A 72,089-nucleotide genomic window follows, 5' to 3' on the forward strand; every position below is an offset into this window, starting at 1 on the left:
CTAAAGATTCCCCAATAGTCCTTTCGGCAATCTAAACACCTTCCTAATGGTTTGGCTGTGGCTCTGTAGGTATTGACCTTGAAGTTTATGCAAGTAAATGTATTGATTATCCTTCTCACTGGCTTGGTAGCAGTGTATTTATTTTGCCATTAGTTGTCTTTTAAGGAGACAGAAATAATTTTCTTACAACAGAATATTGAGCTTAATCTGTGAGGTCTTCACTTCAACCATGAGTAAAGTAAATTGGACTAGCTATTATTGTGAAGTCAATATATTCATCTTTGAGGGAAATAGGAAAGACTACACATATATTAGATTGTCAAATTTTAGGTGTTTCAAAGAAAAGGAGAAAATAGCTCCGCAAAAAATAAAAAATCGATGAAGACTATATGCACATTTTCAGATCTGTCATGCTAAAGTCACTATTAATTACATTACATGAGGTGTGACATTTATAGCTTTCTTGTTTCTACTCTTCCCGCTCTGTATATTACGGCCTAAGTCATTTACATATTCACTAATTAGAATGTTGGAATAACCCCAAACTGTTTTCAGAGGAAAATATTGACCTTGTCTGCAGGTACCCACTTTGATAAATTCTGTGGGGAATTAAAAGTAATCTGTTCGGATACAAGTCAATTTGTCTTCTTAATTAAAAAAAAATAAACTCATGTCATTTTAAATCTTATCACCTTCCAAGTTCAACTTCAAGGGCATTAGATCTGTCCTTAATTAAAACCATTAAAAAACTGTATCACAGGCACTTGCTAGAAAATATAACCTGAAATGTTCTGCTGCTTAAATCTTAATAGAAGTTTACTAATATTCATGGGGTATTGCTTGGAGGAGATATAAAATACCTTACAGAGCATTTCAAAAACATTAAATCTCAGGCTTAGATAAAACCAGTCCACCGAGAAACCAAGCAGCCCACACTGCCCTGACCTCTCCTGGGGTCACTTTTTACTGGAGACTTTCCCATTGCATTATGCCACACTGAACTATCACATTGTATCATGGAGCTGTTCCTGAGGACGTTGACCATTATGTAACATAACTTTGTCTCTGAGGCTCCGCGAGAGAAATTTCTCTGAAGGCATAGTATTGCAAACACCTCCTTTCTTCTAAGGAAAGACACCGTCTTCCAAAAAAGGGGTCAGTTGCATATATGACATTTTTATTCTTTCTTTGCACTGCTTGCAAGCTTAGTGCCAAATCTGCATCCTGTCTACATGTATGTATAAATTAATTTTGCCTCTTATGTTATCAAATTTTCTATTTTAATTTTACTTGTGATTTGATTACCTGTTTTCCTCTGTAATATGCATTTTTTAAAACCACTTTGAATTCAACTTTCAATTTTTATTCTGGGTCATGGGGACCCTTAAAGGGTATTAAGTCTTAGAAAAATTATTATCATGACAACAAGAGAAACAGGTTGGGAATATGGGTAATGACAAAAAGAAGACAATAGAAAATGGCAGCAAACTTGAGTGAACTGGGAAGGAACCCAGAGAGTGACTGGTAGTAGGTACAAAGAGAAGAAGGCAGTGTTGGAAGTGGTCATGAGGCAGGAGTCGCAGGGTCCGGTCACCAGGTGAAAGTGTTTGTTTGGGACAAGCAGATGAAGGAGATGAACTCTAGTTTCTGCCTCGGAACACCTGGTGGGTGGTGATGGAGTAGGGATAGGGAAGGAGGAGTAGATGTAGGAGGAACTGCCTGAGCTTGGGATGCTCTGGAGCAGGTCAGTAAATGTACCCGCTGGGAAGCTGGGTATAAACAATGGGAACGGAGGGGCAGACGTCCTGGAGACACAGAGATGTGAATGCAGGTACCACCCATGAACAGGTGCTAAAGTTATGATGTTGGATGAGACTGTCCAGGGACAATAAGCAGAATAGTGGCGGGCTGTACTCTGTAGCCAGGACACGGAGACCACCAAAGTGTCCTTCAACAGAGGAGTGGACAAGGAAGGGGTGGTGCATCTACACAGTGGAACACCGCTCAGCCATAAGGAAAGACAAAATACTGCCATTTGCAACAACATGGATGACCTTGAGCATATTATACTGAGTGAAATAAGTCAGCCAGAAAAATCTAAGAACCATAGGATTTCTCTCATGTGTGGGATATCACACTGAAACCCATGGACACAGACAACAGGGCAGTGGGTACCAGAGGGAAGGGGTTGGGGGGTAGTGGAAGGTGACGGGGGCTTAATATGTGGTGACAGAAGGAGATGTGACGTCAGGTGTCGGGCCCACAATGCAATATGCAGATCATGAATCATAGAAATGTACCCTTAACACCTATATTATTCTATGAACCAATGTTGCCCTAGTAAATTTAATTTTAAAAAAGAGAGATTGGTGGACAAAGAAGACCTTATAATGTAAAATTTTTTAGAGGATAAAAGGAAAAAGTCTAGACAAAAATCAAGCTTCAAGAAGTACAGGGTTTTAAACAGTTCAGGTGGGAGGGGAGTGGAGTCTCAATGATGATTGGAAGACCATGGGTGACGTGGGGTGTGTGGTCCCAGGGACTACAGAGAGCAGGGAAGCCTGAAGACATGAACTTGAAGACCAGACATTCAGTTCACTGTGTGCAGAACTGCTGTGAGAACTTACAAAGCCGAGCAGAGATCAACATAAAAAAGAAAACTTCTGACCAGTAGATGGGAAAATAGATGCAAAACATCCCCAATACGATGGGGTGGGATCCATTTTAGAAATTAAGAAAAATACACTATGACTTAGTTGAGACCTTGTAAAACTATAACCTTAGTGTCCTTATATATCAAGTACTGCACACGATAGGTCAAAGGAGAAAAATCCCAATTACTAATTTGTTTTAAGAAGACATTAGAAAAATTCACCATTTTTCTCTAATAAAAATTCTGCATCAGTCAGAATGAACTTAGATTTGAAGGAAATTTTCTTAACAGAAAAGGAATAATCCAGTCCAAAAGCCCAACAATTCAGCATCATATTTAATAGCAAATATAACCTCTCTGATTTTATAATATGAAATCATTGAGATAAAGTAATAGGCATTAACATAAAGAAAGGCAACTGTCAGTCTGCTTTCTGGAGACAATGCCATTTCCTCAGATAAATAAGGCTTCATGCCCCCTTTCTTGCCGTGTGATCTTGGGGCAAATAGTTAAGTCCACATTTCCTGGCTGGACCTTAAGGACTGGCTATCACAGCCCTCTGTCATCATTCTGGCTTCAGCGCCCCTTTGCCCAAAAGCTTATTGTCATCATTGAACACATACATATGAACCGTCCTGGGGGAGATACTTGTATTGTTATTACTCTCGCATTATTCAAAACTTTGTCATATTTTCCCATCTATTTTGTAACATCTTTTTTATGCAAAGCATATGTATGCATACGTGTGGGTGAGTGGGGGTATTGTGTCATTTTAATTTCAGAAATAATGTGGGCACAGCCAATATTCTGCTGATTTTCTCAGTCTTTGTTCAATAAGAAATTAACTAAAATTCCCATTTTCTCTTTACTTACTAATACAGTGCTCTAAAAAATCTGTGTAGAGATCATTTTTTTGAATTCACCTGCTGCTGCTTTGTATACAAGTTTTGCTGACCTCCAGAAGGAAAAACCAAATGAACCCATGGAATCACCGTATATTTTACTAATTTTATTAATTAGGGCCGATATGTAATTTGTAGGACAGATGATGGAAGCAGTCAGACCTCTGCTAATAGCCCATGGGTGCTTTAAACCCTTTTTCACTGATTTAGAATGTATAATAGGCACATGTCGTGGTGAGGAGTTGTCATTCTGGAGATGCAAATCTGGGCACAGCGGGAGTTACCGCTGTGGAATCGGATTGGCATTGGTGTAGAATTTTGTCAGCTGGTCCAAAAAGGATATAAGGGGAAAAGTTTGGACATACTTACTACTCTTTGCCCTTCTATGGCACGTATTCCACTGGCTTGAATACCGCAGAATGTAAGAAAGACCCAAGAAATGTGTCTCGGGGCTCCAGGTCTGGAAGTGTCTTAACCAAAATGTGCTCTTTAACTAGCTGAGATTTTCCTCTCACTGTCTCAGTGTTGATGCTACCTACATTAAAAATCTAATCAATTTTATTAAGATCAGCCTTGGAATTAACCTTCCAGGTGAATTTTTTCCAAGTGCCTTATTACGCCCTTTTAGCACATTCCAGTCTTTATTTCGTAGATATTATTCTTAGATTGTAGGTGTAAAAGAATTCCTTCACTCTAAAAGCTCCCTTGGGTCCCTTTGCAATACATTTCTCTCCTATTTCCAGACATAGGAAACTATCGTCACTACGTTGCTGCCTTTTCTACCATTTTGTATACATGGAAGTATAAAGTCCGTGGTATTTTGTATTTGACTTCTTCAGCGTAACACAAGTGTTTTTGAGATCCACTGATTGTAGATTAAAGAATGAAACAAAATAGACAGGATACTCTTTCAAGTACTCTTAAAGGCTGTAAAGCAAATGAAACAAGTCGAAAATCCAAGAATGTTTTTTATATGATAGGAAAGGTGGGGAATTACTTCCCATTGGAGATCTGGGGACACCGCCCTGAAGAAGTGACATTTAAGTGGAGACATAAATGGGAAGAGCTAGAATGCCAAGTGGACAGCTGAGAACAGAATATATATTTGAATATTGCCTTAAAATAATTTAACATCATCATCTTTCCTACAATTAAAAAATTGGTCTTCAAACAGCTACATAGAATTAGAGTCCACATGAGAAATAAAGAGCTAATGCATTTATTAATGAAGAAAAACAAAATGAAAAACCTTCCAAGTTTAAAATGAAAACATTTTAAAGCTCATGTATGGAGAGACAAGAATAAATTTTGTCATAATCACTGTGTTGTATTCTGTGACAAGTGGATTCTATAAAGTTAGATTCAAGTGCTTTAAGAAGCAATTTCAAATATTCATTCCAAGAAATGGCTACAGTTGGGTTCTTCATCATAGTTTATCGAGTGACTTTTTTTTTCACCTAACATATCTATTCGCAGGTCTACAATCATTTTGAATTAAAAAATGTGTTTTAATAACCTATTCGCACTCTATACCAGTGTACTCATACCGGAGTATTCTGAGCAGTCTTGAGCTTACACTGATTATATAAAGCATTATCTATTTTCTATTTCATTTGGTAGACATACAATAAAAATAAATAATGGACATTTTACTAAGGTATAAATATGTTAAAATAGTCTTCTATGTTCAAAGTCTGGGTTCAAATTTTTCTTTGTTAACCTACAAAAATCGAGGCACTGAATTTTAGAAAACAGTTATATGATGTAGTAATTATAGTACCAACTCATTTGGCAGATCTCAAGCCTTTGAGTGTTTACGCTACCTTACACCCCTAAAAAATACTGAGAACCCCAAAGAGCTTTCATTTCATTTGTTCCATGACATTCATTACATGAAAAAATAAAAGAGAAAATAGTAAAAGTTAGTCATCAGTTTATTTAAAATAACAATGATAAATGCATATTCCCTTCACCGACAAAGCCACACTTGCCAAAACAAAAATGTTTGAAGATGGTTCCCCCTCTGCACGTCTCTTACTGTCTGGCCGAACAGGACAGTAAGTCCAGTGCTTGTACCTGCCCCCACGTTCAACCTGTCGCAATTTCACACCCCCAACAGCCTGCGACGAAGGCACTGCACACCCACTGAGGTCAGAATGACCGTGAAAAAGGGAAATGATGCCCCTGCATTTCTGTGAACATAGTTTGGACTTCACAGGCTCCTAAAAAAGCCTCATGGACAGCCACACGTCCTCAGGCAAATGGAACCACGGAACTGAGCTTACGGAATAGTGCTCACCCTGGGCTGGCAGGTGTGCTCCCTGCGAATCACCTCATTAGACACGAAGATGGAAGACGTGGCTGAGAAAGGGAGAGAAATCCTACCAAGAGCTAAGTTCAGCGGACATGCCACCACATCCCACTCTCGCCTCTTCGCCATTTCTTTCCTCCCGCTCAGATTCAGATACGAACTTTGTGGCAAAGCTTTCTCCTTCACCTGCGCACTTCCCACTCGCCTTGGAGCAGACTGTAGCACCAACCCGACCTTCCACCACAATCAAAGCAACACTGCCCTTCCCGCAAAGTGTGGCGCTCCCCAGCCTCCCAGGCAAAGCTACGCTGGTAATTCTTCTGGGTTAATCGCTTTAAAGATATTCCCCTATGTTACTGGAGCAAATACTTTAAAACTCTGCCATAATGCAGTAAGTGTGGCCACAATTTCCAGAGCGTGAAAAACGAGGCCACGGTATTATGAGGCTAAATGAAATCCTTCTAGCTAGTCTGAACCATGCCCAACAGGGAAAATAATGATGGTCAAACTTCCACGGGCATGAGCCCCTTAAGGAAGAAGCACTGTGAGAGTGAGAAGTGAAATGAAACACCTGAGCAGTTCAGCGATTACAGCTCAGGATGTTGGGTTCCGCGATGACCTCACATCCCATCTCAGCCTTGACTGTTTCCTTGCACTTGCGGGCTTTGTCTGATTTTACCCCTCACCAGGAGCTCAGAGGAACAACATGAATTTTCCATAAAAACGAGGAATTTCTGAGAGAACCTAATGAGGACTTTTGGGAAATGAAGTGTACAACCTCAGACAAGCTGTATGTTACTGTCGTGCGTGTATGAGACACGTGAACACGTGAGGCCAGATTCACGGAGGTCATCAAGTTGGTTGCGAGGATGTTGGGATGAATTCCAGAGCTTTGACTCCTAACCCAATAAATTGTCTATCCCCTAAAGTCTAGTTGTATTTTTTGCAGCATTTCCTTTCCTATTATGGTCATTATTGGGAGATATATATATATATATATATATATATATATATATATATATATATAATCCATGACTCTGGGAAATTTATTTAAGAAACTCTGACTTATTAGAAAATTATGGTCCAGTCTTTCTCAGATTTACAGGGCAGGGGACAAACCAGGGGAGAGGTCATTTTCCACCCTTATAAATTAGTACTGGTGTCCCATACACTCTGAATACAGTTTGAATTAAAAGCAAGTTTGGCAGGCTTCCAAAGCTTGAGAGTGTCATTTGTTTGGTAACTTGCCATGCATTTATTTCCCTACTCAATAAATAACAATTCAAAGATAAGATTGTCATTTTAATGCATCAATGATTGACAGAATAAAACTAGAGGAATCGGGAAGGACATACCTTTGTGGCAGGATTGTAGGAGGTGTAGAAGAAAGATATTTTGAATCTTCTCGTAAATGGTTTGTTTTACAAGTGAGAAAATGGAGTCACAAAGAAAAGGTGTAAAGCTAAAAAAGCAATAGTTATTTCAGTGGGTATCAATGTGATTTTTCATGACTACAGATATATGGCTATGTGATAATACGTTTATACATTTAGATTCCATGCAAAGATTCTGTGAAATGATTCAAGTCACCTACTGCTTATGACACACTTGACTAGTTACAAGCACCAGTCTCCTCAAAGAGAAATCCACATTCTAATTGCATTACCCATTGTATCATACCATGCATTGTTATTTGTAATTAGGCAGTGTTTTTGAATTTACTTTCAAAGCATCTCTTTGGATACCTTCACTCTGAGAATTCATGGTGTCAGATTTCACTGTGTGTAGATAATGCTTCAGCTAGCAGTGACCGTCAGTGTTTACTCCATGGAAATTAAGTTTTTGGCATGATAAAGAATTGTTAGATCAGGCACCACCAGACGTTTTTATACAAACAAAGTTTATGGGGCATGGGAGGCAGCCGTAATGCCTTCAATAAATATTGAATATCTTGGCCCCTACAGTCAGTCATGCTCTTAGCACATTTCCACAGGGACAATTGAAGTTGTTGACCCAGAGAATTTAGCCAAAATGATGTACTACTTCACTGGTTCAGCCTCACTGGCGTTGGTTGACTTGATTATACAGCATACTACATTGTCCAGTGTAGGCCTTAACGTAGCCAAATGATGAAAGAGGGATTTGCCCAACTCCCACCTGCTTGCCTTCACAACATGCCAAAACAATATCCAAATAAACCCAGATAAAGAATTACCCACATTTCTTTATTCAAGGCATCCCTTGTTGGCACGTGAATTCTTTTGGAACATGTAGATCACTTCCATGCCTCTGTTCTCTACTTTTCTTTAGCTATAGGGGTTAAGTTTTAGTGGAAATTTAATATAAAGACATATGACGTACACTGTGTTAAAATGTGTACTTAGTATTTTATTTTGACCCTGCTTTTTTCTTCTGTGAGGATATGATTGAAAATCCGAAGCATACCGACACAATTTTATATTAAAAATAATTTTGATTGGTAAACTATCCACTATAAGGTATTGGGAATTGATCATATTTAATCGTAAAATTACATTGTGAAATGTGTAATAATTTCAAAGCAGTAAGGGAAGCCAAATAATGTATTTTCACTAAAGATGGTGACTACAGATTCAATCATTCTTTTTTTTTATAGCTATGAATTCTGATTTAGTATTACTTTCATTCTCTCCTCTGGTAATTACTTTAAAAATGCTGATAGCAATAATATGATATGTATTCATGATGAAAAGGTCGAAAAATGCATTCCTGGATACTGCTTTATATTCCTATTATTACCAGAAGAAAAAGAACATTTTATTCTAGTACAAATACAAACTGATTCATGACTCCCAGGTCGTGTTCCCTCTGCGGAGTTCTTAACGATGGCGCAAAGCTGTGCTTCCAGTGTGTGTGGGGGAGCGCCATGGGTATATGCACCTATTCACAAACAGCACAAATGAAGAAAACTTTTCATTGTACTCTCTCCCAACTTACCACTCCTAAGCCATGCCTATTGCACTCCTTGGGTCCGGGCCCAAGTGTGAAAATCGGTCAGAACTGAATCACCCACATGAAGCACATCTGACAAACGAGCGTCATTGTACACCGAAAAAGTAACAGGACCCATGGCCAGGCTATGGACGAGGTGAAGAGGGTGACAGGCTGCTGGCTTCCTCTATGTAACACCTGTTTTCCTTTCACACCTCCTTCTTTTACTTCTTCTTTGCGTTGTATACCTTTCTTTTGCATCGTCTTCAACACCAGGATTCTGTGACCCCATTTATGCTCTGAAAACATGCAAACAAGCCAGACTTTCCAGCAGGGGCCAAGCTTCTCAGTCTGTTTATCAAATACCTAAGTGATTAGAATAGCACAGGCTATGCCCAAGGGCAATTGGACGATCGGATGTAGATGTTCAGAATAACAAATGCGGTAGACTGAAGCATGTCATCATTTTCTTTTCCATCTGGGTTTTGTGACCAGTCTGGTGCTTTCGCACTTGGAGAAGATGAGCCCTGGGAAAGCAATCTTGGGTTTTCTGTTCTCTTGGGATTCCATCTGGGTGGGTGGTCCAGAGTTCACTCCATGAGTTAGTTTAGGCAGATGCTTTTTCTCCCGGTGCCCAAGGTGTTTAATATAGCCTTTGGAACGGCTGAGCGCTCACTCTGTCTGTTGAAGGGTTCGTGTAATGATAACCATGTGTGCTGGCTTTCTGCACCCCAACCTACTTATCAGCTGGGTGACTATTCCCGGCCGTGCTGCCATCCAATCCTGGTAACCAATAGTCACTTACTGGTAGGAGGCTTCTTTTCCAATGTGTAAATTCCCACTCCAATTGAACCATCAGTGGGTCAAAAGCCAAAGTTAACTCATGAAAGCAAAAGATGTGAAAAACAGTTTAGTCCAAGCCCTTGGCATCCCTCCTCTCCCTTTGCTTCCCCTGCCGTGTGCCGGCACCCCGGACCCTGGCCCCAGCTGCAGGCCTGGCCGTCAGAGTTTCCAGCAACTTCCAACGAGAACATCAGTTCTGTTGACAGAAGCAGATGTCGGACAGCCAAGGCGAGGCCTCGGCTGACTAGTTCTGCCCTACCAGGTCGGGAGGAAGGTTAGCATTTCCAAAATTAAAGTGTAGATCCATCATTTCAGCATTAACTGCTGTTCCCAGAAGCTAAAAGCTGAATGCACAGGAGTTTATGTAGACAGTTGTGTATGTATTAATTTTTAAGAAAACTTTTCATTGAAGTATACAAGGTCTGTCTGGGAAAAGTCCAGCCATTGTTAATATAACAAGAAAAATTTGCATGACTTCGATGTAACCTGGCAGCCAAGGAGAGTGGACTGGAATGCGCACGTGTGGACAGTGACGACTTCACTGTACTAGTCAGTGGGGACAGTAGATGCCATTGAGTGAGCATGTGTACTGTGTGGCCGTCACATTCAAAGTGACTGAGTGATGCATCTGTATAAAATTTTGCATTGAGCTTGAACATTCTTCTGTGGAAACTCTCCAGATGACTCAGAAGGCCACAGCTATGGGCAAATGGTGATTAGCAGCTTCATCATGACAATGTGCCTGCTCATGCATCATGTCTCGTGCAGAGTATTTGGTGAAACACCAAATCACCCAGATGACTCAGCCCCACTACAGCCCAGAGTTGATGCCCTGTGACTTCTGGCTTTTCCCAAAACTAAAATCACCTTTGAAAGGAAAGAGATTCCATACCATTGATGGGATTCAGGAAACTACAACAGGGCAGCTGATGGCGATTGGGAGAACTGTGTGAGGTCCCAAGGTGCCTGCTTTGGAGGGGACTGAGGTGTCATTGTCCTGTGTACAATGTTTCTTGTATCTCATTCAATAAATGTCTCTATTTTTCACATTACATGGATGGATACTTTCTGGACAGACTTTACATGTTGAAAAATGCATGAATCACAACTACATAGTATGACAAATTTTAGCTAAAGTGCACCCATGTAGTGGGGTCAAGAGACTGAGCCTTACCTACATTCTGGAAATGGCCCGTGTGCTCTGCGCTGCCACCGGTTCCCAGAAGGTAGTGACAGTGCTGATCTCTGAGACCCTAGGTTAGTTAGTCACGTACATGTGTTATTTCCAGACTCTAGGGTCTTTGGTGGGGTGTCCATTTTCTTTAAGGTTGATATGTGTTAAGTAGTTTTAGTTCATGTAAAATGACTAGTGGGGGGGATTCATAATATCCAATGCATCAGGAAATTCTGAAGTTCAGAAAAGTATGGTGATTCCATAGATGTGTAAATGCATATCAAAACACATTTTAGGAACATAACTGGAATAAAGAAAAATCTGCCCATTCCTCCCAGCCAATATCCTAGATTAGATATTGATAAAGAATGAGTGCTATGAAGTCAGACATGACTTTGACTGTGGACTCTGTCACTTGCTTGGCGTTGACCTTAAACAAATCAACCTCCCCAATCTGCACAGTCTTCCTTTGTAACAGAGATAAAAACAGAACTGAATTCACAATGCTGTATGAAAATTAAATGAGATAATGTAAAAAAGAATTAGCTCCACTCCTGGTATATAGTAAATTCTCAATAAATTATAAATGGAATCCATACTCTTTGATTGGAGTGTGTCATTTCTAGGAAACCATCCTAATAATATAAAACACAAAAAAACTATATTCATAAACCCTTCATAGTAATATATTTATAATAAGAAAAAATAGAACTATTAGGTTTACTCAGAATTAAGAAGAAAATGGACTAGAAAACCACACCCTACATTTGAAAAATATCTTATGAACATATTAGAAGTGTTGGGGATAGAATTCTATTCCTCCTGAAGGTATTTTAACATTTAGTAAACAATGAAAAATATATTTTTTCCTGAATAGCACTGATAGCCCTGACTTTTTAATTGTTTGCTATATTTAAAAAGCACTTTGAAATAAGTAAAAGTCACTAATATTTTTAAATGAGTGGGACTACTGGTCTTTTGGACAGAGAGTGTAAGCAACGTGAATGAAATGTGGGTCATTAAGAATGTCAGTGTCATCCTAATCATGGTCATGCTGGTTATTGTTTCACCTCCACGCTCCGTCTCACAGTAAAAAAGTGAAGTCCAGAGTTAATAACGATAATTTATTTTAATGAGAAATAATTTTACTACAGCTCTCTAGATCATCTTAAAATTTTTATTATCTAGTTTTTCCCATAGTCAGAAACAGTCATGTGTAAACACACATACACACACACGAACAAGAAGTGGATTTCAAAGAAAGTTCAAATACAGTCACCAGTTTTTTTAATTAAATAAGCACATATTCATGCAGCATAACAACATGTTTGTGATATTTTATATATATATATTTCAGTTATTTGACAGACTCAGTGCAAATAAATTAGTTATTCTATTCTAAAGACACACACACACACACACACACACACACACATACAGGGTAGGGGAAACTAGTGTTACATAACACAAATAAATGATACAAGAATTAATATACTCCCAACTGTAAACCTATTTTGCCCACCCCTGTATAGCTGTGATAAAGAAGCAAGGAAGACCTTCCCTTTTTAATCTATTAGTAAGCGTTGGTTGGAGCATGATCTATCATTATGGAGGTGCTCACCCCTAATCCTACAGACGGGGATACCGACTTCTGGCTGCATGCTCAGCTTCACAAATCAACAGAACACAAAATGTTTAGTCGGCTCACCTTTTTCATGTGTGTGGAAGAGTGTCTTTTTTTTTTTAGATTTTCTTTTATAATCCTTTGCACTACTTCATCCCCTTTACGACCCTGACAACCCTGCAATCTAACAGAAAGTGTTGTTGGTGTTAATCAAACTAGGCTGCGAGGATTATACTGAGTAATTCCTGAGCTGTCCATTTTGATCGAGCGCAAATCCAAATGTTATCATTACCATCGGAGTAAACTATGATTTGTGCTTTTACGGGTGACTCATTCATTCTTCCAGCAAATGACCATCTCATACTGCAAGGCCCTGGGCTAGATGAATTGATAAGAGCTAAGAAAATCGACACTCCGTCTTGGCTAGCGGGGCCTTGGGCTGTTTTTATAGAGGATACATAAAGCCACTGCTTAGTGGTTTAATGAGGCAGAGCCGAAATTACAGCTGAGATGTGCAGGCCTGCCTTCCCCGGCGGCCGGGAGGCTGCTTGGAGGTCAGCAGAGCTATTTCGCATGTGTTAATGAACAACCTAGACATAAGCCATCGCTTAGTCACATCGTGTTATGACAAAAAATAAAAGTTAAACACCTCAGAGGTTGACTCAAAGTTATGTGTCAGCTTCTCAGGGAAATGCTTTATTCTGTGTCTGTCCTGTCACTCAGCTACCCCGCTTGCCTTCTGCAATGCGTAACCCCCTTTCTCTTACCCCAACGTCCTTGAAACGAAAATAATGTGTCACTTTAGGAAATCCATGTACAATCATTTATAAAATCATGTTTGCACACTTTCGCGAAGGTTTTTCTTACATCGACAACAACAAAAGATTATAATGTCCAGCCACTTTTTCCAACAAAACAAAAAATAGTGTTGTGTTGGTTTGATAAATGTATCTACGCATGGCACAGTCTTTGGTGTCATTTTAATGAGGTGATTTGTAACTACAAGGGATGTCCACGTAATCTTCATCCTTTAACAATATAAGGGGATTTTTTAAGGTGTCACATATTAATAGATAATTCAAGGGCGAATGGATAACATGATACAAAAGGGTATGAGGAACTCTGGGTTAGGAGCATTAGCTACCGAGTGCTGCCGTGCATAATGCGCAGCCACGATTCTGTGCGTGTTGTACAAGGCTTATTGCCCTCATTATTACACCCATTGTGTGTGCTCATTACACCCATGCAGAATGTGCATCCTTATTTTTCCCTCAAACATTTGGGCAAAGCGGTGTGTGGTACACACGGCAACATGTGGCAATTAGGTCGAATATATATATATATATACACTCAGATTTCCCCCCAAAACTGATATTCTGTGTATCTAATCATTCAAAGCAATATATATGTATGTATATGTGTGTATATATGAGACATATAAAAAGTGTCTAGGCCTTAAAAAACCAAATGATCAAAAGAGCCTGTTAAAGATTGGAACCCGAACATGGAGAAGACACAACTGTGAAGAGCCAGATTGGCCCTTACATCACTTCAGAGAAGTGGCAAGGATACTGTGTCACTATGTTTAAGAAATCTATAGTAATTATGAATATTAGAACAATTTTTCCTTTTCACACTGTTACTGTGGTCACGAGTGTGCCGTCCGTGGTGAGTTGATGACATGGCCAAGTACAAATACTTGACATAAGGAGCCACACCTGTGCACTGGGTGTCCCGAGCAGACCAAGCAGACAGCCGTGCGAAACCGGGAGAAGCGGGTGCCGAGTGCGAGGGGTTCGGGCGTCGGAGACAGCGGGTTGGAGGTGTTTCTGAGAGAGAACGTCCCAGAAGACCAGCCTGCTCCCCCTTTGCCCCGTTTCCTCTCCTGTTTCAGAGGCTGGATCACAATGTCCTCCGTTGGGCTAGCCGTGACCTACATTTGTAGAGTCATAATAACCTGAAACTTTCCTTTCTTTACCAAGATTTTGGGTTTGCTGGTTAACGTAGCAAACCCCGATCTCACTGATCTAGCAAACCAAGTTGTGTGGGGGTCCTATTAATTCTAAACGGTCAACGTGGATACTTTTAGGAAGGAAGACAAAAGAGTCTTATCCTTTAGTAAATAATCCGCTAGCTTTTTGGTAGATTGAGTATAGGCAAACATTATCTGTCTATCTATGTAAATAGCTAATAGTGGAACCAAAACACAGGCAATGATAAGTTATGATTAAATTAGTAGTTTAATGTTAAATATTTCCTTACATGGTATTGATAGATTCCTTTCTATTCTTCCTGCTGTTTGATGGCATTCGTGCTTATAAATAAATAATTTAAATGGGTTTTTCAGATAAAACTGTCAAACGTAGTCACTGGCCTCTAGAGAGTAGAAGGTTAAGAATTATCTCAGAAGTAACAATTATGAAAAAATAAAAATTGAAGAATGTAGATGCCCTAGATAACTTAGTATTACAGAAGCTCATGAAATAGAAAACCCTGTAAAATTCAGCATTTTTGAGTTTATTATACAAAGACTTTACTGAAGTTTTATTTTTACCACTCTTCAATTTCTTAATCTCCATGCTTTTTAAAAACAAACAAAAAGTACTATGCTATCTGGGGAACTATTTTCACATATTTCAAAGATTTTGAATTTAAGTAAGAAAATTTATTGAAAATAAATATTCTTTTCTATTTAGCTTGGAATGCGAAATAAATATTTATCTGTAAAACCAACTCAGTCCAAAAGAATAGACTCATCCTGAAGCTCCCTTTATTTAAAACTGTCTCTATTTTAACGTCGTGTTGATGGTTATTTTCCAACAGTCCATTAGTGTTCTAGAAAAGAACTGAAGTGGATTTTCTGATTTAGGCCCTTGTTTCAGAAATGGACTATTTAATGGAGAAGTAAACTGTCTGAGATTATTATATGAACTACATACTGTTTGTTCTCCATATAACTGAATGTTAACATTTTTCGTTTAGAGGTACATTCTCGTATTCACAGGAAGGCATCCTTCTTTTTGTTTGCATGCTCCTTAAAATACATAGCTTTATTCAAATGGAAATAGAAGCCAGAAAACCCTGACAGATTTTTTGTCTCTCACTTATTTTACACATCATGGAACTAATAGTCATCTGTTGGTGCATTCCTTCCTTCTTTCATTTGCTCATTCAAAACGCCAGTGTTGGCTGACTGTGTGCTCAGTGACACACAGCACACCAGGTATAAGTGATACGGAATCAACAATGCAGTTCCCGCCCTAAAGGACCTCACTCTCTGGGGCATCTGAGTATCAGACCGCAGACATCAAGGTGGATGTGAGCAGCCCCTCTGGAGTCATGGACATGCTTGGGTTCCAATGCATTCGTCGATTACTAGTTACATGACTTGTGGGGAAAATGTCCTTGTCAGTGAAATGCAGGTTACAGTATTGCAGGAGCCCAGCTCCGCAGGCCCAGGGATCCCCAGTGGAGGGACGGCATCAGCGGAGGAATGACATGAGAGGTGCAGTTTCAAGCTCAACGGCCAGGCCTCTCTGCTGGCTCTCATGTTCTTTATTTTTATGCAGTTGGGTGTGTACATGTGGCATATGTGAAAGCAATCAAAATGCGGCTTCCAGGGCATACTTGCTTTGTCATTGTTCTGCAGAACATGTGACACAGACATAATAGGAAGTAGCTGTCCGTTGCATATTATTGTGCAAGCTTTTAGCTCCTAATCTTTGCAATTAATCGGTAACACGTTTTACTACTTTATATAACACCTTAATTTCTTAAAGCTTAACTTAATTTTAACCTATATATTCTAAAGCTGCAAGCTGGGCACGTGGATGGGCACAGGACTGTTTTGGCTCACTGGCAAAGGCCATGCGGAAGGCTTCCGTGCTCAGTGTGGTTAGTACCTGCCTCTCACCTCTCACTTCAGCACCAGAACCCTGTCATCCTGTGCAAGTAACAATCTTTGTGCTGCTCAGTCCCTTCGGCTGCCTCCCATTCACCTCCGTGTTGTTGCATTTCTATTTTTTGTTTCCGTCTTTGATGTCTGACCTCTTTTGGCAACAAACACCATGGGGGCCCTGATCGCTAAGTGCTTCATAGAAGGGGGGTGTATAATAATCTCTCCAATACCCATTTATATCTACCCATCGTGTCCCTTTACGACAAATTCCGGTACGGGGTAAAGGGGGACCAGTGGGCCTAGGAGTCCGAGGGGGAACAGACCACGGATACTGGTACTGTGCTGACCAGATGTGGGTTTTGAATCTATTTCTGGTTCCTGGAGCCCTGGTCCTAAGGAATTGTGTAATAAGGGTGGGTTAGGGGCTTTTGTAGGGAGTAATCCTAGGAGTCTTTTCCATTCCCACTCTTTGAACTCTCTAACCCACTTAGGAGGACACTCTGGTGGGGAGTCCCTCTCCAATGAGCTGTCGGGGGGTTTTTGCTTACTTCCAAAGAACTGTATTTCTTCTGTGGAATTGCCATTTGTCCTGGTCCCGTGGTAGATCACGTAGACCCTAAGCATGGGCAGTACTGCAGTGATTAAGCAGAGGAGTGCCGGGTACTTTCCCCGCCGTGTCTGCTGTGTGGACGTGCGGCTCCCTCCGTGACTGTGTCAGCCAGCAGGGCTGGGCTGGCTCCCGCACATTATACTTTGCTGTTTGGATTAAATGAGATAACACAGAATTATCTCAAACCTGAATATGATACATGGTGGTCGCAGGGATACAGTTTTTAATAGTGAGAGTTACTGCTGCAGCAGGGCTGAGGAGGGGCCCGCGGTTCAGCCTGGAGCTGTTGGAACAGGGTTGACAGGCTCCGCACGGAAACCAGCCGCTGGGACGCAGCCCGAGACGCCGGGGGAACGGAGGCAGCTAAGCTGCGGAGAGAAGGCGGGGTGTGGTGTGGGCAGAGGCGCAGAAGAGGGGCCCCCGGGGTGTGACGAGGGGCAGTGCGGGGTACAGGGGGAGTTCCTGGGAATCGGTGGGAGACGAGACGGGAGAGTGGGAACCCGTTTGGCATTCATTCGGGGTGACTTGTTACTCACCCTGAACACGGTGGACACCGGGAGCAGTGAAGTCACACGCGTGTGAGCTGCGCCTCCCACTGCGAACACAAGGAGCCCTCTGAGAGCGTCCGAGGTGCTGAAATGACAGCGCACGACTGGCATACTGATACCACAGAATGCGCACACACACACAGCCTTCGCGCAAGTGGGCGGGCAGGTAAGGGCACACTTCCCACTGCAGGAAACGGTACGTGTAAGTACATAATATTTATTCCGCATATACTTACGGAGCGCCGCTCTGTGACAGGGACCCTGCCGGAGCCTTCACGGATGAACACCAAAGCCTGTGTTGTTCTTTGAAGGAGCCGCAGTGTGCTCGAGGGAGATAGATAAGAAAGTAATAAGCATTCCGTGTTACGTGTTCCCCACCAGAAGCTCATGGAAGGAATTAGCGGCATGGGGGAAAGGGAGACTGAGCTCGCTTAGGCAAGACCGGTGTGGGGAGGACCCGCAGGGGGCTACAGCAGTCCTGTAAGTTGGAGGACGGTGGAATGGCAGTGTCTACGGGGGCAGGGGACAGACACCCACTATGTTTGGGGGACTCGCTGCATCTGTGAGTGGAGGAGGATGAGTTCTAGGACGCTTGTGTGAGCACCTGGGGTGCAGCCTTCCAAAGTGAGAGCTAACAGGAGGAATCGAGTCCTTTAAGTAGCTTGGACTTGGCAGCCACGTGGCATCATAGTTACCACCGACCCCTCCTTTCTCATCGTTCCGACTCATCCCAGCCGGGGTTCGCTTTGGAACGCCTGTGCATGCCGATGGTCTGCAAACCACACCCCCCACAGGGGATGGTAAGATACGGGGTGATTTGAAGCCTCGCTCCTTAATTTCTCTTTGTGGTCTGTAAAGCATGCCCTTACAATGAGAGCCCGTATTTGAAATAAAGCCAAGTGTCGGTGCATGTGTGAAAATGGTGTTGCACACACACGGGTAACCACCGTAAAGAGGTCGCGGCGCTTTGGGAGGAAGAGTAGACTGGGAGAGACCCGCGAAGGCTCCCTCTCCCAAATCCAAGTCCGGAAGGGTTTGCACACCACCTTCTGCCCCGGAGACCCCAGCGGGCCTGGCCGTCCTGGGAGCTGCCTCTGCTCCCGCTCAGCAGTCGCTGTAGGGTGGGTTCCCTTTCCACGTGGAGAGTTTAGCTGCTCCAAGACAAATGGGCAATGACATCTCCTCCCAACCGGAAGGGTACGAGCTCAGTGTGAACAGCTGTTGGAACAATCGTGGGTGACGATTTTGCTTTATAGAAAACGACCCTGATGAGCATAGGTGGTCACATTGCTTTCAGGACAAAGGCCCATCTGTTGGGCTGGCGGAGTGCCCGGTGACTCATTGGTCAGACTTGAAGACACGCAGTGCCTCCGCTGGCAGGTTCCAGCTCCTCCCCTGCAGCAGCACTGCCCCCTGGAGGTGGGCTGTTGCTCTACCACGGATAAGCTGCAAACCGTTGCCTCAGATTCCAACCTTTCTATTACTAGCTCATCAAAAACAACAACAACAACAACAACAACAACCCCTAGAAATTGTATGGGAGATGTATACGAAAGGCCAGAGCAGGGACTTATTTTTTCCATTTATTCTATTCCCTCCGAATATGAGCGGGTCAGTATGGCATGCGTGATCACATACATCGCACATGATCACTGCAAGTATCGTTTTCACTGCAATTATTTTTATTTTTTGCTTCCTTGTTCCTTTCTTCCTTTCCACCTTTTTTTTTGACTCGGTATTTTACTTTTTTCATAACCTTATGATGCCAGTCTTCCTACTCTCGTCATTACACTGCACTCAACCATTCTCGCCAGGTCTCCAGCCATGTTCAGCTTCCTCTGGAGTCTGAAATCTTCCGGTGTCTTCCCCTAATTGTTTCCATCTTTCTTAAGTCAGCCTTCCAGTTCACCCTGCCACTGACTCCTGCTCGTCTTCCAGAAGTTTGGCTTTTTCACATCTGTGGCCCTTTCGTGAGTGTTCTCTTTCAGTTGATCCCTTTTTAGTAACTCCGAGAGGAACTAGGGTGCAGCAGCTTAAAATTCATTTCCTCTGCTCTTCTGGTGAGCCACTCTCCCTTCCACACTCAACTCGGAGAATAGGGCTCCGAAGGAACGTTGCTCTGAATAAGCAAATTTCTCTGCAGGGTGTGGAAAGCTTCTAATGTCTTTTCATAAGCCTGTGCCATGAAGAGGCAGGTCTGGGTGAATCATGGTCACCTGGGGACTCTGAACAAAATCACAGGGACATGAGGCCAGAGAAGCTCAGGCTGAAGACTTTTATGAGGCAGGATGAAAATGACTGCAGGGTCACCTTATGCTTACTGCACCTCTTTTTTCCCTGAGCCTCGTGCTTTCTCCCCCTTCCAGCCCACACGCAGGAAGGCAAAATCAGGAGGGAAGGGAACATTCTGGGAGACCATGCATGCAAACATGGAACAAACATGCCACCAGTCTCTTCTGTCCACACAGCAGGCATGTAATCACCCCGGACCCGTACAAATAATGGATGTTGGTGTGTGATTGTGTTTTTGTTATTCTTTAATCACAGAAATGAGTATAAAATACTCTATTGCATTCATCGTTTTTGGTAAATGGCTGTGAATCGAGTGTGCTTGTGACAGCGGGTGTTCTAGCCACTGGGAAAGGGCGGACACACCGTGAAAGCACACTGACCGTGCCGTTAAACCAGCGTGCAGGTTTGATGAACACCTCCATCACCAAGTGCTGGGAAGGCTCTTATATCTAGAAATAAGCAAACCCTAGTAAGAATAAAAATAGTTCAATTCAAAAATTAATTAACTATTTTTATGGAGGTATAATTAATGTGTGGTTGCCTCTTGCACGCCCTCTCGGGGGGACGTGGCCCACAATCCAGGCGTGTGCCGAGACTGGGAATAGAACCGGTGACTCTTTGCTCTTTGGTTCCCAGCCCATGCTCCATCCACTGAGCCACAGCAGCCAGGGCCATGGGGGTATAATTGACATATAGTATTGTGTATGCTTAAGATGTATGATGTATTAACATGATAATATATAGCACTGTAATAGCATTACCACCTTACCTACAGCTAAGATATCTATCACACCACATAATTATCTTTCGTGTGTGTGTGGGGGGGGTGAGAACATTTTAGATCGACTCTATCAGCGACTTTGAGATAGGCGGGCAGTGTTGCTGGCGATGACCCCCACGCTGTGCCCTAGATCCCGGAACTTACCTGTGCCCCCACCCCCGCCCCCACAGATGCAGGGCTCAGAACCGCGCAGTGAGGCAGGTTGCTGTTTCGAATGCCATTCTGGGGGATGTCGGGGCTCGGGGCGGGGGGTGGGGGCGGCTCACTCGCAGCTGGGCGGTGGCGGAGCTGGGATTGGCAAGCGCAGCCTCGACGCCACAGCCACGTCACCTCTGTGCGTCTGGAGAGCAAGATGGAACACACATATGAAGTTATCAGGTTATGCCAGTGTGCACAAAAGCCTTAACTTTCGAATTTTTGAAGTTAGTGTTGAGAAGAAAACTCAGGTCTTAAATATCTTTTCAGCTCCGGAAGGGTGACACCTCATCTGAAATGCACAGCAGAACTCTTTCTATGTGAATTGCATTCACACTTAATACAAAATGATACCCCTCTGCCTGTATCACCCAGACCTCAAAAGAGTTGCTACACATAATCAAACAAGCTACATAAATCTTTTAAAATGTAATTATATGCACATATAAAAACATGCTATATATGTATGTGCAATATATAATATATGAATATATAAAATATGTGCAGTAGATGTGAAATTAATCTTATTTTCATAATACTTGTCTCAATGTTGTGGTGGATTTAGTGGGTTGTGGTAAATTCTAAAAGTTATAGTTGTAAAAACTATTTTCATAATACTTATAATTGTAAAGTCATATAAAATTTAACATAAAATCAATCTCTGCATAGGTCTAATGATCTAAATTATATCACTATAGCCTTCAAATAAAGTAAAGCTTTCAAAACAATATTAAAAATATTTTGACCCCACCTGTTCACACTTAGCAGATTTATGTAGTATTTTCTGTACATTTGATAAATTACAAGAATAAATTGTTTGTATGCTTTAACATACACCAGACAAAATACCCTCATCATCTCAGGATAAAAAGTGTGGGGCAGTAGCTTGGGAAAGGGACAGAATTGTCTCGAGAGAAAGGGGCGTGGTGCAAACGGGAGGTCATGCAGAAGCCCATCAGAAAGGCGGAGGGACGGGTCACAGGGCTGTCACATTGGGGACAAGGGCTGGAGGCTGACAATGTGGGGATGGGAAGAAAGATCAAGGCAAGAGGTACTGGCGTTTCTTTGGAAAGTGAAATAGGAAGCTGCCTGAACAACTAACAGATAAATCAACATGAAACACTCTTCCCAAGAATATGAAAGTTAAAACAAAGGGCTTTTATGAGAAGAAATGCCGATGTTTCTTCAGACAGTAACACTTGCTGTTGCATTTCACTCCATTTAGTTTAGCCTAACAACAGAACTTAGGGATGCAAGGCATGCTCCTTTTCTGAATTTCTTCTGAGAACACAAAGTTATGGATGTTTAAAAATAATAAACTCTCAAAACGCATCATATCAGTGTCCAGTGGACATTAAACCAGCTTATTGATTCAAAAGGCAGTCAGCAAAACAATTTCATCCTTCTCATATTTGTTTTTATATGACTAAAGCTTGGTTTCTGAGACTATGTATACACACATATCCGAGGTTTTTAGACAAAGCTTATTAAAAACTTAATAAAATAATTGTTTTCTATTAAAAAGTAGGTACGTTGATAAGCTATCAGATATTTAAAACTTTTTAAATAAAATTTTCCTCTTACATTTTCTACTTCGAGGAGCTAGAAGAAAAAGAAAGAAAGAAAGAGAGAGAAAGAAAGAAAGAAAAAGAGAGAGGAAGGAAGGAAGGAAGGAAGGAAAGGGAAGGGAAGGAAGGGAGAAAGGAAGGGAGGAAGGAAGGAGGGAAGGAAGGGAGGAAAGGGAAGGAAGGGAGGAAGGGAGGGAGGAAGGAAGGAAGGAAGGAAAGGAAAGGAAGGGAGGAAGGAAGGGAGGAAGGAAGGAGGGAAGGAAGGGAGGAAGGAATGGAGGAAGGAAGGAGGAAGGAAGGGAGGAAGGAAGGAAGGAAGGAAAGGGAAGGAAGGGAGGAAGGAAGGAAGGAAAGGGAAGGGAAGGAGGGAGGAAGGGAGGAAGGAAGGAAGGAAGGAAGGAAGGAAGGAAGGAAAGGGAAGGAAGGGAGGAAGGAAGGAAGGAAGGAAAGGGAAGGGAAGGAGGGAGGAAGGGAGGAAGGAAGGAAGGGAGGAAGGAAGGAAGGAGGGAAGGAAGGGAGGGAGGGAGGAGGAAGGAAGGAAGGGAGGGAGGGAGGGAGGGAGGGAGGAAGGAAGGAAGGGAGGAAGGAAGGAAAGAAGGAGGAAAGAAGGAGGGAGGGAGAGAGGAAGGAGGGAGGGAAGGAGGGAGGGAAGGAATGAATGAATGACTCACACAGACAAGCATTCCAGGCGGCACAGAAGAGCACTACACTGGACCTACGCACAAGGCCACGACGTTCTACAACTCATCCGTCAGCTGTATCAGCGTCTGTACTAAGGTCCTACAGGCTGCCTCCCTTCATCATCACGGCATTTGTTTCAAGTGTGTGATCGTCTCCGCAGTGTTTTAGGGTGTCCGAGGCATTTTGATTGTATTTCATCTATGACAAAAGTTCAGCTTGCAGGGCATGAATGAACCGCTTGCCCTGACTTTTTGCCGATTGCTAGAATAATAGCAGATTTCTCCCCGTTAGGTTCTCTCTCAGTCCAGTTTACGTGTTTTACTGCCACAGGCAGAGAAGACTGGTGAGGTCGGCAGCCCTGGAAAACCTGGGTCCTAGAAGCGAACGGCCGGAGGACACGACTCTCAGCCAGGCTCCGCCTGTTCCATCAGGTGTCCAGTAAAGAGCTGGTACCTGGCTCGAAAACAGCCAGTAAAGGAGTCAAATGAAATTACTTGAGTCCCGTCTTCGTGGCTTTCATAGTAAGAGTAGCTGCATGGCACTGAGGGAAATGCATGGGCTTTGGATTTAAGGAATCCTGAGCTTGATGTAGGTAAATCAGCCTTCATCAGCCTCGTTGTTTTCAACTGTCAAATGGGAGTATGCGTGCCCTGGCCACGGCGTGTTACAAGTGCACTAGAGGAGACCATGGGGTCACGGTGCTTGGTGCAGCAAATGTCCTGGAAACCAGTACTGGGTCTCACTGCTTGTTCAGTGTGGACCACTCCAGTACGGCAGAGGCTGATTCGGGGTTGTGTACCTCCACCTGCCTTTGCCCTCTTGAAGGCTAAGCATCTTCATAAATACTAACTGCACCCAAAACGTAGGCCATGAAACGTGGGTTTATTTGAGGCAGGGTTCCTTTGTGCACTCAGGCGTGAACGTGGGAAGTGCTCCGACGGCCCCCTTCCCATTTAGTCCCTCGGATGTGGAAAACCAAAGAGATTCGCAACTGTCTTACGTGGATGACCACAGTTCCAAAATGCCCTAGGACTGCGATAAATAACCCCTGATGTCCATAACCGCTGTTCATAACCAGAGGCCTCCCCTGATGTTTACACACCCTGTTAAACCACCCGTATCTGTGCACAAACTTTAGAAAAGAAAGAAAGGCATTACTAGCAAGTGCACCTGAAGTTAGTCACAGCAAGGCCCTTCAGGCCTGGGACCCAGAGGAAGCGGGCAGCCCAAGCTCCCGGTCCAGGCTGTTCCTCGGCTCTGGAGAAACCAGCAGGCCCTTGTGCATTAATTAAGTATAAAATCAGGAGCTGTCTCTCTAACATCCAGATCCTGACACCGAAAACGACATTAGTTGTGTTATTATTTTTATATGCTTTAGCAACTTATATATTCAAGGGTGGCATAGGTGTCCCCTGCCTGTCTTTCCCTCTGGTGGACCCGGTCCTGTAATGGCACACAGCGGTTTATGAACTGGAGTTACCTGACTCTCATCCGCAAGGAGAAGCTGCCCCTGGGGTCCCAGGGGCTGGGGCCCGGCCTCTCTCAGAGCACCCCTGGAGAACAGGGTTAACTCCTCCAGAGGAGCTGGGCATGGGCAGAGGACTACCCTCCAAGGAGATGGTCTGAGGCCTCTACTTCTCTAAGTTATGTGATCCTTCAGATTCTTTATGAAAATTCAAAACCTCTGGGGGAGCTAACACCTTAACCCACCATCATGCCACAGAGGGAGGGAGCATGTGAGCCCAGGCTGATCAGAAGCATGTCCTGCGGGCCGGCGTGGGGCGTCACTGGAGAAAGTAAGAGACAGCCATCTCCCTGCCTACCTTCTCAGGTGTGCGTTGGCGCCAGGCGCTGCAAATCTACCCCTGTGAGGGAACAGAGAGGCATGATTCAGATTACAGATGATCATTGCATGGCCTTTGCCCCCTGGGAAACTTCAGTTGAATGAAAATAACATCCCCATTGTGATGTTGTAAAAAGGAGGAGTGATTTTACAAATATCACAAATGCTGACTTCACACACGGGGGCCTTTGGATTGCGTGTGAGCCAACCTAAATTTGATAGAATCCTGTCCTGGGAAAGCCTATGCAATGAATCTCGCCCATTTAATAATAGCGACCTACCTGTTACCCAGGTGTCTCTGGAAGAGTGAGAAAGGTGTTAACTAAAAGCAGTGGGCCACACTTCCATTGGGTAATGGCAAGGTGAAAGTCAGGGAACAGAAGATATGGATATTAATGCTATATAATCTTAAAATAAATGCCGGCGTAAGGGATAAAACACAGGGATGGTGATGCTGTGGGCTGGCCCCAGGAGGAAGGAGGTGAGGCCTGGAGAAGCTGTCTGACTTTTGTGGCATGAAACTGTGGTTTCTAAAGGGCACCTGCTTCCTTCCCCTTGAATACAGCCGGGGAGGGAGAGTTGCCATGGCTACAAGCCCAGGGAAGTCACTGGTCCGTAGGAATTGTGAAGTCATACAGGACAAGTGACATGAGGGGCCCTTGTGTTTTTGTGGTTAGACTGTGATTCTAGTTTCCAGAAGGACCCCTTCTTCTACTCCTGAATATGTATTCTTTTTCTCTTACTCTCCTTTGTGACATCTGAGCTGGACATGAGACTGCGATGCTACATCCTCACGCGAGGTGAAGCAGCTTTCTCAGTGGTCCCTCCAGTTTCCCAAGACGCTGGAGGCCAGGAGACTTCTTAATTCCTGGACAGGCGCACATCAATACAGACGCCTTGGGCGAAAGTAGGTTTACAGTTGTCCATATGGAAAATAACTCAATAATCAATAAATAAGAATGAGAATAAACTCCGTGTTCTGCACACGCACAACTGTACACCTACTTTTGCCCTATCTTGGGTATATGTGTATGGTCCACACTCGTCATTTCTTCAGCAGTGACCTCTCCTAAACACTTGGCAATGTTTAAAATGTCTGGCTTAGTTACATGTACCAACAGCCACATACAGAATTCTTTCTAGGCATATTTCTTCAATTTACAATATTTCTTTGCTTCCCGCCCCATGCTTTCTCGTCCTCAACTTAATTACAGGCTCTTGGCCAATGCAGCCGAGGTGGGGGGTGGACACCCTTAATCTCTCCCCCTGAGCTGCTGTATCCAACTGAAAGGATTTGCTGTGCGCTACCTTAATCCACTCCAAGGGTTTTCATAAGGGGAATAAACAGCTTCAGCCTTGGTGTGAGCCTCGCCTCAAGGCTAAGTTTTAATCAGCCTTTGTTACCCAAAGAAGGTGTTTTTTCCAACTCCACAAGTCTTTGAATTTTGTAGGCTTGGCTATTTTGATTTGCCACAGCTTTCCACTGGGCTTTAGCAATGGTCATGGGAGTATTAAAAGTTATTTGGAAGGGTACCCCGGACTCCAGGTGTGGAACTCCCTGCCCACCTTGTCCAGCAGCAGCCAACCTCATGAGATTCATAGGGACCCACTTCTGGTCATTGGTTCAGTGGTGAGAGAGCTTGCAAATGGCCAGAAAGCAGTCTTGGCTGCTACACTAATGGAACTATGTTTTTTTCCCTTGTGGGAGGCTTGTGTGCCCAAGGTTGGGAGGACAAGAAGCAAACAACTCGTAAATTCTCTAGTCAGAATAACGTTGCCAGGGACACTCCACTGGGAGTATTCAATTCTGCAAAGCATCCTTGACGCAAGCGGCAGCTGTGCAGACGGGGCGGGTGTGCGGGTCTCCATCCGTGACACGGGTCCGCTTCCGGGAGGGCAGTGTGCTGCCCCTCCGTGGGGGAAGGGAGCCAAAGCCACCAGCTTGCCACCAGGTAGATGGCTGGCTGGTAACCGGCTTCTCCTGAAAACCCCAAAGAATGGAGCCTCGCTGGAGGCCCGGTGTGGATGCCTGACGCTGGCAGGTAAGACACTTGGCATCTGCAGTAGCTGTGGCGTATCCGCCACGAGGAAGGGGGTTCATGCTGTTGACCCCAATGACAGCCTTCACGGCGCATCCTGTCTGGCGAGAGAGAGAGAGAGAGAGAGGTCACCCAAAATCTGGAAAACGAGCTTCTCTCGGTCACCTGGCTGGTAAGAGCACCCTCCACAGTGGATGCGCCTCACTGGACACTCACATGACACACAGGTATCTCTGCACTGTCATTCCAAGAGACCACCCAGTAGCCCTTCGAAATGTCACCGCGTGCCTATCTTATTCTTTTCAACGGGTCAAACCACTATCCATAGGTCATTCTTTTGTGTGAATTCATACTTCAGAGTATTTTTCCTACAAAGTAATGTGGCCAATCAGACATACGCCCCAAACGATTCCTCCTGGGAAGATGCCACTTCTCGGCCATCTACCAAGGACACTTTTGAATGCGGTATCACACGTCCCATCTACTTCCACCCAACAACCATTCATCAGGCAGATCCGCCCACAAAAGTGTGCCCGAGTCCTTTCCCTCGTCAGACAACTGCTCGTGCTTGTCATTACGTCCCAGGTGTGAACCAAGGAAAAGACCGCAAAGCATCAAAGGTATATAGTCTGGGACAGCGGCTCATTTTCCCGTGTCGTCTGGACCAGCTTGGGACTGGCTCCTAGAGGTCGCCCCATTTAGAAGTGGGGCGCCACTGCTTGTGCTCAGGCTCCTGATTTGCTGGGCGCAATAACACCCAGTCGGCAGCCTGGAGGATATGGCTTGATCTAAGCCGCTGGCAAAGAAGCCAGGGCCGTAGACAGAAAGCTGCTGGGATGGCCAGAGCGGCAGCTCAGTTCCCGGCATCGAGCCGGTGTGGACCCAGAGTGGGCGCATTAAGGGGGAGACTGTCTCCCCTCGAGGACGGACGGCACAGCGCACCCCAAACACACGCTCTGCATGTTCTCTGTGCCTTCCTGGAGGGACGGCAGACAGTTACCCGGGTCACAGTGAGCTAGGAAATGGTGTAGCTACCCTGGCCTGCCAGGGGTGTGTTCACGCTGGCTTTGAGTTTGCATTCATCCTGATGACCCCACGCGTCTCCAAGGTCTGTGGGTTGTAGGGGGTGGGGAAGGGACAGGTGGCTTTGGCAGTCAGGCGACAAGTGCAGTTTGGCGCAGAAGCCATCGCATGGCGGGTTCTGGGGGCCCGTGGAACCACCCTTTCGTCTCCTCTACTTCCCCAACACAGAGCTGGAAGAGGCACGGTTAGCGCCTGGCAGGTAGGGGAAGGCGGTCTGGGAGGGAAGAAACAGGGGAAGCTGTTACGACTCCAGCGCTAAAGGAGGCAGTGGAGGAGGGATTAGCTTCCTCGGAGCCCGGGAAAAGCTGGAACCCTGCAGTGGGGGTCAGAGAGGGCGGCAGGGCAGGGCAGGGTAGGGCAGGGCAGAGGGAGCGGCCTCGCCGTCCTGGGGACTCCTGCAGGATGGATGTGTGTGCACCTGAGAACCAGCCAGGGGCGGGGCCTCTGCGGCCCAGGGGGCGGGGCTCCGGGGCTCCGGGGCTCCGGGAAGGTAAGGAGGGACAGAACAGTGTATTTTATTTCATCATCGCCGAGTGAGGCGGCTATTTTATCCTGGATTTTATACTCTGGGGACTGAGTCATTAGGAAGTGTCCCCCGCCTCTTATTTTTCCTGCTGGTTTGCACTGTGATGTTTCTAAGGCACTCTTTGTTTATTTTAGACAGTTCACAGAGTAGGAGCTTGCCTAGAATTCCATTTTGTTCAGACTTCGATTTGAAAAAGCTAGTGGTACCATGTAAGCTTTTGCTTGGGTACAGCTTCTTTCCCTCCCTGACTGGGTGTAGCTAGTTGCTTTTAAATTGAACTTCTCATGGCCTTCTCTCTTATAAAACAGAAAAAGTAATGCCCCAAGGAAAGATCATTGTTTTTTTTTTTTTCCCAAACAGAGGAGCTACCTCTAGCTTATTTAGTTTGTGCAATTTAAAAAAAAATTATCCCTGAATATCACTTCTCGTTGAGAGCTCTCCTTTATTTTCTATTTCCGTGGTACAAGAACAAGCTTGGGACAATAAAATCCTTAAAGTAAAGCCACAGCTTTATTTTTTTTTTTTTTTTTGTATTTGTATCTTCTGACGCACTTTCTCGCTGTGGGGCCAGAGACGTTGACGTTGGAAGGACTGGACCGCGTGCCCTCTCCGCACACGAAGCGGAAGAGCAGCTTGTGAACCAAAGCCTCTCTGTCCTTACACACCACCTCCAAACTTCACTGTAGTGTAAATCATCGAGATACTCTTTACAATTTTGTGAGTTCCAAGGCAGGGGAAAGAGGATCGTGGTGATGTTTGGTCAGACGCATCCTCTGGGATTCTACATCAAACCGAAAAGAAATGTGTTTCTAGCCAGGATGACTCTGAAATCCATCCTGTCACGGAGCCCGCACTCAACTGGCGTCTCGGGCAGAGATTCATTGGAAGGAGAGCAACAGTCGTTCTTTGGTCTGAGCAGCGCGGGTCCCCAGGCGCTCAAACAATAAGCCTGATAATGCCTCCAGAACATTCTGTGGAAGTTAGTTAGTTGACTCTGTGGAGTTGAGAGAACATTCCAGACTTTTCCCTTGAGTTTGACCAGAGTTTCTTGGGGCGCACGGAGGCAACTCGGCATGCTGCTCATCCTTAGTTAAAACCAGATGGGGAAGGATTTTGCGAAAAGCTGCTGGTGACAGAGAGTGTAGCGAAGCGAGAGTCAGGTTTGAGGGGCGAGGACCCAGGTGTGAGGGAGGTCACGACCTTACCAGCTGTTCCCAAGTCTCATTTTCCTCTGGGTGCCCTGGGGGGGAAAAGGGCCTGTCTGTCTGTCTGCTTCTTTCTGGTTATGTTTAAAAATAATACCGCATTTGAGAAATGCATTAAAAACTTCATACCAATACACAAGTGCTCCATGTTTTTGTTCATAAACTTCAAGAAGTCACCGAGGGTCAGATTTTTGCGTGGGCCACAGCTAGCGTTTACAGATGACAGGCAGAGTCTAAGGAGGTTTATGACATTATTCAGGGTTACAGAGAAGGGAAGGGAAATTAAAAATGTAAGTTTCTGGAAAACCAGCTTTCTATAAAGCTCCCTATAAAACTCGCTTGTAGGGAGTTGTGAGAGCATTGTAGATAAATTGTTTTTCAAAACACGGTTTGTAGAAGACCTGCCCAGAATATGTGGATATTTGTTACACATGCAAACTCATGGACTTCGCCCAAGGCTAAGTGGGTCAGAATCAGTTGGGGACGGGCTCGCTTTATGCAAACTCCCGAGTGAATCGTGCACACGAGTCATTGAAAATCATTCTTTTTACAGAGACTGTTGAAGTGAAGTCAGACATCTGGCTCTGATGGTTGAATTCTTGCATGACCTTGGACATGAGCCGTCCTGGCTTCGGTAGCTGTAAAGGACAGTTAAAAGTTGCTGCTACTTACCAATCCGTGCTGCCTTATAGGTAAATGTGGAAATAAGTGATTATCCAAAGCACAAGAAAAAGGAGACAAATCCTCACGCGTGTCCGTGAGCGTGTGGCCACCCAGAGGCAGAGGGCAGCGTGGGGCTCACGAGACAATGCAAAAATGCAGTGTCTGCGACCAAGTCCCCGAGTGGCAGAGGCACACCCATGGCCTCTGGGGCATTTATTCTGGCACGAAGGAAACGCCATGGTTTTCAAAATCCGACCGGATTTGTTTCCATCCAAACAATGACAACCTCGCAGGCTTTCTGAGGATTGGGCTGACACCTCAGAGAGCCAGCCTGCGACCGGAATGGCAGTCCTTTGTGGAGACGCCCTCAGGCGTGTCTTGTCACAGCCCCTGCCCGGTCTGCCGCCGTGCTCGCCGGGTCATTGTGGGCCGGGGCACCTGCCCCCAGCACACGAGGAGAGGGGGGAGCGGCGGTAAAGGGGACACACATTCTAGTGTGGAGACCCCAGCTGGTCTCTGCTGTCAGTAGACGCTCCGTGCGTGATAAGGACCGAGTGGCTGTCCGACCTCAGGAACACCGCCCCACACCCTGACTCTCCGTCCCCCCGCCAGGCAGGTCCAAGCCCAGCGCCCACGCTTCACCGGCTCGGCTGCGGTGGCGCGAGTCGGCCGGGGCGGCGCGGTGCTGAGCAGGTGCTGCCCTCCCCGAGGAAGGCGCCCTCCCCCCTCCCCTGCCCGCATCCCACTCGGGGCTCGAGCAACACAGACTCAGCAAGCACGTGTGCGGCGCCAACCACAGACAGACACGTGGGGACGCCGACCGTCCCGGCTCCCCCCACCCGTGGGGGCTCCCACTGGGCCTTCACTGCCCTTCACCCACCGCGGTAACGGTGACAGTCCCCGCGGAGGGAGGCACCCCCAGCCCTCTTACGGCCGTTGCTGGGCAGACCCCTGCAACAGGTGGACTGGTGGCTCAGGAGGTGAGGGAGACCAAGGCCGCTCGGCTGCCCGGCAGCGTGGGCTCGGAACTCAGCCCTTGTCTCCCTCCACGGTGTGGCTGTGTCCACTGGACTGCACCGAGGCCCCGCCTGGAGCGACAGGCGAACCTCCCGCCCTGGCCTCGTCCTCTGTCTCTGGTCCGGTTTCAGAGAGTGGAGCGCCCACGCACCTCGCCATCGGAGGAGGAGAAGGACGTCGGGGCGTCCTCTGCTCCGAATCAGTGCTGAGGCCTCTTCATCTACACTCTTCGTGTTCTTGAACTGTTCTCCCTCACCCTCAGACACGTAACGTCTACCCTGGAACGTGTAAGGCCTCGTCTTCTCAAACGGGGATGGCAGAGAGAAATCGCCTGTCTCTGTCCAGTGAGAGACCTCGTGACTCTGTCCGTGTTGACGCTCCCGGAATGGTCCCTGTGAGCCCAGATGCGGACCGGATCGGACCACCCTTCCCGCCGTGCCCACGGACCCCCTGCCCATCCCAGCAGCCTTGGCCCCTGACGTTTCCTTTGTGAATTTTTTTGCGACCCCATGTGCCCTATGCCAGTTCTGCCTGTGTGCCTCTGGTGACCCTGCATTCTCTCCTTGATGTGGACACTGTTCAGTGTCCCCCTGGCCGAGACCAGCGCAGGCTCAAGACACCCAAGGGGACCACATCCTCTATGGACACTTCGTAAACCTCCAGGGGGAGCCGCCTCCCCTCCTCCGTGCTCCGGTTCTCCATGCAGAAACCTGCATCCCGGGTTGCTCATTAAATCCCCCGCCCTAGCCCACTGTCCCTCCGTTGAAGTTAGGGATGAGAATTTTGTTTGTCTTTGATTTCTAACAACCAAGATAAAGCTAGCAATTAGTACTGGCACGTAGTAAGTGTTTAGTGCAGACATGAATGAGTGAATGGGTGAACAGTATGTCGTTGTGTGCTGGGCTCTGGCAGGTGAGGAGCCAGAAGCTTCCTGCAGGTTCTGAGATGTGGCCAAGACAGAATGAGGTCTCTGACAAAGACAGCCTGTCTAGGGAGTTGAACAACAGGCCAAGTTTAACTGATGCTTCTCTCTTCACTATCATTCTGTGCAAATGAGAGTCTACTTACCTGAACCAAACACATTCATGTTGACTCTCCTCTTGCGACTGTGACAATTGTCCATGGCCAGGGCCGCGGAAGAGGACCCGGTGGCCCTACCAGTTCCCTTGGGGACACATCATCCCAGCTTCCCAGGACACCGCCCTGAGCGGGCGCCTCGCGGAGCCCTGCCTGCAGAGGCCAGCTTGGAGGACGGAGGCGGAGAGCTGATTCGTTTCCGTAAGGAGCGCCCATTGGACTGCTTCAGGGACAAGGGAGATGAGAGGGAGTCCCAGAGGGCTCTGTCGAGGGGCCGAGAAAACTGCCGGTTTATTCTGACCGCTCTCTGCTGCATGTCAGAGAACCCCGCTTCATCAAGCACGAGGTCCTGTGTGATCTTTCTCACACACGAGGACCCCACGGGGGAGACAGGCCGGCCTGGGAGGCAGCGCCAGTCCATCAGTGGGGCTGCTGGGCCAGCCCTTCCATCTGCTCGGGCCCTTCTTTGTCCGTCTCCACCGTTCCGGCCCGGACGTCCCCAGAAAAGATGTGACTTTCTGCAGGACAGTGTCTCTGCCTGCTGGAACATGTGATCTTTCCCTTCTAGTTTCTTTCTCTTTTTTTTTTTTTTTGCCTGTATCAGCCTAGTTTCCCTCATACCATGTATTGAAGACACTGTCTTTCCTCCGCCGTATGGTTTTACCTCCTTTGTCGTAGAGGAATGGACCACACAGGGGCGGGTTAATCTGGGGGCCCTGGTCGGTTCCATTGATCTGTGTGTCTGCTTTGATGCTAGACTGTTTTGACTACTGTAGCCTGGTCGTATAGTTTGATATCAAGCTGTATGGGGCCCCCAACTGTTCTTTCTCAAGGTTGCTGTGGCTATTTGGGGTCTTTTGTGGTTCCATACAGATTTTTGGATTATTTGACCTAGTTCTGTGAAAACTGCCATTGGCATTTTGATAGGGATCTCCTTGAATGTACAGATTGCTTTAAGTGGTGTGGACTTTTCATGATGTTAATGCCTTCCCATCCACGAGTCTCCTATATTCCTCCATTTATGTGTATCTTCAATTTTTTTCTTCTGTGTCTTACAATGTTTCAGGTACTGGCCTTTTATCTCTTTGGTTAACTTTATTCTTAAGGGTTTTTTTTTTTGATGCAGTTGTACATGGGACTGTTTTCTTAATGTCTCTCTCTGGCAGTGCGCGTAGCCTTGCCTCTCCGGTGAAGAACGACACCCGGGCCTTGTCAGCGAGCGTACATCACCTTGGGGCTCCGTGATTCCTTCCAGGCTCAGCAAGGATCAACCCAAGCCAATGAAAGGCGATTCTGAGACATTTGCTAAAACTGTTGAAGTGGCAAAAATAGCTTCTTCATTGCTAGACTTGAAAACAGGATGATGAAACCTGGACCGTCTGTATCCCCAAAGGGACCGAGCCTGCCTGGGGGAAGCCATCACAGAAAGAACCAGCACCGTGGAATGGAAAGGCACCGTCCATAGCAGTGACCACACGGAACTGTCCACGGACCTGTGGGTTCTCCCAGGAGACTGTAACCCAAGCGGCAGCAGGCCTCATCTGCCTGTCCAGTCTGCCGCGCATGTTGTCACCTACTGCAGAGCTGGGCACATACCAGTACAGCCCTGAGGGAGACTGGAAAGAATGGGCGGGTGTCACATGCCTGTTTACTGTCGCAGCCGCCTTTGGGAAATGGATAATCCAGTCCCTGCACTCCCGGCCCAGAGCCCTGGATTGTGCCGCTCAGCCTGCCCTGGCCCTTCCTCCAGGGGGCTGTTTGCAACCCTTCCATGTTTACCACATGTTTCTGGGGTGGGTTTTCACTGGTTTCTATGGGGGGGAACAATGAAGAGTGGGGGGAAAGGACAGAGACAAAAGAGAAATCATCACTCTGGAAAGTCAACATTTACATTATTGTTCATACTCTTCTGGCCAGAGAAAGCTATGAATAACAGTCCCTTAAATTAAAAAAAAAAAAAACTTAAAAGTAATTTAAAAAATATAATGAACAAATATATTTAAATGATGTAACATCCCTGGATCAGAACTTCCACAGAGAAATTTACAAAAGTATTTTGTTTTAAAGCTATTTTTGCTACGATGTCAGTATATTGTGTCCGTTTATGAGCTTTTTAGAAAACTCAGTAATATTCAGAAGCTTAAAATACACAGGCACGAAAGAACCAGGAAGACAAAAAGCTGGAAGTAACTCCTGCTCATGAGGCCGGTCCGTGCCCTTCGGTTCCACGGTGACAAGACCGGAGCCTGGAGTCTGAAGGGCAAGCTGCCTGCAAATCAGCAAGGGGCTCATGCAAAACAGCGGAAAAGAGACAGCCCGAAAAACCTCTGCAACGATGCACCAGCATCGGGTCGTACCAGATGCTGACGCCCTGTGAAACTGGAGACTAAAAATAGGACAGGCAAAACAACCTTGAAAGGGTTTAAGAAAAACGGTCAATCTTAAGGCTCCATAATTTAAAAAAAAAACACTTGGACCTCAATCCAATGTGAGTTTATTTACAAGAAGTTTGGTTGCCTTATTGAAGGCACAATTTAAAACCTTTATCTTTGCACGAACTGTTTGGCTGCCTCTGTGCTGTAGTGCTCGCATTTTAGGGAAAGAAAACGTGCAATCTGCAAGATATGGTGAAACAATGTCATTTAACATTTATTTTTCAAACAACTTCGAGGACATGGTGATACTTTCCCCCCCAGGGGTTTCTGGGGAGCAGCCGTGGGGCTGAGCCATGGAAGTGACATGGTCTGGAATGGGGTCACAGCCCTACACGCTCTTGCTTCACTGGGGGAAGCAAAGCAGCTTTGAGATCAATATTTACACATAGAGAAGATTTCCTAAATATTTGGGGTTTTGTGCAATGGTTAATTTGACCACACAATGCATTTTTTTTATGTTCAGCAATTCCTGAAGAAAAATGTAGGAATACTGAGATCCTTCTAGAAAGAAACAGATCATATTGACAACAACCTTTATCTTCAATGACTGGTTTTTATTGCACGGAATCCAGAGTGCACTCCCTGTTAATGAGAAACCACACTGAGCTCTAGTAACACGGAGGTTTGGTGAGGTCGGGAGCCAGCCCGCAAGGAAACTCACCGGAGAAAGCATCCAGAGAGGAACGGGCCACCTTCAAGAACGGGCCAGGAAACCACGCAATTGGAAAACCACCAGTTTGAGAGTGAAGCATAAACCACTCGTTGACTGCAGGAAAGGGTTGTTTTCAAATGTGTTGTTTTTAGAAGAGTTCGAAAACATCTAAAACATTTGTCTAAGAGGCTAGATCATTAGCCAAACTTTCCTAGTGAGGGCAGACCCTGTGACAGTCAACCAACAAAAATGCATAAGCCCTTATGATGCGGTAGGCTCTGTGCTAGAAGTACCTGGGTGTCTAACCACTGTGCTGTACACCTGACACTAATACAAAATAGTATTGAATGTAAACTGTCATTTTAAAAAGTAAACAACAACAACAACAAAACAAACATACCTTCTATTCTCAACACTTTAGTTGGGCAAAAAAGAATGACCACGTGAAATGCTAAATAGACATGTGTTTAGTAATAATAGAGGCAATAATAACAATTATGAATTTTCCTGTTATCAATAACACAACTAACCCAATGTAGTTTAAACCATTAAGTAATTGGTGGTCTCACATAGTGGGTGGTTGCGAGGCTTCAGTCTACCGTGGCTCCCGAACAGAATCAAAGACCCTTGCTCTCTCCACCTGTGCTCCCCCTCCCACGGGGTCAGTTGCACCCCACGCTGGTCTTCCCTCATGGTGGCAAGGGGGCGGCACGGGTGCCGGAGGTCTCATTTTCATGACCCATCCCCCAAGAGGAGGAAGAGCAATGGCTTCTACTGGCTCTCCCAAAAGAACGAGGAACATTCCAGTCCATAAGATGCCCACATACCGTTGGCCGGAACTAAGCCCAGCTTCTCTCTGAACCCATCCCTTTGCCCAGAGTAGCACCAGGTCCTGATGGCCTTGGTTGTGGACTTCCTGCGTGTATCTCAGTGGCAGAGGGTTGAAGTCCGCCTAGAGCCAGGGGCAGGCTGGGCCCCACTCCCTCCCTGGACCATAGGAAGACACGCGGTCGAAGAGCTAAGAGGGCAGTGATCACCATGCCTCTCCTTGCGTTTCTCTAGCACTTGCTCTCTCTCTGTCTCTCTGTCTCTCTCTCTCTCACACACACACACACTTACATGCACACCACTACAAGAATAGGAAAACACTCAGCCCCTCTCAAAGGATGTCATCAGAAAGTGCTGTTGGCTGCATTCAGGCCCTCACACACCAGCTCTGGGGGACATGACATGTCCTCCCCTTCACTGGATGGCCCGAAACTAGACGGCCCAGTAATTTGGGGCTAAAAGCTGTTTGGTCCATCCTTGTTTCCAAGTCTATAATTATGGGGAAATCGTATGGTCATGTCAATGAAATTCTCATTTGAAAAAGGGACAGAGTGGGAAATAAATTGTTAGTGCTGATATTCCACAGTGCGAAACAGACACCGCTGTCCAGAAAGGGCTGGGATTCCTTTTCCCTTAAAGGGGAGTCAATGCTTTGGTCACACACAATGGCTGCTCAGGAGGCGCCCTGGGAAAATCTTGTGCATTGTCCTACATACATGTCCACATGCGGGGACAGTTTCCGTTCCCAGCAAGGGGCCACCTTAGCCTCTAGAGGAATGGCGTCTGGTTGGGGGAGATGTTTGGGGGAAATAAAGGAATCACTGACTTGTGTCAGCTGAGTTTGAAGTTTCTCAGGGAATCCAGCTCACTTAGGAACGCAGTCAGCTGTGGTCTCTTTGCTCGTGGTAAATCCGTGGCCCAGTGTACAGAGGCCAGGGCTGAAGTTAGTACCAGTCCCTGAACCTGGGGACATCTGTCCTCTGTAGTGACACTCCAGGGTAACAGGCACCGGTACACAGCCCCTTTGTCCTGGCCATCCAGTCATCTGACCTTTGCCTCAGAACAGATGGAAAAACTGCCTCCTGTGGGAGGGCTGTAATTTGCCACTTGTCCCAGGCTATGTCCCAGGCACATCCTCAGGGTGGGGTTGAGCTCCACTGTTACGAAGAAGGCTGAGTAGCAGGCACCTCGGAGACCCCTGCGGTGTCAGATTCTATTCTATCCCAGGGTCTTCTACTTTGAAAGAGTCCCACCCCCTGCCCCTGCTCACAGGGATTCCAGCTTGGGGGCAGGGTATTTGGCTTTGACGACTCTGCCACATTTTCAGTTACAAAGATGCTAGGCACTGCAGGTTATTGCTTACACGCAGAGAATGCGTGTTTCATTGGGGCTCAGTGCCTGTCTCCCTCTGTGCTTCCAGACAGACTGGTTTTAGATCAATCCTCTCTCTCTCTCATTAGCCCTTTTATTAGGAGTCAAAAGAGCTAGCCAACACCCCACAACGCTGACTTTTTCTGTCCACTCTCAGAATGCTTCAGCAAAGCGCATGCTTCTCGCCCTGACACCCTGTGGACCTCGGTTTACCGGCCATGGTCTCTCATCCACACCAGACTCTCTAGCACCTCCCTCCCTCCCATCTTCTTCCTCAAGCAAATCCACGTTATGTGGGTACTAATGCCGCCTTCCTGTCCTCGCACTTGGCCATTTCACAGAGATTTTCAGAGAGAGAAAACACCGAAAAGAGAGGGTGTTTCATGATCCTATCCCTGAAGGGGACATGTGGCGCTTGCATCCAAGACCATAGGTGAGTAAGAGGGTGGAGGTGGGCACCTGGCACCTGAACACATCCCGACCGTCCCCGAGGCCCTGGCCAAGTTATTCCAAACCGGGGAAAGGGAGGGCGTCGGTGAGACTCCGAGTGAGAGCACGTTTTGAGGAGGGGAGTGTCTCACTCATCTTCTCTAAGGTGAAGAGTATTTGAAGACACTGGGATCTCATGCTCGCAGTGATAGGAATTTCCTGGGAAAAATAAGAAATTGCCAGAGTAGACAGGGTTCGGAGTGTTGAGGCTGATGAGTCTGAGATAGCGCACAGCCTGCTGGGTGCCCCCGGGGGGCTGGGTTTCAGGGTCCACAGCCTGGCAGGGAATGGGAGCCGATCCTGCTGGCCACGTACGTACAGGACGGGCACCTCAGAGGCCGGATTCCAGCTCACACACAACTCCTCAAATCAAAAGAGTTCTCTTGGAAAGCAGATGGAACTGTGGATTGAAAAAAAAAAAAAAAAACAAGAAGGATAATAAAGAAAAAGCAAGCTCTTTTCGTATCGGAAGGGGAAGGAAAAACAATTTTGTCGTGGGAGAGCAAGAACAGACAATTTATTTGAGATTAAGTCTCCAATTCTGCCTGAATCAACTCTCTTAACAAAATTAAATCTGGGTGTGATCAAGTTAAAATTCCTGGAAGTTGAGTTTGTGGACTGAAATCTTTACCTACTAAAAACAACGTGAGAGAAGCGAAAAGTAAGGTGTGCTGAACTGACAGCAAATAAACCAGCTCAGTTGCAACAGGCAGCTTACGGGGACAAAGAGTTGGAACGTACGTGGCCACAACTGGTTCTAACCAGGCTAGAGACTCTTTGAGAGTCAGACTACAAATGACTAGGATGGGTGAATGCTTTATTTAGGGTAGGGGAATGTTGTAACTGAGAGATTATAACCTGGCAAATGTATCCAGGGTCTTGAGAATACCATTCTATACTAGGATCTCCAATTGTCAAATTTCACAAATTTGATGTTTTCAATGAAAGCATTTATTCTTCATGATACATGTATGCAGCGGAAATTAGTAGTTAAAAGACTGTGGCTCAGAGAAATTTGAGAGATAAGACCACTCGCCCGGAATCACATGGCCAGTGGCAAGAAGAGCTGGAAGTTGAACCCCTAACTTTAGCCACCAAGTGAAATATCCTTTCCACCATAACTAAAAGCATGCCTGGCTCTCCGCCCAACCTCACTCTAACTTCAAGGTCACAGTCTGAGTCAAATTCATGGTGTTTACCTTCAAGTATCCTCCAAAAGACATTCTTGTGAGTTAGGTTTTTCTGCTCTGTGCCCCAGTTTCCCACATTGGTTGTCAGGCCTTTTCATGACGGCTATTGTCTTGAGGTATCCTGTTTCTTGTTGCTTTTTTTTAAAGTAATTTTCACTTGGATAGTCACTTTTTTTTTAAGATTTTATTTATTTACTTTTAGAGAGGGAAGGGAGGGAGAAAGAGAGAGAGAAACATCAATGTGCGGTTGCTGGGGACTGTGGCCTGCAACCCATGCATGTGCCCTGGCTGGGAATCGAACCTGCGACACTTTGGTTCGCAGCCAGAGTTCAATCCACTGAGCTATACAAGCCAGGGCTTCTTGTTGCTTTTGACCAAGTTCATTACTTTTTCTCCTGTGCTAAGACAGGACAGGTGCTTTATACGTTTCTTATCTTTGAAACACGGGAAGGACAATGCAGAGGCACCCAGAGGAAATGGCATGGCTTTCCTCCGAGACGGGTTGGACTCCTTTCTCTGCTCGGTACCAGCTGTCCTGGGGGCAGAATACTTGCAGGCTCCATTGTCTTCCTCCAGAGTTCCGGGCCTGCTTGCTCACCACCGCCCTCGTCCACTAGGGGCCGCTGTTATCTCTCATCCGTGATGACGCTTGGACACCATCCATCAAAACCTTGCATTCTGTTAAAAAACAAAACAAAATAAAACCTGAAGACAGCTAATTACCCCATGACATTGAAGATATCAAGGTATTCAAGATATCTTTTTTCATACCAAAAAGGGAAGTTTCTGTGACCGCCCTTCTTTTTATCTCTGCGGTGCTGCGTCCGCTCCCTCGACACCAGCCCGTTCCGCCCCCTGGCCTCCCCAGACTTGCCCCTTCACCCCCGAGAACTCCGCGGAGTCCAAGGGGAAGCAACCTCCCCGGCATCCTCACTCTCGTAAACGGAGCACACGGTCCACTTCTGAGCGCTCCAGGGAGAGTTTCCCCTGTCGTCCATGATGGAGACAATGCGATGAGGGGAAAATTACTGCAGACAGCGGGGTTGTGGGAGAGCAGGTTTTAGGGGGAGTAGGCGGGGTAGGAAGATGTTAATGCACTTGTCCTCGATCTGAAGAAAGGCCTGGTGACGGTCAGAGAGGTGCACTGGGGAGGGAGGAGAAGGCTAAGCACACCTGTTTCTCAGCTACCTGCTGGACTGGAGGCAGGTGGCATGGGAGGGGGGTGGGCAGCAAACCCTTCAGTTCGATGACAATATGAATAAGAAATAAAGGACAATAAGAAAAAAGAAAATAACCACAAATGAAAACTAGAAATGAGATAGGAATGTTTTTCAAAGCCCTCATATCCACTGCACCATTCCACAGTGGTCCACGGTCTAGCTCTGGTCTTAACCTCAAGCCTGCAACCCACTTTAACACAGGCAGCGAGCACAGCGCCAGGAAGTACAGGAAGGTAAATAAGCAGCCTAATGCAATTGCTGCCTTAAGTTCGGGAAGGCGTGTGCAAACCACGCTCACGCGGTGACTCTGTCTCCTCTGGGTGAGTCCCTGGTGCGCTGCAAGACACAACAGGCCAATGTGCTGCTGAGTCCCACTTGTTTGTGCATCCAAAGTGAGGGCGCTCATAAGCCCCCCACACACAGAGCTGGGTCCCACTCACATGCAGCATCGTTAGACCTGGAAATACCAAGATCATCTAAGCCCTACCCTAGGAAATGATAAAAAGCAAAACTTCAGACAATAGGGCTGCAAGACATCACAGAGCGGGGTAAATGAAAAGACAGAGTTGCAGGAGACCCTAACCCTGGGGAACAGTGGAAGACAGAGAAATATTTCTCAAGAAAGGCATGACTCCAAGCTCCAACAACCAAGGCGGGGTATTATTAACCTCAATGCTGACTAAATGTCCTTCATAAGAATGTCCATTTCAGATCCAGGCAATCCATTGAGAGGACCCACATAAGACCTGACACAGAAAGCACGCAAGGCTCATCAGTTACTGTGGGTCATGGTGTTGGTACCCGTAAAAGAATGTGTATTGTCAGTTAATCAGACACGTGGGCACCAAGAGGAGTAAGGTTTGGACAGATGCGTGGAGCAACATGAAGACCCAGGGTCAGCCCAATGAGGGATGATGAGAGGCAGGTGGCTGGGTCACTGGGTGGATGGGAAGTGAGGGCTTGCGTCCTCACGAACTCCCCCCTGGAGAAGGACTCATGGGACACCCAGCATTCTCTCAAGGCCAGGGTTGGAGTGGACAATTTGTCCTTAATGACTAGATTACATCGCATAAAGTATATGTATGAAAATTAACCATTTCCCTAAAGATGTGTACATTCATTCACATTGTTATAATAAATGATTTGGTTAATATTTTAACCTGTTAATAGATTTAATAAGTCATTTATGTTAAATATTGGGCTAAGTGGTGACCAATGACCAATAAGAAACAAATATTTGTTTCAAGGATTTTACTGACTTCTTTGTCGTAAGGCCTTTCCCATATTTACAGTGATTCTTTTTGCATGGGTTTCCAGATGTGGGAAAACATAAGTCTGAACACAGTAAAGGCTCTTGATTTCTTAAAAGAGTATATCAACCCCCAATCCTTTCAGAAATAAGTGAAATAAGCCCTGGCTGGCATAGCTCAGTGGATTGAGGGCAGGCTGAGAACCAAAGTGTCGCAGGTTCGATTCCCAGTCAGGGTACATACCTGGGTTGCAGGCCATAACCCCCAGCAACCGCACATTGATGTTTCTCTCTCTCTTTCTCCTTCCATTCCCTCTCTAAAAATGAATAAATCAAATCTTTTAAAAAAGAAATAAGTGAAATAATTTTGACATTATTTAATCCATACTTTTTAAATTATATCAGTGAACACTCAGTGAACATTTGATGCATATATGCCAGGCCTTGCGCAATGATAAGAAGACAGAAGTTAATAAAACGCTGTCCTTTCCTAATCTAGCAGAGGGGAAGCTTACATGGACACCCTCCCTCAGTGTCCGAATGGAACTATTTAGTACCATGGGAACCATCTCGGAGGATGATTAATTCTTCCTGACAGGTCATGGTTCACAAAGCCTATGATATTTTGAGCATGTTCTTTGGGGATGACAGGGGGTTTTTCAGAGTTGGCACAGGGAAAGGAATTTCGTGCAAGAGCAGATAAAGTGTGTGAAGTCCAAATTGTGAAAGTTTATGGCATCTTTAAGGGAACTGTGAGCTGTCTGTCTTGGCCAAAGTTCAGGAAGAGGGGAGAACGAGGAGAGGATGATGAAACTACAAGGTGTACCTGGGCCAGGTTGCAGCTGAACTTAGAAATATGCTGAGGAAATAGGACTTATCTTACGGAGGAAGAAATTTAGGAAAAGGGCTTGATGGAGTCAGATGCGTGCTTAGACCAGGTGACCTTCAGGGGCGAGGATGCATTAGGGAGGTCAGGGGAAGCTGGCAGCCTTCCAGGATTGTTACCCTGGGCCAAGCAGAGAGCAGAGGGTCGGAGCGAAGTAGAAATCACAGGAGAATTGGGACTTCTGACCCTGACACAATTTCTGAGGTGTTAATAAGTTACTGGACTCAAATAACAGTTGACCCTAAGTGCACAGAGAAGGGGGGGCCGCAGAACACCATCCCTTTCATTTGGAACCCCAGAGGGAGATAGGCATGCCCATCATTTTGTTAGGAAAATTACAGCAGCAAAAATAGTGTTTTGCGGGAAGAGCCCAAGAGCTGTGAGTTCAGGTTTGGACCAATGGACTTTGAGATGCTGGCAGACGTGATATGAGAGGAATTCAAATGGAATTTAGGGTCCTGGGAGACGTGTGAGGAGAGAGAGCCTGAGATGCAAATTGTCCAGCCGTTGATGCAGAAGTGGCAGCTGACGTTGTTGGAACAGACAGGACCATTCGGGGAAGGCACGCGGTGCAGGAAGGGAAGGCTGGCCCCTAACCGTGAGGATGTCTCGTTGTTAGGGGGCTGCGTGGAGGAGGAGGAGGCACCACATTTTATGCAGCTGGTGAGGAAATCCCATGAGATCCTCAGAGCTGTCCATGTCTGTTATAGGATAGAGACACCATTCCTCAAGGCAGTGTTCAGTAGTAGCTGCATAAAAGCAAATTTAGAATTAGATTTGAGTCTGACCAAGTGGGAGAATTCCCACGGCTGACACGATGCGCATGGCCTTCCTGTTAACCCAGGCAGGGCACACATCTAGGGTTCCGGTTTGATCCTGGGTCTGGGCGTGTACGGCAGGCGACAGATGGGTGCTTTTCTCTCACATTGACCTTTCTCTCTCACCCTCCCCCTCTCTCTAAAAGCAATGAAAAAAAATGTCCTCGGTGAGAATTAAGAAAAAGGCAAGGGGTGCATTGAGTCACCTGGCTGAGGTGACAAGGACAATGCCCTCGGGAGCATCTGTCCCCAGTGACACTGAGGCCCCGTGGCCTCATATACATCTGCACATCTCTGATACCTCCTGACCAGGCCCCGCCCCCGACCCGGGCTGCCCATCAGTGAGCCGCGGAGGGAGCCCGGCCCCCAGGCCTAGACCTTTGCCATGTGAGGAGTACTGTCCTTGTTGGAGCATCCCCCTTCAGCCTGGTTGGAGGACATCCCTTCCCCCTAGACAATGGCAGCTGCTGACACAGCCCTGCCAGCCTTTGCCATCTTATTTCCAGGTTTTCCTCCTGAGAGTATGTCGTGGCAGACTCCTTGGGATAGCGACCCCCCGTTCACGTACTGAGTGTGGAAATGGCGGGAGACAGCAACACCGGTTGTAACTGGTTTAAATAATCCCCCAAAGTGTGCATCACACCCTCTGCTCTGGAAAAGTCAGAGGGGAGGCAACCGGGGGGCAGTGACAAGGACTCCAGGATCCCAGGATGGCTGTAGCCGGTGATGTCTCTGATTTCACACGCGAGGTCAGGGAAAATAGCAGCGTCAGGATAGGAGAGGGGAGGAATCAGTGGGGCCATAATTCCTCACTACTCCTTTAAGGGGGCGTCCGATTCCCTTGCCCTGGGTCCAGGCTGGCTTGAGTCCCTCGCTTGACCCATGGAGGGCAGTGGGTGTGAAGCTGGGTCCTAGGAAGCCTTGTGGCTTCCACTCAGGCCTCTGGGATGTATCCCAGGATGCTCACTGCCAGTACACCGCCACCACCCCACCACACTGTGAGAAGCAGTAGACAGAGGAGCCTTGTAGGAGGAAGGAGCCAGTGCCAGGGACCACCTGCCTGCCAGCCTGTGGCAGAGCTGCCGTGGGAGGGGACCCTGACTCTCTCCAGGTGACACCGTGTGGAGCAGAGACAAGCAGACACCCGGGGACCCTGTCCCAGATGCACCTTCATGAGCAAAATCATCACATTTCCTCACTGAAATTACCACCTTTGGGGGCCCATTGCTGCTGTGTCACATAGCAGAATAGAACCAAAATCTTGGTCAACATCCATCTACTTGTGTAACAATTCCTCTAAGTGATTAGAAGCTCGCAGTTCAAATTAGAACTTTCCCAAAGACTCATGTAGCATATCTAAAACCATAAAGAGGTCTCAGTGGTGGACTGTAAGGTAGGAAATACATTAGACCACGTGTCCCAGGTAACTTTTCAGGTTATTTCCTGTGAGTAACTGTATTGGTGGAGGAAGGATTGGCGACAGCACGAGGGGTCAACTGCTGTTTGCTCCTCTGGTAAGAAGGTCAGTTGGAAGAGCGATGCCCGGGAAGGGCGAGTGTTAGGTGGTCAGAGTAAAGGTGGACAGACCTCTGTAGCTCAAGTGAGATTTCATTGTGGAATAAATTTAAACTTCTCTGCAAGGGGCGCTTGCAGGGAGATGTTGCATCTCTAAATCTCACACGTGTTCCTAATGCTGTTAAATAAAAGAAAGTGTTTTCTTCCCCCCTACGTAACTAATGTGAAAATATTCCCAGGATATAGATAGGAAGAAGAAACACCACTGATGCAGCTAATAGATATTGGACTGAATAATGTGGGTGTCCCGGAAGAGTCGCTCGTTATGTGTGTGTGTTGACATCGTTACAGTTCTGTTTACTGTTGGTTTGGAATTAAACGACAACAAAACTTATTTTAGAAACAGAAATGCCCAGCAGACAACTAAACTTACACAATTTGAAGCACATGAGGAGATATCGAAGACAGCCTAGAGCAAATTAAAGAGTTTATCATATGAAAAAACAATTCTCACTGCAAGGCGCACCGTTACAGAATCAGATCACGAGGAACTAAAGAGCTGCAAAGAACCTGAGCTGTGTCTTTCACTAACGATGAGGGAACCGTCTAGAACACGGAGCCTCAAGCGGCTCACGGTGCACGGTTCACAGCAGGGCAGAGGTGTCCGCGGCGTGCTCACACGAAGGCCGGCGTCGTGTGTGCGCTCGGTAGACACGACTTAGACGGAAATACATGCTGCGGATGCTGACACGGACAGTTTTTCATCAGAGCAATGCTTTGAGAAGCTTCGCGGGGCACAGTCCTCACAGGAAATTCCCAGAGCCCCGAGCAGAGAAGAATGCGAATATTTATGGGGGAGGGCCGGCGGGGAGACAGAGCCATATGTCTAGCCGTGTCGGGTTGGCACTATTTTCAGCACTGACTAGAATTAGGACAGGAAGCTGGGAATAGATGTCATGTGGAACACACACACACGCACATTCTCATGTCTGACCTGAACATCTGAGATGTGTAATATGTTCTGAGAAAATTAAAAAAACACAACAACTCCAAATAAAGTAAAATTTAAGGCGCCACGTTATATAATGCAGTCCAAACGGTTAGCAAAAGTGTTCTCAACCTCCAGAAACACTGTGACCAACTCTACCCGTGTGCTGGTCTTGCCCACATTTCTGACGCCGGTCCTCCTCTGTCCCAGATGCCCTCAATCTCAGTGTTTGTCCGAGCAGACTCCTCTGTCTGCCTGACCTAAATTCTTACCCGTGGCGGGGAGTCTGTGGGTCTCACCAGACCTGCCAAATTTGCCATGGGAGCGAGATACAGACCCTTCCAGATGCCTCCGAGACATCCATCTCTGCTTTCCGTCATTGTCACTCTGCCCGCCAGTCTTGGGCTGGTGTCCGGCTTTTCTGAAGCCCCGACACATGGTCATTTCCTAAGGAGGCTGACGGTCCTCACAGCCTGTTCAAATGAGACAAAATTCTACAGCTTGATGCATGTTTATTTAAAACAATTTTTAAATGATTGAACGTTTATCATGCCTTCTGGAGCCATCCAAATATTTTCTAGCGATCACACACCGTAATAAAACAAATTTTCTTGTTTGCCCTTGATTTTCGTACACCTTTTGAAAAGCTAATTTCACAAATATTCGTAGTTCCTACAGCACACTGGCAAGGGGAAATTCACACCCAAGAGTAAGAACGGTACACTCTGAGCTGAGACAATGAAAAGGGACCTTTTATCACAGAGAACACAAGGCACACATGTATTTCCAAGTATATTTTTAACTTTCACTGTATAGAAACAGTAAACATTTTGAATGTGCCTCTGATTCAAACAGCTTATTTTAAAATGAAAAGTATATCATGAATAAAATATGTTTTCTAGATATCGCATTTCTACTGCCATTGGCTATAAAATACACTCAGGTCAGAGTTAAGCCTCTTGGGAAAATCAGAGATATTTCATGACCAGCGAGAAGGAGTTGCATAGAGAAGGGGATAACCTCATCAGAAACTTCTGACCTCCCGTCCTCAGCGTTTGGTCCTCCAACCACGGGAGGGAATCGGTCCTCCTGTAACCAGTGTTTCCCTTGCTCTTCCTCTGTCTCTGCTACAGTTTACTGGAAAGGCTGGTTTGTGTGTGCACACTTACGATTTCCTAAGAAAAATAAATCACATCAATTAAAGCGATGTAGCCGTAGCCTCATGCCTTACATTGCCAATCAGCATTGAGAGTATTTTAATTACACAGTTTAAAACTGAGATAAGATGGAAATAGTTTCCCCTGGAAAGTCAACTGACAAGAGTTTTAGTGAGTTCCTGAAAATGATTGAATTAATTGTGATCCCTCATTTATATGTGATGGTTGATTTAGTCTCATTCCTGCCAATGGCTATAGCAACACTGTCCAACAGAAATACAGTGCAAACCACATATGACAGCTAAATTCTAGTAGTCACATTACATTTTTTTAAATTAGATTACTTAATATCTTATTTTGCTCAGTAGAGCCAAACTATGATCCCTTCAACTTGTAATCAATGCAGAAATGCTCATAGGATGTTTTACATACACATTCTTGGGCCTTCACAACCCACCGTGTGTTTTACACACAGTGTATCTGGTTTCCAACTCACTGCAAGTGCTCAGGCTCCCGCCGCAAGTGCACGTGGTAACTGCCGAGTTGGACCAGGGGGTCAAAGAGCGGAGCCTTCGTGTTCACGTGGGAATAGGACGGCCAGGCGTTCTGATGCATCAGAAAATAAAGCTCGACTCTGTACCAGTTTTAAGCACTTTTATTATGACAGTGGAGATGCCACAGCTAACAAATGGCTGAGACCCATCATCTAACCCCACCAGGACCTCAGATATTTTGCCATGTCTAACTCAAATGAAAAGAATCTGGGGAAGACAGGAAGGGAGGGAGGGAAAAAGGAGACAAATAGATATCCTAGAACATATCATTACGATACTTCGCAGTGATTCTCAAAATGTGGTCCACAGACCCCTCAGAGTCCCCAAGATCCTTTTGGGGGGGAGGGTGCAAAGTCAAAGCTTTGAAAATTAGAAGGAGGAACAGGAGGGAAAAGAGGGAAAAAAAGGAGAGAAGGTGGAAGATGAGGGGGAGAAGGAGGAGAAGGAGCAGAAGTAGGGGAAGAAAAATGCTTTTTTGCTGTGTTGTCCTTTACATGGAATGATGCAGAAGAACTGGAGGAAATGATGGAAGAGAAGAAATGGAAGAAGAGAAATGATGCAAAAGAAGCTGCTGGTTCCCCCACAAAATAAAGGCCAGGGCACCAACGGTGCCAGTGACCGTTGTACTCTTCACTTCTCAACACAGAAACCAAAGGAAAGAAAAAAAGCCAGTTTCCCTAAGGATGTCCATTTCTCTGAAGCTCTAAAAATCACTATTTTTATTGATAACTCTTGATGCACACGCGTTTAATGTTCTATGTGACAGGATGAAGTTACACCCAAAGCGCTTGTGCTGCATGTCGAAGTGCGCGATTTGTCTCTAGAAAAGCGCTTGTGTGATCAGGAGCTAAACTATTCTCTACTTCCATGGGATGCCGTTTTTACTTGTAAAAAATGATTGAGAGACATGCTGCTCAGAATTGGGTATCGGACACATATTTTCTTGAAAAATGTCAGTGATGGGAGAGAACAGATAGCATCGTATATCATTAGGAACAATTAGACTTTCAAGTGAAAATGAGAAGCGCAGAAAACTTATAACCATCATTAGAAGCTTGACACCTTCCTCACATTCAGAGACTTTTTTTGATACTATGGGTAATAATATTTTGAACTGTGATTTTTAAAATGTTACAGAAAGAACTGTGCCAACATTTGGAAGCTCTGTCCAAGTAAGTCATTGAAGTAATATGTTCCCAATGGCCACTGAATGAGATTTTTAAAAGCACTTATGGTTTTTTTGTAATGGAGCACATTAAGTTGATCGATATAATTAATTTCAGGGGCACAGTGCAACTATCAGAATGCACCACTTGTAGATTTTGATCTGGTATCCAAGAAGAACATTTACAATTGTCTGAAAATGTCGTTAAACCGCTCTCCCCTTTTCCTGCCACTCATCCAGGTGAGGTCACGGTTCCTTTCTCCACCTCCACCAGAGCGGCGTTTTGCAAGGGATGAACACGGAAGCACTGATTCTATCTGCCTTCTGTTAAGCCGAACGTTTTTAAACATGTGAGCCAATGCCATTATTCTCACTATTTTTTTTTAGAAAAGAGAGTTTCTTTCATAAGATATTTTATTTATGTTATCATGCAGTGGGTTTAATATTCTTATTTTAAAATGATTTAACCAACAACATATTTTTAAACTTTTAATTCCTAATAGAATGAATACTGATAGATATTTACTCCACATAAATGAAAACTCCTTGGAATTCTCAGTAATTTTTAAAAGTGTAATGGGGACCTGCAACAAATAGAATGAGCACAGAAGGTTTAGCATAGTAGAGACATTGTTTGATACCTCGGTGCAGGCCTCTTACCAGACAAGTAACCTTGGTCACTTACTGAACTAGTAACCTCGGTCACGTAGTTGATTGGGAATTACGGACGTAACGGTCTAGCACGTTACCCAGTACGCTGAAACCACTGAAAACTGTTGGCCATTACTTCAGGCACCACCGTCGACCTGTCCAGATTTTCTCCCTACAGTTGCTGTCCTCTCTCTCTGACCACAAATATAGAAAGTCACCTGGGAATAAACCATGATTTCCCATCAGCAGACTCACTCTATTTGGTATAAACTACGCATTATGTATGATTTTAAGCTTCTAGCCTGACAGGTAGGCAGCTCGCTACTCCCTGAAGCATTGAGTAAGCACAGAAATGCCCCAGCTCCCTGCTCCTTGCTACATGGAGGCACCTGCACCGGCGAACGGGGCAGACTGAGGCCGGGGTAGAAGGGTGCTTCCGCTCACTGTGGGTCCTCTGGGATGGACCGAGAGCTTGTTTATTTCCGCTGGTCCGAACTGGGCGAGGTGTCAGGAGGCCCCCTCACACAGTCCTCCTCGCTGGGGTGCGAAGGAATGCTCTCAGGTTCAGAGTCTCGGAAGCAGAGGAGAACTCTCCGGTCTCACCATCTCTTCATCATGCGAGGCCCTGAGCGCTTACACTGTGGGAAGAGGCATTGCTTGGGCACAGGCTGGGGAAGGGGGCGGGGGAAGGGCAACCCTCAGCAGGCGACACGTGGAGGGAAAGCGATGTTTGCCAGGAGCAAGCCTGAGAGCCTGTGGGTGGGCGGGGGCGGGGCTGTCCCGCGGAGTCTGCACACGGACCCCTTTCTATGAACTCTACGTTGAAATGCTGTCTGATTTGGAAGGATATTCGTACTGGGCTGCTTCTTGTATAGGATCTGATTGAAGTAATTTCTCATATTTACATGATAAATATATAATTATAATTATTTTTATATAATTATTTCATATTGTATGAATGGATTAGGAATTTTCATGTGGATAAAACCATATCCATCCATAGCCACAAAGCCATACTATTAAGTAGAAGTATATGATGGAGAATTTTCTTGTTTCATTTAAGCTAAGAGTCCAGGAAATCCCTTTTCATGATAAATGGAAACATGGACTTGGACTTCACCTGCTAAGTCCTTGGCTATAACAGACACTGGAATAGAGAAACACATTTGTAATGAATAACAGGGGACTTAATGCTTTTCCCCATAACATCTTTCTTAGTAAACTAAAACATATTATGTATTTACCAAAATGAAAGAAACTTCAGCACATATATCATAAATGTAGCTCAGTTGTGGATAATGTGAGGTTAACAATAAAGAAAATAGACCACAGACCATGAAGAATATTTTTAATTCATTGAATAATTTCCTCTACAATTACAAGTGTTCCAGAAAATATGAAGATTTCAGCATATTTTAAAATGCCTTGGAACACAGCAGTGGAAGAACTTGTTTTGCTTTGGAAGTTGCTAATATCTTGGTAAGCCATCAATTTTCATCAATTTTCATAAATATCTAGTGATGAAACCATAGATCACTTTGAGGCCCTCTTTTGGGGATGCACACACAAGACAATAAGATTTCATTTTTCCATTTGCACTCTCCACAGGAGATGTGATCATCCAGCTATTTGCAATTCCCGAAAGGAATCTCCTTAGTTACCACCCCTTTAGTAAACAGGTAACAAGAACGATTTAGTAACTCTTATCAATGACACTTTTCAAGCAGGAAGAGGAGTTTGAGACTTCTTTTGGATAAAAACATCACATTTATAAAGTAAAATATGCTTCCGAAGCTATACAAAGTAGTATATTCGTCCAATTTGATGAGAATTAAATATGATGATTATTCGGGACTCCTCTAATACACACATTAGTTTGCCAGTGGAATAAAGTCATGACCCAAATCTGGAATTTGGTATAAAATTTTAACTCACGGCGTGCTTTTAGACCAACAACAATTCTGTGTGCCCTCCTATGGAAATCCTTTCCAAATTTAGACCAACCACAATTCTGTGTGCCCTCCTTTGGAAAACCCTTTCTCTGGAAGCTAGACCCTCGTCATCACCGTATTCATTGTCTCCTCTTTCACTGTTAGAGCTGCCTCGCACTCATTTCCTATCCTTTTATATTTTTCCAAAATTCTGGCAGCTGGTTGAGTGCTAGACAGCTATCAGTGGACAGACTCTTCAGCTTTCTGTGCACGGTGAATAGACAGTGTCGGAAACCGTGCCTTGATGAGCGTATCTGTTAGTGTGTCCGTTGTGGCCTCTTATCTTCTTGGGACACTGCTCGTTTTCCTGAGTGCCGAGTATCTCTGTGCTTTCCCCAAGTGGTCTCAGTACTGTTGCATTGTCATTGTTAAAATTAATGTTCTCCAGCTGCAGTCAGGCCCCTAATGTCACCGAGAAACTATTTGCTCCGTTTGCCGCTCGGTCTTATTCATATCCCACAACAACTCTGTGAAACGTATACTGCACGTCTGAAGCTTTCTGCACATCTCCAGGGCACTCCTCCACGCACCGTGCCTCCTCCTTTTCAATAAAAAAGAGTCCAACGGGAATGAGTGCCTTTAACTTTCCATGCCCACACCTACAACCTTATTTGTATCTGCTTTGCAGTCTTACTTTCCTATCGTCATTTCAGGAACAAAAAGGTTCCCCCTTCTGACCCCAGCGGGAATGTTTATCCCTCCTCGCTCTCATCCCCTCCCAGCTAGTCATGGACCCAATTCCATGAGTCAAGCGATTGTTACTTAAACAAACACTTCCTGAGCAGAGCGTGGGCAAGACATCCAACTGGAAGTTATGAACACAAAAATGAAAACCACTTGGCTGGACAGTAGATGACCTGCCGGTGATTATGAGACACGGGTAGGTTCTCTGCTGAGGAGTCTATGGAAGGTGGAGCAGTAGCAGAGGCTGTAGACAGGTTCCTGGCAAACTGGATGCAGGGGATTCTGACTAGGGGGACCGCGGGAGCATCTGGAATGCCGGAGCCTGCCTCAGTGATGCTTTGTGCAAGCTAGGACTTACAAGGCTAGACAGCAGGCACTCACTCCATCCAAGACAGCAGAACAGGTTGTATACGTTTTTTCTGGTCTGAGTGATAGACACTTACTAGGTGTGTGCATGCGTGATGGATTTCACCTGAGACTTCTTTTGTCATAATCCTGTATGAAGTCTGGGGGGAGTTGCTGACCCTCACCTTTACCAAATTGTTGGTTGTTACCACCACAACACAATATGTAAACAACTGGCCTAACGCCATTAATTCCAGCAGGTCACACTTTTTTTCCCCAGCAAATTTCTGTCTGTCTGGAGTTGGACAGAAGAACGGACGCTACTCCTCCTTGCCTACTGGCCTGTTGGCATAGTTCCTAGAACCCCACGGTCCCTAGGGTTGTTACTTTCAGTGCCAGCACTGTCTGTCTGTGAATCCACGTTGCTAGTGGTGGCAAAGTTGGTAAAGTAACTGGAGTGTGGCTGACCCTCTCAGGCCCATGCCCTCGGGCACAGGAGGCAGATCCCACAACCGTTGCCGCCTCGATTATCTCTGGGGCTAGAAAAAACCCATGTCCCTTCCTGCCACAGGAAACAGCTTAGGAGCAGAAAGGAAGCAAATGTGTCGGGAGGAGCATGTTCATAAGAAGGGCTGATAGGAAAGGCGGACACTTTCAGAAAGCCCCGGAGGGCTGGCTGGTCGGCAGAGTTCTCCCGTGGCCCCCAGATGCGTCTCCTGGGAGCCCACCTCCTGCCAGTTGCTGACACGCGGATCTAGGCATTGCTGTGAAGGTGTTCTACGGGTGCAATGAAGGGCCCAGATCAGCCGACGTTAAAATAGATTACATTTGTCAAGGGCCTCTTGACAGATGATCCTGGGAGGCCATGAATTAGTCCTTAGTTCAGCACGCTGGCATCGAGGTCTTCAAGAGAGGACCATCCCGAGATCCTGCAGACTGTCCCAGCATGAGGCACCAGATTGGCCATGGCAACTATTGTTGAATCATTGACTCAGTAAATTTCTTAATGTGTAGAACCACATAGAAATTAAACATAAATTATTATGAATGTTCAAATGTATATTTTACTACTGGCATAGTTATAGATGGGATTGCTTCTTGATCGCTCACTCAGTGAAAATACGATTTAAAAGAGGACAGAATGTCTCCATAGACGCTAGTAAGTTACATTTCACACGATTACAAGTTGCCTAAGTGGCTGTCTCCAGGACGGGCCTGTTCCTGAGTGCTGGGAGAGAATTCCGCACTCGCCTCTCGGCTCTCTGCACATTTTAACAGCAAGGCGGTCACTGCCCTTTGTCCCAGGCTACCTCCCCAAAGCTGTGTGCCCAGTGAGCACGCTTGGAAAGCAGAGTGTCTCTGTTTAGAACAAAGGGTGGGTTCTCTTGCTGCTCAGGGTCACAGAGATGATGTCTTCTTCCAGAACACAGGACGGGTTGCCTTGGCCCACTTAAAATGTTTCCGGTCCTGTGTGTGTGTGTGTGTTCTCTGATGTGATGCACACCGACAGCCTGGGTGACATCCACATACACCCACGTGCGTCACCCCAGGTGACCTGGGGGCGAACACGTGTGCTGCGTGCATGCTGCTCCATGATGAAAATGAGAGATTGCCTTACATCCAGGAGTCTTGTGCTCTGCTGGCATCGGGACTGTGACAGTTACTTTAAAATCTCACATCCTGCCCTGGCTGGAGTAGCTCAGTGGATGGAGCATGGGCTGTGAACCAAAGCATCGCAGGTTCGATTCCCAGTCAGGGCACATGCCTGGGTTGCAGGCCACCGCCCCCAGCAACTGCACACTGATGTTTCTCTCTCTCTCTCTTTCTCCCTCCCTTCCCTCTCTAAAAAAAATAAATAAAATCTAAAAAAAATCTCATATCCTTGGAAGTTCTCGGCACTGGCTGATAAACTTCTAAACACCATAGATTGGGGGCAGGTGGGATAAGGGGATTCAATAGTAATGGAAAACAATACAATAAAGATAAACTAAAAAAATAAACACGATAGATTCATGGCACATCCTTGGTGTTTCTAAGTTTATAAAACAGATGGCCTTGTTAAAAAGTAAACAATGCATTTTTCCTCATTAATTTGTGTAAGATATCTAATGAGATGGCTTTTCTACATCAACTTCTGGATGTACCATTTATTTTTAAGAAATTAAAATGAATACTTTCAAAACTTGAACAAAATATTATCTTCTCAAGTCACTTGGGGAATTTAGCTCTGACCACGTCTCCCACGGTTATCAACAAAAAGAAGAATGAATGGATTTTCTTTGCTCATTTATTCGTAGTTGCCAAAATTTTAGGGTGGATAATGAAATACCTTTTCAAAACTTACCTTTTTTGGTTAGATATAGAAACAAAATATTCTCATTAATTTTCCTTTCTAAATGCTCTATCAAATTCCTTGCATGAATACTATTAATTTCCTTCAGTATTTACCGTAGAAAAGTTATTTCAGAATATTAATGAAAATGAGAACAAATAGGATTACAAAGTGGCTTTTGTTCCATTCAATGAATGGTTCAGTTCAATCAGTTCGGCCATCAACTGATCCTTGATAATGTCAACACTTCCATTTTACCTATAAATTCTAAAAATCCTGTGTCAGAAATAGGCTTTAGTCAAGTCTCTAGCTCTGTAGGCATAGTCGCTTTGGTCCTGCTTGCTAAACGGAGTCTGTGCCAGCCAGGCCCGCTGAGGTGGACGCCTGTCCAGCCAGGCCCACTGAGGTGGACATCTGTCCAGCCTGTCCTCCTGTGGAACCAGCTGGCACTGTCACAAAGCTCGGCCGGTGCTCTAAGCGCCTGCTTGGCAGTCCTGCTGGGGCGTCCCTTGCTGCCCCGGCTGCTCTGTCTTGGTTCGTTTCCTTTGCCTTCTGCAGTGTTTACTGCCGAGTCCCCTGGCGTCTCTAAGTTATCACGGTTTGGGGAGTTGTCGAGGTCAAGAAAACACAATACCCTCCTCAACTGAGTTGAAAAATGTCTTAATGGTTCCATGTAGGTTATATGATATATTCCACAGCCTGTGAAGCCACATAGGGTTGTTTGTCTGTTTGTTTGTTTATTTGTTTGAAGATACTATCGTGGGCCTGTGGAGACACGGAGAGAAAGAGAGGGGAAATGACCCTTTGTGGAAAGCAAGCATTGTTACCTCCTCCAATGACAACAAGAGGCTCTCGTCTCCTTGCAGGCCTGGCCCTTGTCACGAGTGCTTTCTCTACTCCCTGGAGAAGACCAGTCGTGTCCACTGAGCTCGTGGGCCCTTTGGCCTCACCATAGCAGGTGTATATTCTTTGCACCACAATGTGATTATAAATGAAATCATGTTTTTAATTTCCTTATGGGAAATGGTTGGCTGATAGTGTGTAGAACATAATGGATTTTTGTATACTGCTTTTGTACTCTTCGACTTTGCTAATTGTATTAGTTATTTCAAATGGTGTGTGTATTTGTGCGTGTGTATGTGTGTGTGTGAAGAACCTTTGGGGTTTTCTATGCACAAAATCATGTCCCCTGAGAACGGATCATTGTACTTCTTCCTTTCCAGTTTGAATGCCTTTTATTTCTTTTTCCTCCCTAATCGCTCTGGCTAGGGCTTCCAGTGTTATACTGAATAGCAGTGGCAAGAGTTGGCATCCTTGCCTTGATTTTTGAGGAAAGGCTTTCAGCCTTTTCCCAGTAAGTCTGTTAGCTGAGAGAGTTTCTTAAGTGGTCTTTATTATATTGAGGTAGTTCCCTTCTGTTCCTAGCTTGTGTTTTTATCATGAAAAAAAAAGATGTAAAAATCTTGTCAAATGCTTTTTCTCTGTCAGTTGAGATTATCCCATGATCTTTGTCCTCCATTTCCTTATCGTGGTATATGCCCTATTGAATGGCTTTCATGTTAAACTGTTTTGTATTCCAAGAATAAATTCCACTCGGTCATAGTGTATATTTCTTTCAATGTGCTGTTGAATTCTCTTTGCTAGTATTTTGTTGAGGATCTTGCACTAATATTCATCAGAGATATTGACTTATAGTTTTCTTGTAATATCTGTGTCTGCTTTGGTGTCAGGGCAATGCTGCCCTCATAGAATGAACTTGGAAGTGGTTTCTCTTTTTTCAGTCTTTGAAAGAGTTTCAGGGTGATTGGTGTTAATTCTTCTTTCCATGTTTGGTGGAATTCTCCAGTGACGCCATGTATCCCGGACTCCTCTTGATGGGGAGGTTTTTGACTAGTCATTCAATCTCCTAAGTTATTATTAGTTTGTTCAGGCTCTTTATTTCTTCACGATTCAGTTTTGGTTGGTTGTGTGTTTCTAGGATTTACCCATTTCTTCTAGTCTATCCAATTGGTTGGGGTACAACTGTTCGTGTTAGTCTCTTACAATTCCTTTTATTTCTGTGAGATCAGGTGTAATGTCCCACTTTTTCATTTCCTATTTTAGTTATCTGAGTCTTTTGTTTTTTTTTAGTCTAGCAAAGGGTTTGTTGATTTTCTCTTTAAAAAATTTTTGGTTTTGTCAATTTTTTCCTATTGTTTTATTATTCTCTGTTTCATTTACCTCTGCTGTAATCTTCATTAAGGCCTTTCTTCTATTAACTTTGCTTAATTTCTTCTTTCTTCTAGTTTCTTGAAACATAAAGTTAGGGTGTTGATTTAAGATCTTTTTAAATCTATGCAATACCACCACAAACCTTTCTTTGAGCACTGCTTTCACTGAATTGGTAAGTTTTGGTATTTTGTCTTTTTATTCATATTTTACTTTCATTACATGACTATTTTGTGTTGACATTCTTTGTTTCCCTTCTCATCTTCTTCCTATTTTAATTGGTTTATTACATGTTTTTAGAGCACATTATTACTCAGTTTATTGAAGGCCAGTGTGCTCCAGTGTAAAGGAAGCTTCTACTAATGAAAGGCTATTTAAGCAGGAAAGAAATTCTCTGCTAGTTGTTTAGGTTGCTATGTATGTAGTCCATGTTTCATTTGTATGACCCCCACATGGAAGGGAAGGCAAACCAGCTTTAACATTTAAAGGTGTTAAAGTTCTGGAAATTGATACTGGGATCTTGCAGGATCTATGGCACCCACACTCTTCTCAAGTGCCCCCCAATACCATCACATTTTTATTATTAGGTATAAATCAGCAATGGCAGAAGAATATTAAATGATAATTTGATTAGGTATTGAGAGTCAATTTTATTATTTAGAAATAACAGAGCTGAAAGTTTTTCTTCTATCATGAGGATTATAAATATGGTTTCAGGTTAATAGGCTTCTTTATATGCTTTACTCTGAAATAATTAATAAAGCTCTCTCTTCCATGATAATGTGCTAATATAATCACATAGAGGGAATATGTATTCTTACATTCTTTTATTGTAAACAACATATTTGCTTATGATTGTGGATATTGTTGCACTCATAAATCCCTTAACAACAGCCTTATAAGTCCATTGTTTTTATAAAACTTGAAAACAAAATCCTAATCAATTGGGAGTTTACGCTAATTAGAAATAGCTCATGCCCTCCCCTTTGAGATAAAACTCTGGTCCGCCCAAGCCTTAGCTCCAGAAAATCTCGTGTTTAATTTTAGTCATATTTTGGCAAAAAGAGGCATTCACATGGTCACCAAATTGGGCCAGATGGAAAAGTTGATGTGATGGCACTGCAGCGACACAATCTGCATTCCCAAGTGTTTTTCTGTCCGTGCCTGCGTCCCAGCCCCCTCGCTGTCGGCACACACAGTCACACCAGATCAGGCGTCCCGCACGCAGGACCTCCCGACGGGGGAGGGGGAGGGCGGCCGTCTCCACGTGTCCACGGGGCTTTGTTACTGAATGTCCTCCAGTAAATACCAGGAATTCCTTTTGTGACTCGCAACAACAGCATTAAAACAATTCACACTTCCCTAATAGATATAAAGAAGTAAAACACACATTAGTATTTTTACCCTTTTATTTATTATTATTTGACAGATAAAACTCAAGGATCTATAAAACTTGAACATTCGATTTTGTTTCTGACATGAAAAAAAATTCTTTGGATTTGAAAGGAATTTTAATAACCACAAGCGTTGAAGTAGAAGAAAAGCATTTCAGCTGAGCACTGTCATTAAATCACATGAGCATATCTGTAGGATTTTGCCAAAATTCCTCAGAGACGATTGAACAATACTTATTACTGTTTTCATTAAAACAAACTCTAAGAAACATAATTTTCTAATAGGAACATTTCCTTTCTCTTGAAGTCTTGAAAAGTTTTTTTTTTTAAGTGATTATTCATAGTCACACTTTTAAAGGCAAATTTTAAAAAGTCAACTTTTTTACTAAACAATTCCCCATGGACCGTGTTGACTTTAAGTGTCTCCGAGCGATGGCTCTGAAAATGTGTGTGTCTGCCACAGGAATGCGCTTAAAAGTTAACACGAGTTTGGAATCTTATACCACTTTAAATTTATGAAATACTTTTATTGTTCTAATTAAGAGACAGGCCTTCAGTTTTTTCTTTTTCTTTTTTCTCTTTTTCCATTTTCATCATTAGTAACCATACTAAACTGGCGATTGTTTGAAATGTTTCCCTCTCTTGTCATCAAAGTTTTAAGACTTTATATAAAACTGGCACCACTTTGATTCTCTTGGCGCAGGTAAGCAAAGTACTCAAGATTAAGGACATCTCTTTTCAAGGACAATCTTCTTCCATCATAGGGTCCTCCTACCATATCCCTAAGGTAGAACATAGATATCCCTGACTCCGGTTCCTTGAAAAGTAGACTGTACTCAGTATCAGTTGACGTACTGTTGCTTTTTTGTCACTCCATCAACATAATGTCCAGCCTTCAATGGCTAACAGCACGCTTGGCACACAGGTGATCTTGTAATAACTTGTTCAATACCATGTGATCTCACCTTTGACAGGAACCTAAACAACAAAACAAAGAAACAAGCAAAATATAACCAAAGACACTGAAATAAAGAACAGACTGACAGTGTTCAGAGGGGAGAGGAGAAGGAATTTCAGGGGAATTTCAGAGGAAAAGGGGAAGGGTTTACAGGAATGAGTATAAGGACACGTGGATAAAAACTAGGGGTGGGTGGAAATGGGAGGGGGGAGGGGAGGGCTGGGTGGGTGGGTTGGGATGGGAGTAAAACAGAAAATTGTACTGCAACAACAATTTAAATAAAATTTTAAAAAGTCGTGGTAAGTGTTCCCTTCTAAAAGTTTTCTTTATTCTTGTGTTTGTCCCTTTTCTAATATTACTTTAAGATCATTCCAAAGAATATACGTAGAGGCATACTTGGGAATGAAGAGTATGAGACCCTGTGTGAGACTGAAAGCCACGTTCGAGTTGGCGTTCACATGAGAGGTTGCCAGAATGCTCTCAAGGTCGGAACAGAGAGAGGGGTGCATTTGAGTCTCAACACATCAGGAAAAAGTCAGGGTGGGAAGAATGTGTGCACCTGTGAGATTCTGAGTTCAATTTATAGAGCAGCGAATGAGATAAAAGAAGGGAATTTCAAATATTTAAAATTACCAGAGCGTATTTGTGGCCTGCCTGTATCTGAACATGAAATGTGTATATCTCGTGCCCCTTACTGAAACTGCCATGCCTACAGACTGGAGACCCCGTAAGTCTGCAAACTGTCCCACACGCAGGTGTGACGTTCTCTCTCCTCACCTCCGTTCACGATGCCCACCTCTGCCCGCAGTGTCTTATCCCTCAGTCCCGGCAATATGTCCCCTGCTCAACGCCAAGCTGAGCAAACTCTCCTTCCCCCGCCCCACCAGCTGCTCCATCCTGCACCAACACAGTCCTCCTCTGTTACCCAACTAACTCCCTTACCTTTCCTGTACTATTGGGAGACTTGAGCGTGAGAATCTCATGCATACATCTTGTCTAGCTAAATGTGGCTTTGTTTCCTTGTTTTAGGGTCTGTTTTCATGCTTTTGATCATCACACAGTACTAGTAGTTACCATAGCAAGCCCAGCCTTGACCCTCGTTGTATAAACACATTTAGAAATAGAAAGGCATCATGATTCCTGCCCTCTACATGGGTGGAGATAATTTTTTCTTTGGAAACTATAGGGGAAAGCATCCTAATAACCATTTTTGGCTGTAAAACACAAGCACTTCCTGTGCTCCTCCTCCCCCAGGAACCTCAGATAAAAGAAATGAAAAAGTAACACACAGAGCAGGAGTCATGACAGACTATGCCCGATCAGCTGGAGGGTTTGTCCGCCTAGGGACACCTGACAGAGAGTCAGGTGAAATACCTGAAAGCACAGGCTCAGTCTGGAGACAACGGGCGCTGCTCCCACCTGTGTTCTGGAAATGGCCAATTGCTTACTTCTCTCCGTGGGCCTTGAAACTGGCATCTCTCTCACTGAATCCATCGCTGCATAAACATGACCCTACGGCCATGTCTTCCCCGTGGTGTCCGGTGCCCCGGACAATCAGCGTCACCTAAAACCCGTCGTCAGTCTGCAGCTCTGACGCTAACACGAGAGACAATTAATTATCACGTAAGCCTGGCTTTCTCAAGGAAACTCAAACCCTTTTATTATTCAGGAAAGGCAGACAGCCTGGGCAGAAAACCAAGAGGAAGAGAAACATTCAATTAGTGAGGTCATTTCCCCTCAATTTTAGCTTATATTTTAACATTATAAAGACACATGTTCAGTAAGAAACATGCTTGATAATTTCATCCATTCAACACGTATTGTAAAAGTGCATACTTGGTGCCAGGCTTATGAAGTTCATTTTCAAATGATTTATTTATGCCCTGCCTATTTCCAAAAACCTATTTGAACTGATTTTCTCCAGATGGCTTTTCCCACCTATTCCAATCCATCGTGATTGTACAGAATCCGTTCAGTCGAGTGAGACTATAGACGGCTCCACTTCCTCCAAAGGGCTTTGCTCTCCAGGCACGAAGTACCAGTATACATAGAACGTTCTGATTAATGAATTAAAAATTATAATAATAATCTGGTGCACAGATTGACTCATTTGTTGAGGGCTGTATTTTTTTGTACCACATATTCTATTGTACACTAAAAATAAATGACAAAAAAAAAAAAAACAAACCGTTGTCCTATCCCTCTTGTAGCTTCCTGCCAGGAGATACACACCCAAGCAGAGGACAGATTCCTGCCTTTGGGGATGTTACAGCCTCAGGTAACGAGGCAGCTGTGGAAGACAGCTCGAGCAACGTGAGACGGCGTGCTGCTTCCCAGCCTGTGATGTGCTGAGAGTCACCTTGGGATACGGTTAAAATGCAGATTCAGGTTGAGCAGAGCTGGGGGGTGGGGCCTGAGCTTCCACATTGCTCTGGAGTCCCCAGTGGTGCTGGGGGCTGCTGGCCCCCAGGGTACTCACTCTACTTTGAGTAACAAGGAGACCACAAGCTCCAAGCCAGGCTTGGCCTCCAGGCAGTGGAACTAGTCACTACAAGTAGAACTAGAACTTCATCTCCCTGGAGTCTGTCCAATCTATCTGGAAGAATTTGATAAGTAAATAAACGATTCTCCAATACTCCCTGCAACTCTAAGACACTGAACTCCCAGGAGTTTATACGGGTGTGCTTTTTTCTCTTTAACACTAATTTTCCCATTTAGCATTTGTTAATTCAGTCCTGATGGGGCTCTTCCGTGGCGGAAAAGGCAGATGAGGCCGTTCACCGCCTTGCATTTTAAAGGAATGGCTCCTCAGCTTAGCCGACGTCTCTCATCGTTTAAGTAATTAGATGATTTCATCAACGTTTTCCTCGCAAATGATTCATGTCTTTCACACAACTTGCCCTTTGAGTTTTTTTTTTACTTTTATATTCTCACTTTCTCCACTGCGCCCAATGTTCTACAGTAAGAACTAAAGCCTTTGAGTGGTGTATCTGCCACGTGGACTCTAATCTCTTATCTCTGTTTAAACAGGGCCTGGCATTCCACAAGGCGCCTGGAAACAATGGCGTGCAGTTTTAAACTCAAAGGCAAACGTTTTTAATTTGATCTTTTATTAAAAATAGTTGTGTGTCATGCAGTCTTGTGTTGAGGATTTTGGCCCTGGAGGTAGGAATATGTCATTGGAGAAGCTCATGAAGACTTGCCTTCCATGACCTCTGCCTCGGGCCGCTGCCGACTGCCACCCGTCAGCCCCGGGCGCACTGCTGTGTTGGGGATACACTGAGCAAAGGCAAACAGTGTCACACAAGTTTTGCACACTTATCAACTAATTAAGAGTTGCAAATGTTTTCACGAAATCCAGTTGTAATTGTGAAATTGCCTCTTCCGTCTATTTTATACAAATATTACCAGTTAGTGTTGGAAATTTTTAGGTTGCTTAATACAAAGATAAGGGCCTTTTTTAAGAGAGTTGATCTTCCTGAAAAAAATAAAGGCCTGTCACTTAAGACTCTCAACCTCCTTTTGTTTTTCTGCAAAAGGCTACATTGAGATAGAAGGAGCATTTGTTATCTCCAAGGGCCACACTTCCATTCCTGTCAGAAAACCAACGTGCCTTCCACTTTCTACGAGGAAAACCAACACACGCATCTTCCTCACAATGTCTGTGGAGAGTAGCACTACTGAAAACAAAAACACTCTCCGCCTAAAGAATTCTAACTAACGGCTATCGGCTGCTGACTCACCGGGGGGAGCCAGGGGGCTAGGACCATGCATCTAAATACCCGAACTCACCGGGCATTTTCCTTCCCAGAGCAGAAGTGTGTTTACAAAGCTTACGGAAACCCAAGACTATACTTGTCCAAAGGAACGAAGCACGTGCTCAGGCACAACTGGCGCACTTTCTCAAGGAAGCCATTTAGGAACAAAGAACATCTCATTATGGTTCAAAAGCTGCTCATTATGCTGAGTCAGAACAGAGGAATTAAAAGATTATTAAATATATACTGTCTTTGCTATCATAACTTGATAGTGTTATCACCATTCTGTTCGAGAAGGATTCACCGAAGGTAACTGGGGGTCGCTGATGACGTGGCTCTCCCCCACTAGGGACGAGGGCTGGCCAGGCCAGGGGGAATGTATAGTTTTAGGAACTGATTGTAACTCCTTCTTCATCTCCTGTTGGGAGCAGCTTCGTGCCCTGTGACTGCTCCTTGACCTTTTCTTTCTGCTTGGACACATTGAGTTCATGTAATTCAGAGTCACCCATAGGCCACGTGCCTCCTCGGTCTGGGACGCCTTATAACTATCCCCAGGCTAGAGGAGGTGTGGTCCCTCTCGCGTTGACCTGCCACCCTCGGTGCCCTTCCCTGCCGTGTGAGGAGTAAATGGCACGTCCACTTCTGGTCCTCCAGGTGGTCTTTCCTGGAATATCACAAACACTTGATCAGCTCTCCAGTATGGAGCTCCTCTGTTACAGTAACGGGAACAGCTCTGCGTGCAGAGCAGATAATAACGTTGGTCCCTGAATAGCACAGTTTTAAACTGCAAGGGTCCACTTCTGTGCAGATTTTTTCAATAAATAGTGGGACTGTTGTATATCCCTGGGAGGCCATGGATGTGAAGGGCCAACTGGATGCATCGCTTTTCTCCATTTCATACTTAAGACTTAAACATGCATGGATCTTGGTATTCACGGGAGTCCTGGAACCAATTGTCCACGGATACTGAAGAACAACTTTGTTTGGGGGAGTCTAAAGTTACACGCACATTTTTGACTCCTTATGAAGGGGGTCAGAGCTCCTCACCCCTTTGTTGTTCCAGGTCAGCCTTGACTTTCACAGGCAGCAGACATGAATGACTAACCAGGAGACAGTATTAACAACAGGAGGAGGTCATTGCCTTCCCTAGGCTGGAGAAGGACCAAGGGGGAGGCAGGTGTGTACAGCCTGCGGGGTCAGCCAGCCAGAACTGACAACATGCAGGCAGAACAGGATGGGAAGGAACACCTTGGTGTCTCGCCTGCTCTCCCTTCCTGAACTCCCGAAAGCGCTTCTCACTGGTTGAACCCACGCACAGTCAGCCTTGGATAGATTCTTTGTCCATTTTTTTCCTTTACCTTTTCTGGAAGGTATTTGCTCTTTTTCTTTTCTTTAGATGGTTTCTCTAGAAATGTTAACATGCATATGTAATTTATCCAAATTTAAAATTAAAATCTTTACCCTCTCCTAAACCACATAATGATAGTCGCCACTCCTACCTTTAAGGCAATCATTTTAATACAATTTAAGATCTTTTAGCCTCACCCGACATTGCCATTCTTGTCTTACACGGTAGTCGTAATAAACACAACGCACACTCGCTGTGTTCCAGGTACTTTTCCACATCCCTGACAGGGCTCCTTCATCCCATCCCCACGGGAGCCCACGAGGGAAATAGTGTTACCCCCAATTTACAGGAACAAAAAAAGCCCCACTGAGGTCATAAAAATGAGACAGCAGTCGAGCTTTCTATGACGCCTGTTGGCTTTCGAGTCCAAGTTCACAGTCACTTTAAGGAGCTTATGCCTACAAGTCTTTCCTTGTGTGCCCCACATATGTGCAAATCTCTTGGCTTTGCAACCTTTAACATCTCAGTCCATCTACCTGGAAACATCCTTTTTTTCTGTCAAGAATTTCTTTAATCTGGATTTACTTCTGGCAACCTCAACGTTTGATTACCTAAAATTGTCTATTTTTCCTTCATCCTTGAAAAAGATTATATTTATTGGCTACAGAATTCTAGGTTGTTACCTTCAGTTAGTGTATTAAAACCCATACTCCACTGTGTCTAAGCTTTCATGTTTTTTTCTGTAAAGATGTGAGGTGTCCATCTAATTATTGCTCCTTGGTAACTAATCAAAATTTCTCTTTGGCCACTTTAAATGTTTGACCTTTGCCTTTGTTGCTTTTTAATTTTACTATAATATTTAAGTGCAGAATTCTTGTATTTATTTGTGTTTTTTAGTTATATTTTATGTTGTATTTATTTTTATTAAAAATCATTGTGTTTCTTGGATCTGGATTTGGTGTCTTTCAAATTCTGGCAAATTCCCAGCCATGATTACTTTAGGTAACACCTGTGCCCCGACCTCGGTTTCCTCTTTGTCTGGATTCTTTAAGTGTTTTCTTTGTCTTCCATCTCATCCCCAGTCTTTCTATTCTTTTATTACTCAGGGCTGAACTCTGCATACTTTCCTTAGGTTTTAATTTGACTTAAAAATTCTAAACTTTAGATGTTATTTTTTTTATTTCCAGGAATTCTTTTGATTCTCCCCCAATCTTCCTTTTTTTGGTCATTATTCCTTTGAAGTTCCTTCCCCTTTTATAAAATGCCCTGCTCCTGGCAAAGGATGCCTCTGTAGGCCAGGTTGGGCTCTTTGTAGTTTCTTCTGGTGTTGCTTAAGGTGTCCGGTTTCTCTGCAAGGTTTTGTGATTCCATCCTACTGTGAGGTGCTCTGTGTGCCTCGAAACTTCATATGTGAACATACTTTGCAGCCTGGGGTGTTCTTCTCCAGAACAGGTTGGGTTGGCATTTGCTGCCGTGGGTACAGCCCAGACTCGCTGAGCCACACTGAGAGCTGTAGTCCGGGCGTGTGTCACTCCAGCAGTGTGAGTGCATGCTGTCACCTTCTGAGAAGGCAGGTTCATCACTCCGTGTTCTCAAGGGGCTATCGCTTCCCTTCTACTGAGAAGGAACATGACACACAGGCATTTTCCTTGAAATCCTTTGTGGTAGAATGGCGTTATTGCTAGTGCTTCCTCATCCTGGGCTACGGGCCTTTCCGAGTCTGAGAATTATGGAGGTACCGGAATTTGGTGATGTCTATTGCAACACTCTGCAAAATGTGTGCTAACTAGTGTCCAAGCTCACTTGGTTCAGAAAAAAAAGTGATTTCAAAGCCTCTCGGTGTCCTTGCCTTCCCTGGGACCCCGCCCCTCGCATTCCTCACTTCCTTGCCAACAGATTGACACATTGAGATGTTTTTCATTATTTACATAAAAGGTTTTGCTGCTTTAACCAGAAGCATCAGCCCACCAACGCCTCCCGCCCTGTTGATGAACATGGGAGAGGATGATGCATCTCTCAGATGCCGCCATCAGTGTCGTTAGAGCCAAAGGAATGGAGGGGGCCCCGGCGCCCCGGCAGCAGTTGCTTCTGGTTCCTTCCGCTTGCAGCCCTCATGGATGACCTTGAGAGTCCCTCAGATAATTACTGTTTTTGCTCACATCCAAGTTGCTGGAAGAACTCTTTATCTCCCCTCCTTTTAATCTCCCAGTTTACTCATCTCCAAGGAAATCAGACACAAAGCACCTGTCCTCCTTTTGGACAAAATCTAAATCCAAAAACATATGTTGGGTATTCCTTGGAAAGTTAAAAAATATATGTAAATGCTACATTAGGGTGAAAAAATACCACCTCTACATTCGGATTTTCTGGTGTACTCCTGACACTTATAAGCACCAAATAGTTAGCAAATCTGTAAGTTGATGCACGCCACTAACACGGAGTTTTTCTAGCTCTTGATTTCTGCTAAGAATTAGATATTTTCTGTGCATAACATGCATGACACATTAGGTTTATCAACTTTTACTGAGTGTTCACATTCAATAGGCAGTACTTGTTATTTACATATGTAATATCTTACAGGACTTCATTTTCTGGCAATTTTTACTGGTAATGGCAAGCTCTGGTGCTAAAGTGAACATCGTAAAGCTTCTCTAAATGTACATCTGGGCTGGGAGAAGGGAGATACCACTCTGTGAGAAAAGCTAGTCCCCTAAAGCACCCACGCTCTAAAACCAGTGACGGCCCTGAGGACGTCTCACTGTCCCTGACTGTCCCTGGGAAGCTGGAGATTTGGCGTTGTCACAGGACAAACACAGGGGACCGGAGATGAAGCCTACAGCCAGCATGAGCTGGTGAGGCCGGTTAAGCTCCAAAGGGAGTCGGGACTGTCCAAGGCGGCTCTCGGGGAAGCGACGGGCACCACCTCATGCCACAGTGAAACAGCCGCGTGCTGCAGTGGGCTGAGGGTCTCCAAAGCCCTCGCCTCTCTTCCTTTCCCAAAGGGACCGAAGCTCAGACACTCCCTGGACTGGAATCCTGCCGTAGGCAAATTCTGGGCGAGAGTTACTCAGCCTCTGTCCGCTTCAGTTTTCTCATCTGTAAGATGAGTGTGACAATAATAATAGTGCCCATCCTGGAGGTCATGAGATGAAGTCCGTTACCATAGGTGCACATTACTTGAACTGCTACCTGGCATATAGTACCTTGTCATCTAAGTACATTGTAATTGTAATAAACAATGATCACATAAGTCATGGACAGCCATCATTACTACCCTCGCCTGGGGCTGTCTCTGACACTGGCTGAGAGCTCGGGCTACCTGTCCTCATGGCCACAGACACGTCACCTAGCAGTGGGCATGCGGCCCAGTCTGGTGAGTCTAAGCCTTTCTCTGGGCGTCCGTGGTAGGCGCCCCGTGGGTCCTAGGTTGGGAAGTGGTGGGAGCCACGTTTCTTGTCATCTGCTGGAGGCTGCCCTGCTGCAGGAGAAAATGACTCCGATGCAGGAGATGATGAGAGAATCATTCTTTCGCTCCCTGAGCTCCCGGGGCCCAGGCCAAGCCTGCTCTCCCTCCACTGATGCGAGGAACCTTGCCCTTCAGACAGCTCCTCCTTCCCCCTCAGCTGTTTCAGAAGACCCGCCTGTCACTCCCACTATTTAACGGTCTTTAAGAGGACTGCCACCTGCAGCCACCTCGCACAGAAGTGCGATGGTCTGTGCTCTGGAAGTGAATCACATCACAAAATCTATCTTTCAACTCGTGCCTACCTGGTGCCCATTCTTGCGGGCACAGTGGTGCCAGTGGAGGTTAGCAAACAGCGCCCTTCCTGGTTACATCACAGGGGTCTGTCTGGGTTATCTCCATCGTAAGGTATTTAATCATTAATAATGTTCAGAGATAAAACCCTGGAACAAAAGTACTAATGCCTCGCATAGTTCGGATGTTTTCTACACAAAGCTTAGTCTATTTTGATGCAGAGCTGAGGTGGTGGTTAGCACGTGACTTTGCACTAGAGACAGGCAAGAGGCAACCCCAGTACATGATAGTTATAGAAAAACACGTAATTATAGAAGCTGTAATTGAGATAAACAAGTATTCATAGACTCGCACAATGCTGATTTATTTAGAAAATACAGTGGATGGTAAAATTCCCTAGAAAAGGAGCCACTGGCCTGTGTCCCGTTCAGAAAACATGTTGAAGTAAGCACGTTTCCCTGGACATCCACGCATCTGTTACTGAGTTACTAGTTCTCTAGTGTCCTCATTAGAGAACGCAGGGGTGCTGGCAGGCCCGGTAACGGCATCACTCCTGGACGGAGCAGATGGTCAATAGGCTGAGCCTGAAACCAGCCTCCCTCCCTCCGGGCTGGTGCCCTCGCTGGCTCCCCTAGCGCCCTTGGTCTCGGAGGAGGAGGCGGTGGCTGTGAACTAGATGGGCGTTTGGATCTCCCTGGAATACTCTCAGTGATGGAACGATGTCAATCTCCATTTTTTGGTTAAAAACATTGTATTACAATTTTTAATTCCACTTATGCTGCATTGTTTTAAAAAATGTAATCTGTACATTTTAAACATTAGGGGTTTGTTGAAATTTTTCTTCAGTGCCTAGCTAGTATTGATCCACGTCTCACATTTAATGCTCCAGGGGGTTTGAAAATAATGTTCATTCTTCGTTCACCGTGGGCCAAGGCACAATGCAGCTTCCTCATCCTGGTACTGGAATCTTCTATGTCTGTTTGTTTTTGAGATGGGAATTTTAAATGTTTTCTACTATGATTGGGCTTTTTTTTCTTTATATTTTCGACAGATTTCATTTTATTTGTCTCAGTGCAAAGTGGATTTGATACATACGAGTTCACGACTGTTGGCGAATTAGACCTTGTTTTTCTTATATAAAAGACCTTCTTCGTTCCACTTAAAGATCTTGGCCTTCAATCACCATTTTTTAATTTAAAAATTGAGGGAATTGAAGCCATGCAAATGTAATTTAAATAGTGTTTATAATAAAAAGAGTGACAATACGTTTATCACACTTTGCTATGTAGCGACGACACATATAATTCAATCAGCCACTGTTGTTTCCAAGTTGCTTCGGATGTACAAGAAAAGTTGTCATGGAAAATGTCCTCTCCACAACATGTTAGTGATCACCCTATGGTTTGATGGCCACCGACCCTACGATCAGAGGCCAGCTGATTTTGTTTGCAACACGCACACGCACTGTGCCTCTGAGGACGGTCATCCACGCTGTCGAAGTGGAGTATCTTCGCCGGCCCCAGTCATGAGGGCACACGGACGCAGCTCGTGGGGACTGTGCTCCCTGGTGCTCTTTCCACACCTGCGGTGCATTCCCAGGCCGGCCTCTTGCTGCAGTGTGTCCATCGCGGTGTTTCTCTCCGCGGCTCCTCCGGGTGAAACGGAGCTACCGCCGTGCCCTAGGCAGTCGCTCACAAGGGCCAGGTTCAAAGGGAGCAACCAATGCTTGCCTCACTGTCTGGAGAATTCCTGCTCTTTCTGGCATGACATCTAAGTCAGTGCGGGTGATTCTTTTCATGAGCTTGCTTCAGTGTCCACGATACAGTGAAGCCGTGAGTTGATGTAAGGTGTTGAGGAGCTAACACAGTGTGGGTATCCCTTTGAAGAAACACTGTAAGTTAAAACTTTTGAAAACAGCCCCAGGCCCACCTTCCCTCTCATCCTCTGCTTGGCAGAGTGCAAGCCACAGGGATCACAAGTCGGGAGGCTGATTGAAACAAGAACAGTCGGGGCGAGCCCTGGCTATCAGCACGCTTCCTCAGACCCCCACACAGCGGAGAGATAGGGCTTTATAACTGTCTGTAGCTGTGTTTGCCAAAAGCTAATTAACACGATTAGGCTTCAGAGTTTCTCTCTTCCCCGCTGGGCAAACTAAAACATCTAGCAAGATACCCCATGTCTAATCTTAAATGAGTCTGGACTACTGTGTTTACGTCTCAGCTCCACGGTGGGTTTAGAATGGGTCAGCCCAGTTAAAGCTGTAACGTGATAACAAATAGTGAAAAGGCCAATAACTGATACCTTGGAAGGAATAGGACCAAATACAAGACATTTCTGAAAGTTCTGATTGTCTTAAGAATACAAATTTTAAACATTTACTAAATTTAATGATATAAACTTCACTGGTATAACTGGATTCATTATCTTCCTAAAAATATATACTAAGTTGGTCCTTTGAAATGCTGCTTTTATGCTAATCAATAGTTTTTAAAATATTTGAAAAAGGCCATAAGTTTACATAATATATTGTAAATTCTTATTCTATTGATCATGCTATAATTCACCTTATACTTGCTTGGTTATTTCCACGAAAAGGGGTTTGCTGAGAAACAAATGGTGAAAACTGCAGTGTCTGGGAAGGCCTGAGGGAATGGGAGAGAGCCATTCACAGTAAGATTTCCATTGTTTTAGGTATTTTAGGACATTATCGCTATTTAAATTACTACAAAGTGTAATTAAGTTCCATAGTAAAAATATAACTGCACATTGGAAACATTCTGGGGAGTTTCTCTAAGTCTCTTTAGGAGACTCTGTTACTTGGAATAAAAGCCTTTTTTATTTTAAAAAGGTGGCCATAACATTGTATCACCCTAAGTGTGCGAACTTCCTAAAAGAGCTTCAGTGGTAAACTTTCGCTTTCTTGTATTACTAACAAGCAAAATGAACTTATTACTTATTTGGATTTTTCTGCATTTAAAAAAGATTTTCTTCTATCCGCTCATTTCTATTTGCTGTTTTGCCATTCCACAGAAGAAAGAGGGAATTAATGATGCTCACCAGGTTTCTCACCCCGGGCAGCGCCGGCATGCGGCTGGGTAGTTCCGTGGTGTTGGCTGCGCTGCGCATCCTGGGACCTTGGAGTTGGGCCGTGCTGCACATCCTGGGATGTCAGCGGCACACCGGTGGCCCCCGGTAGGTGCCAGGAGCACCCTCCCCAGGTGACCGCCACCGATGTCAGCTGACATCGCCAAGGGTCCCCGGGGGGTGAGGGCGAAACCCCTCTCCACTCCCAGTCAAGAACCGCTAACGTGTATGCGTCACTGAGGGAAAACAAAGACAGGAAAATTCTAGTGTGCCCAAATGATAAGGCACTATAATCTACCGACATGTATATAACATTAGATACTTTAAGGAGAAAAGGCAGAAAATATCACATAGAAGGTATAGGAAAATTGTATTCTTTCTTAACGTTTTCATTTCTAGATCTAATATATTACGGACAATATTGGATACAGATGATTCAAATGAAAGTAGATATAACTTTATTCATTTTTACATTGAACGATCAAGTCTGATAAACTTGACGTATGTAAGTTGCACAGTTTGATCGTTTTTGACATGTATCTCTATACATGTGTTAAAG

The sequence above is a fragment of the Phyllostomus discolor genome, chromosome 11, assembly GCF_004126475.2.
Source record: "Phyllostomus discolor isolate MPI-MPIP mPhyDis1 chromosome 11, mPhyDis1.pri.v3, whole genome shotgun sequence".
NCBI lineage: Eukaryota > Metazoa > Chordata > Mammalia > Chiroptera > Phyllostomidae > Phyllostomus > Phyllostomus discolor.